General features: G+C 36.4%; 1 non-coding gene and 1 pseudogene across 2 annotated transcripts; both read right to left on the reverse strand.

Moving 5' to 3' along the window:
- Positions 1 to 6,925: 6,925 nt before the first annotated feature.
- On the reverse strand, positions 6,926 to 46,209 carry LOC107613958 (myrcene synthase, chloroplastic-like; annotated as a pseudogene). The gene is made up of 7 exons (XR_002352763.2): positions 46,002 to 46,209; positions 45,426 to 45,684; positions 9,473 to 9,851; positions 9,009 to 9,227; positions 8,772 to 8,911; positions 8,036 to 8,284; positions 6,926 to 7,263 (listed from the first exon to the last, which is right to left on the reverse strand). The product of XR_002352763.2 is annotated as a myrcene synthase, chloroplastic-like (transcript).
- On the reverse strand, positions 31,830 to 31,937 carry LOC148549282 (small nucleolar RNA R71). Its single transcript, XR_015897487.1, has one exon. It is a non-coding gene; the product is annotated as a small nucleolar RNA R71 (small nucleolar RNA).
- Positions 46,210 to 72,089: the final 25,880 nt, after the last annotated feature.

Here is a 72,089-nt window from a genome sequence, read left to right on the forward strand (position 1 = left end):
CACCAGGTTTAGTGCGTATCCTGTCTGAATGAGGGTGATGCTCTTGCAGTTCATTCCCTTGGTGATCCTACTCAAAACACCACAGACAAGGTCAAATCTTCCGGATCAGAGAATGTTGCGCCTTGGTTCTAGCCTTTACCACAAAGACCCTAAGCTCCTCATACTTCAGCTGAACTAATGCCCCGCGAAGTCCCCAACAAAGTCGTGGATTAGCCGTCTAAGAGATGTATAATCAAGCTAGTGGTTCATTGATATCCAATAAAAGACACTCGCTGAACCCATGTAGAATAGAGATAACTTTTGACGGTTCAACTCATTCATAAGGTTGAAGAATGAAGATACATCTTAGGAGAGAATCAAACATGAATTGAAATAGAATAGTAGTACTTTTATTAATCCATAAAACTCAGCAGAGCTCCTAACCTTAACCTAGGAGGTTTAGTGGCTCCTATGTATAATGAAACTCAAGAATATGAAATAATGTTCTATGGTGGTCGAAGATCCTAAAACAATGGTGATCTTGTCCTATATATACTAATCTAATGACTAAGGATTACAGAAATATGATAGTCTTAGGCTTGTAGTGCAAAAATCCATTTCCGAGGCCCACTTGGTGAGTGTTTGGGCTGAGCTAAGGGTGTCTCCACGTGCTAGTATGCTCCTTGGGCGTTGAACACCCCCTTTGGACTCCCCTTTGGGTGTTGGACGCTGGCCACCTCTCTGTGGGCGTTGGACGCTAGGACTGGGGTAGATGGCTGGCGTTGAACGCCAGTTTTGGGCCTTCATCTCCAAAGACAAGTATAAACTATTATATATTACTGGAAAGTCTTGAATGTTAGCTTTCCATAGCCATTGAGAGTGTGCCATTTGGACTTGTGTAGCTTCAGAAAAGCTCCTTCGAGTGCATAGAGGTCAGATCCTGACAGCATCTGCAGTGCTTTCTCTGCCTCTAAATCAGACTTTTGCTCCAACTCCTCAATTTTAGCCAGAAAATACCTGAATTTACTATAAAATACAACAACTCATAGTAGAATCCAAAAATATGAATTTTACACCAAAACCTATGAAAACATAATAAAAATTAAACAAAACATGCTAAAAACTATATGAAAATGATGTCAAAAAGTGTATAAAATATCTGCTCATCATCCATGTATTTTATCTTTGATTAGTTTGGGTTGAGGGGTATGTGTTAATCAAATGTAGGGGAAAATTTGTAGGGGACACATTGGTGGTAAGTTTACTTTGGGTTTTCATTGTGAAATTTTAGAAAAATGGGTAAACACTCTTGCATTCATTACTTAAAACATATGCATCTCTTTTTTATGATAAAAAAAAAGAGAAATTTTGGAGTATATATTTTTTAAAAAAAAAGAAAGAGAAGAAAAAGAAAAAGAAAAAGAAAAAGGAAAGAAATGATAATAAGAATGTAAATAAAGGATGCATGTGTGTGAATTGGAAAGAAGATGCATGAGTGAATGTGAAAAAAGAGGTGAATGGGAAATTAGGTTGTTCTCTTTTGTGTAAATAGGTTAATATAGGATTAGGTGGGATACTTGAGCTAATCAAAGATCCAATCTACTAGTCCACTTAACCATATTAATCTTACCCTTACTCTAACCCCATTACAACCCTCCAAAGACTTCATGATATTTGCATTCATGCATCAAGTATTTGTTGATTGTTAGATGACTAGCAAATCCTAGAAAACATGATTAAAGGAGAAATGAGTGATTAAGCCCTAAACACTGAGCGACTAGAGTGTATACACAACTGGTGAGGGGTTCGATTGCTCAATTTTAAGATTCCTTCCCTTATTTTATGTTTTCTTGCAAGTTGTTGAAATTAATTTTAAAAACTTCAAATCAAATCTTTCAATGTGGATCATATTGCATTGATTCCTTGCCTTGGCCCTAATGATCTATTTTGGATTGATTGAGATTCTATTGTTTATTTTTGCCAAACTCAATAGGAAACCATAGTATAGATATAGATAGATAGCATTTTTCATAATTGCATGCATGTAGGTAGATGCATTGAATAAGTTGCTTGCCCTTTTAGCCTTCTCCTTTGATTGTGATTAGCATGAGGACATGCTATTGTTTAAGTATGGGAGAATTGATGAATCCATATTTGACGATAAATTTTAGTTTGATTTGAGTGGATTTCATCATATAAACCTACATTCATTCACCTAAATAGCATACCTTTGTGTTTTCTCTCTAAATTGTGCCTAATTGTGAAAACATGCTATTTTGTGCTTAATTTAATCAATTTTATTCCACTTTCATTCTATTCGATGCCTTGATGATTTTGATGAGTGATTTCAGGAGTAATAGGTTGGAATGGCTTGATAAGAGTGGAAGAGAAGCATGCAATTGGGAGAAAACATGAAGAAAACAAAGGAGAAACACACAGCCAAGTATGCGTACGCACAACACCCTGTGCGTACGCACAAGAGGAAAATTCAGCATGTGTGCGTACGCACACACCTGTGTGTACGCACAAGTCCTTGCGCGTGCCTTCATTAAAAAGTCACGTGGCTCGCATTTTAGGAGGTTTCCAGACCCATTTCTGAAGGCTTTGAGGCATATATAAAAGGGCTATCAACACACATTCATACCATACATTCATACAACACACTTAGGGTAGTTTTAGGGTAGTTTAGTTTAGGTTTTCTCTCAATTTCATTAGAGTTTTGTAGAATTTTACAATTTCAAGTTTTGATCTTTGATTCTAGCCATTTTCATTGTAAGTATTTCCTTAATTTTCTCTTTTATTATACTACTTGTTCTACACTTTCTTATATTTTAATTTCCTTTATCAATATATGTATAGTTTTACAATTTTGAGTTCTAGTTCATGAATTTGATGTTTGATGTTTATTTTATGTTTTTTGAGTTGCTTTTGTTGATCTTGACATTTGGTTGTTCATAGTTTTTATCATTTTCCCAATTTTGCCATATTTCATGATTATGCCCACCATGTGTTTGATGAAATGCCAATTTTGATTATGAGGTAAATTTTCACCCCTTGACTTGGGGGATTGAGTGTATGAAATATTAGAGTCATAATGTCTGACATTTAGTGATAATTCTTGGGTTGTTAGTTGTTATTGTTTCCACTAACGCTAGCTTTTTACTAAGGTAATTAGTAAGTTAGATAGGATTTGTGGATTAATAACAATTATGCTCACTTGACTTACTCTTCGATGTTAAGGGTTGACTAGGTGAGATTAATCCATCATAATTATCATAGTTGTGGTTATGGCAAGGAAGGGATTTCATAACTTATCCTAAGTCAAGGTTCCATTTATATTTTGAACCACTCTTCACTCATTTTAAAGCATTACTTGTCCATATTACATAGATAGTTCTTTTATTCCTTTATTAGTTTAGTAATTCCAATTTTGATCATTCTTTAATTCCTTTATTTTGTTTACTTTCATCATTGAAAACCCCTTGATTCTCACAACTATTTTTATGCACTTATTAGCACTAGTTCCTAGGGAGAACGACCAGAGGTTTAATTACTCTCGGTTATATTTTTATTTGAAATGTAAACTTTGATTGGGAGGGTTACTTGTCGGTTTGGACTATGCTATCGATGAAGAAATTGTTTTGCTAAAATTTCCAAACCATCGTAATTCTTTCCATCACTCCATTACTCAGACAGGTACATGTCACCACATCTCGGAGAAAGTGGAACAATGCCACTGCATCTACCAAGCCAGGTACATCTCAAATCAGAGTCAAATTTCATTATCAAATTCATTCTCAATCATATTTCACTTCATTCATAGTCATAATTATAATCAATCATTATCATCTCTCAATATCATAATTATCCTCATCATATCTTAATCAAAATCAATCATCATCATCTCTCAATATCATAATCATCCTCATCATATCTTAATCATAATCAATCATCATCATCTATCAATATCATAATCATCCTCATTACATTTAATCCATCTTTCTCCAGTTTACTATCTCGACTCATTAGGTCTCATTCCTAACCCCTCTACCTTCTATTACACTGGCTCTAGATTTATAACAGGGTTTACAGAGGTTTAGAAAGCTAGAGGAATGGTTGAAAACTTCAAAAATTCATTTTTCGGCAAAACAGGGTGATCGCGTACGCAAGCACCTTCCGTGTACGCATGAGTTTAAAATTTGGGAATGTCGCATATGCGAACCACCTTCGCGTACACAAAACATTGTCAGAAACGTTTGCTCACGTCGTGTGACACTACTGCGTACGCATGAGTTCAAAAAAGACACTATCGTGTACGCAGCCCACTCTCGCGTATACAAGAGTACTGGACAAAACCATTTACTCGCGTTGCATGACACTTCCGTGTACGCACGAATGCAGGATTTTCAAAACAAAAAAACTGATATGTTGCAGAAAGTTCAGTTTTTTTTTTATTAAAACTTCAAACGCGCAAAACTCTTCTGTTAAAAATAATTTTCCGTTTGTTCTTCAAACGTCGTAAACTACTCAGACCTAATTTTCATTTAAAATAAGTTTCACAAAATTTGAAGGTCCAAGGACCAAGTTACGGCATGTCGAAGTTAGTCAAAAGCTCTTTTTATCCAGAAACAGAAATTACGTAATTTCCAAGAAATTCACAAGTCATTTCAGTTTCTACATCGATTTAATACCTCTCCAATTGTCCCAAATCACTCCTTTACTTTCAACCAAGTTCAAGACTACTTAATTTACGCATTACAACTCTAATTCATCATTATCATATCTCAATTCATCAATTCCTCTATTCCAACAATTCATTACCAAATTTTCATATGCTCAGTTATATAATCATCATTTCAATTTCAAGCATAAATATTCATTGCATTCTATCAACTTACCAGCTTACTTTTTTCAGCTTACGGCCCAAAAATTCACCAATTCAACTCATAAAATCATAAAAAACCAATCACCAACCAAAATCAAATTCAATAATTTAACAATTACAACATTTCAATTTCATCTAATCACATAATTCAATCTTATTCCTAGGGGCATCTAGCCTAGAACTTTATGTCACATTACATGATATTTAAATGAAACTTAAACCGTACCTTAGTGTTGGTAGTTTCTAAAACTCTGGAACCTTCCTCCTCTCTGGCTACCACCAAGTTCAAACATTCACAGCAATCATGCCAAGCTTCACCCAAAAGCTCCGGAAGCCAATTCAAGCCCCCAATAGCTTGATTTACTATAATCTCACCAAATCATTCACATTTCAACATAGGGTTCCAATTATATTGATGAAAATCAAATAAAAAATACTCTCTTATATTTACTAATTGAAATTAGTGATGAAACCCAACAATAGTTTATATTAGAGCACCCCTAAACAATCAAAATTACAAGATTTCAAAACTCACTTCACTAAAAATGCAAAATTTGAAAGGAATAGAGAACTGGACAAAGAATTTCGATATTCTTACCACTTTATTCAGATAAAATTGAAGAGGATTCCGAGACGAACACGTAACCACAAACGACTCGTCAATCGGAGTTTCGGATAAAAAATTATGGATGATGGAAGAAGAGGATGAATAGTGCCAAGGATTTCTCACCTCTCTTCTCTCTTCTCAGTATGGAACTCATGTTTAGGGGAGGGGGAATGGGCTAAGTTTGGCTGAGTGTGAAGGATATATGGATTGGGCTTGGGCCCAACTTGGATCCGATTCAACCGTTTTAGTCTGTTGGCCCAATTTTAAGCCAAAATTTTTAAAATTAGTGTTTTAATTCGTATTCCATTTATTTCTACTCTCTAAATTATAAATTTTAGTTTTCTGACCTTCTTCACTCATAATTAATTGTCTCACTCACAATATCAAATAGCTTTAAGCCGGTATAGCCAATTTTTAATGCTGTACACATTTTTTCGTAATTAGTTATATTTTTGCGCTAAATTTTATTTTCTAAATTAAATTCTCACCGGTAATTTTTCATATTATAAAATTTCAATTTTCTAACCTTTTTTTGTCTTATTTAATTTATTAATTAATTATTTAATAAATAAAATAGAATAAAATTTAAGTTTCACTCTAATAAATAAACATTCACATTATACATTAAGGATATAGATTGAGAGGATAGGATTAGTTTAGCATTTAAATTTGACCTTATTCACCGCAGAATTGTTAATCCGTTGAAACCTAACTGAAGCGAATTGGATATCTACAAATGCAGGTTGTGCTATTAGTCCTAATTTAGTATGACAAAACACTCTTTATTTACTTTTTTTCTAACTTTTTGTAATGAGGTTATTTCCTTTAGTTTTGTAAATGTTTATTGAATGGAACAAGGATTTTTTGGAAAAAAAAAAAAAAGAGTAAGGATTTTGACTTTGTGTTGTATAAATGAACTTGATTAGAATGATTAATTGAGTCAAATAATTTATGAATTTCAGTGAACATTAATTTAGTAATAGCAACATACATCTTTATAAATTATAACAGCAGATACTGCAATAGATATACTAACAATTATAGAATCACAAGCCACAACCCAATAAATAATGAAAAAACTAAATGCAAAATACAAAAAGATTATAAAGACAAACAAAGCGACAACACCTCATAAAGCAACAAGTGAGTCTTCAAATGGAATCCTACTTTGCTGCCATCTACCATTCATGCATCTAATTCTCATGTGCTTTTATTTGTACTTTTATGTCTTATTCAAATGTAAATTTAACAATAGAAACATTCTAAGCATACCTCTAAAATATTTTGCTGTGGAATTGAGTTGATGAAAATATATTGGTATATTATTTGCTTTTTTATCTTTGAATTTTATTTTTATTTGTAAATTCTTTTACATTAAAATCAACCACTAATTTTTTTCGGTGACAAATATTATTTGCAGATTAATATGAAAATAATTCACGGATAAAATTTCCAAATAATTTGCTATATTTTAGTAGTTCATGGACAATAGACATTAACATGTAAGAGGAATTGGTTGAATGATTAACGACAATATACCACTCTTGGCTTCAGAATCTTGAAAAGTATGGTAATCTCCATGATCATACATGGTTAATACCATTCTTGTAAGGCCTAAAATAGTGTCTATAAAATCTTGAGAGAGAAAAGAATGATGAGTTTCTTTGTTTATGTTCTTCCAGAGTGTATTCATAATTGATCTAACATGTTCACATGCCTCTGCCTCTGAAGCTCCACTTTTGTTCATGTAGCATTGAATTGAAGAAGGAGCATCTCCAGTCTCTTTCTCACGCTAAAAATCAAAGACAGTGAAAATAAAATTTAATCAGTATGCATTAATATTGTTAAACTATTTTTTATTAATTATTTTAGATATACACTAAAATCAGCCACTAAAATTAGTTATTAGTATAAAATATATGTATGTTAAAATATAACGTATATATTAAAATGAGTTAAACAACAAATATATATATATATATATATATATATATATATATATATATATATATATATAATGACTAATTTTACTGTATTAACAGTATTTTTATTTTTTGTTTTTTTACTAATAACATTTAATTCAAGGATGTGAATTATCATTGAAGTGAATGGAAAATTTTGGACATGGCCGTATATGATTAAAGAATAGTATAAAATATTTTATATTTTAATATACAATTATCATAAAAAAAAGTTTTATATTTTAATGTAATTACATATTATTATATTAATAAAATAATTATCTTTTATATGTATCACATAAATAGTAATTCAAAAGAATATATATAAATAAATAACTGTAATAATGTTTTTTTGGTGTCTGTACAGTAAAAATTTTAAACTATTAATATAAAATACATTTAAAATTTTAAAATAAATCTTAAAATATTTCAAAAACAAAAAAGTTTAACATGTGAAAGAAATCAGATAATGTTGCTTTTTTGTGAAATATTTCTTTTCTTCCAATTATTACTAATCACCTTTAATAAGTAAGGAGAAAATAAGAAGAGAATTATCTATACGATGTCACATATGAATAGAAGTATGTATTTTTGGTTCCGTACCTTATATGTACCAAGGTCATTAACAAGGCGGCAAAACAATGATGTAAGACGAATTATATTGGGATATTCCTTTAAGGAATCCAATTCCTCCTTGTTTAATGCATTTGGAATTGTGAAATAAGCATGAAGAAAAACAACATGTGAGCCTGAAGATCTCCAACCATTCTCCAAGTACTCCTCAAGAGTTGGTATATAACCACTATAGTACCACTTTGCCTCAGCAAAATATGCCTTACATAAATCTGCCCACTGAAAAAAAGGGGAAAAATTGCAAAAATGAGTTCAACATGATATTAAGTGGATTTTTAATTAAGAAATTGTAACATAAAAGTTATGTATATCATAATTATTTATTGAGTTATTTTTTTCATTTAATATATTTTGAATTTCATTAATCCAACTGTCGAATTAAGAAATTTCACCATATAAATAAATTATAAAACTTGAAAGTAATTTGCTATTTCATCATAAAACTTTATTTTGATTGATGATTTGGTTTTAAAATATTGAGTTACAATCCTATTGATAATGTTCAAATTTTATGACGAAATTATTACATATGTCTAATAATAGTTAAGATAATATAGGCGATTAAACAATTGGATTAATAAAAAAGTTATTCAATTTGTAAAATAGTTTGCATGACAGACGTGACTTATTACATCTTTTGTTAATGAATTATATATCTGCCAACAAATAAAGATAATTATTGAGCAAAAACTAAATAATTACTTACCGATTTTCTAAGGTAAGGAACAATATAAACTTCATTATTTTGTAGGCATTCGAAAGCTACTTCGTTAACAAAGTTAGAGTGCAAGGAAGCATATTTTCATGTAGTATGGAAGGTTGTCCATACCAAAACTTAGATCCCATCTAGAATTCATGAACGAAATTTTATGAATTAATAAGAATTTTGTATAAGATAAATAAATGTCATATAGCAAAAATATATAACCATAACAATGCTTACCTTTCAACAGCTTTAGTAAATAGCTCTAAATCTTCTAAAGTGCCAAAGGTCTCATACATATCATCTATCGTATTTATGAAGCAATTGACCTTTGTTATAGCTCTTCTAAAGGAACCAAATTCTGGATTAAAATTCACTCCCACGGTCCAAAAGAAGTTTTCCATCAACCTATCTCTTGCAAAACTTAACTTCTCTGCTAAGTAGGTTCTCTTCCACCACCTAATTAAGATACAATAAAAAAATAATAATAATAATTAGGATTAGTACACAATATCATACCAATTGTTACACTAATTTCAAATAATGGTCATAACTCATACCTGAGAGATAATAAAATAATTAGTTATTAAAAATTTAATTTATATATGATCGCGAATAATAACAATTTCAAAAGATATATAATAATAGAAATATAAATAGTAGTATTTATGTGTTTTTCTAAATTCATGACCTCTTGTTATTACCTTGACATATCCTTCAACTCTTCTTGGTAAATGCTTTGAATGATGTTGAAATCCAATTTAGCAAACTGAAGAAGTGTAGGATTCAAATTGCGACTTTTTTCATATGTGTTGATGAACCAAAAAGCCTCCCATCTTGGCACCCTCCAATGTAATGGATACTCCAATGAATGATTGATTAAGAGGGATATGTAGCTATCATAATTTCTTTTTACATATTCTTTGAGAATCTTTGAACTATATTTTTTTGCATCATCTAATATAGTTTCTTCTTCTACTAAATAAAATGAGGATTCATATAGTGACAAAATTCCCTCAACGCCAATTGAAGGTTGATGCTCGTTGAAATTGTTTGTTTCTTTGAGAAAGAAATCAAAGACATCTACAACAATAAAAAGAAAAAAGTAATTTAATTAAGGTTTGTTGTAAAATAAATAAATAAAAAAGAGAACATAAACATAAAATAAAGAAGTGTAAGTAAAGAATTCTAATATTAATATTCACTAATATTATTAACTCCATTGAAAAAAACTTTAGTAAAAGAAAAAGAGCACAATATCTTTTGTAATGATCACTGTCTCGTTAAAAACCTTGTCAAGAAAAACTCAATATGAAAAAAACCTAACCAAGAAAAAAAAGAGTACAACCTCTTTCTCTTGTCGACATTATTTAATATCTTGAAATTGACTTATTCTAATCTAATGTACCAATCTTTCAAATGAGGATTTTGAAAGTGACATTGTAAATAAATCTGCCAAATTATCGCTTGAGCGGATCTGTTGGACATCAATTGTTCCTTGATTTTAAAGATCATGTGTAAAGAATAATTTGGGAGAAATATGCTTTGTTCTATCACCTTTGATGTATCCACCCTTAAATTGAGCAATGCATGCTGTATTATCTTCAAAGGAAATAGTTGGAGCTATTTTATGATCAATTAGTCCACATGATGACAGAATATATTGGATTAAACTTATGAGCCAAAAATACTCGCGACTTGTGCTTTATGTATCGCTAGTATTTCAACATGATTAGAGGATGTTGTTACTATCGTCTGTTTTGTGCACTTCCATGATATGGCTGTATCACCATATATAAAAAGGAACCCTATTTGAGATCTTCCTTTGTGTGGATTAGACAAGTATCATGCATCTGCATAGCCAACTAATTATAGCTTGGATTCATATGGATAAAACAAACCCATATCAACTGTTCCATGAAGATATCAAAAATTTTGTTTGATTTCATTCCAATGTCTTCTGGTTGCAGAGGAACAATACCTTGCTAGTAAATTCATAGTAAATGATATATTAGGTTGTGTATTATTAGCAAAATACATTAGTATTCTAATGGCACTAAGATATGATACTTTAAGATCAAGGATATCTTTATTTTATTCTTTAAGACATAATTGATTCTTTTCCACATCCAAAGACCTTACGATCATTGGGGTACTTAATGGATGTCAATTATCTATATAAAATCTCTTCAAGATCTTTTCTGTGTATGTTGTTTGATGAATAAAAATTCATTGTTTGTATGCTCGATCTGCAGGCCGAGACAAAATTTAGTCTTTTCAACATCTTTCATCTCAAACTCTTCTTTTAGAGCTTTTATAATTGTTGGAATCTCTTTAGGGGTTGATGCGTGAGCATCATTAATATCTTTTCTATGTGATTTATATGGCATTCTAATGATTTGTTAGAGGATTTTAGTGGATTATACCCATTGGATGTTACTTTGAGTTGTTGTTGCATTCTATTGATTACAAGTAGCACTCGGGTGAAATTTGGCAGAGTTCAGTAAGAAGAAAACAAAGGAAATTGGTTGCTGCTACCTCGGCGCTAAATGCCCATCCACCGGTGTTTAGTGCCAACACCTTAAAGTCACCATTGGATTCGGGCATGGCGGCGCTAAACGCCCACTCACCGGCGTTTAACGCCAGGGACGTTAAAAAGTGTGCAAGCATTCTGCAAGGGTGGCGCTAAACACCTAGTCACCGGCGTTTAGCGCCAATGGTGTGAAACCAAGTGGGGACGATGCGTGCAAACAAATCAACAAGGCTTTGGAGATTTGATTTTGTAAATCAAATAACAATTAGAAAAGATATATTTAGGTTTTAATTTAAGTTTTAAATAAATTACAATTAGGACTATAAATAGGACAGAAATTCATCCTCGCGAAACTTTTTTTCTCCAAATTTTCATTCGGCAGTTTACAACTTTTTCTTTGGTAGGATTTTCTCTGCACCATGAGCAACTAAACCTGCATCGTTATGGTTAAGAGCTCTATTTACTTTGATGGATTAATAATTATTTATTTTTCTACTCTTAATTAATGCATTGATTCATGTTTAAGAATTGGTTTTGTTCTTCATCCTGCGGATTAATGTGTATTCAAAAATAACTTTAATCTAACTTGAATTCTCCTGAATCTTGGAAAAGCTATATCATTAGAATTACAACTTGAAACAATATTCTCACAATTCCTTAATTATCTAGATTTAATATGGTACGTGATATATAACTGCATCATCTTTGGGTTCTTAGGGTTTGTGTTGTTTATAAGTCAGAAATTGGACGTAATCCTCTAGTACAATTGAATTATCAAGAAACTGATGGTTGGTTGGATTAGAGGAGATTGAATTGCTTGGGAATAGAAATTCAATCACTTGGGGTTTTCCATAAACTTAATCTGTGCATGATCAAGGTAGTTGACATTGAATATTAATCAGATATTTAAACATCTCCAAAGCCTTAATGATGCGTGAGCATCTTCCTTATCTTTTCTTAGTAATTTGCATGTGGATTTGCTATATTATTTTGAGATTTAGGTGTTTTAAGCCACCATGAATACTACTTTGATTTGTTTTGCAATTTGATTTATTACAGGTGGCATTCGGGCGAGTTTGGCAAAATGCATAAAGAATTTGCAGATGTTGTCAACCCTGACCTCTTCACACTCTAACGAGCATAACTTGAGCTACAGAGATCCAATTGACACGATTTTAGCAGCATTGGAAAGATAACTTCCAGAGCTTTCCAAAGATATATAATAATTTATGCTTACTCACTGGATTTGGAGCAAAAAATGGCACCAAACTCCATGCATCTCAAGTATGGCACCACCCAAATGCCATGTTCTCAAGCCAAACGCTCAGCACCTCAGGTTTGGCGCCATGCATGAGTATCTCAAGCCAAACTCCATGAATTTCAAGTATGGTGCCACACTCAAGCTCCAAGACAAACTCGAAAACCTCCAAGTATGGTGCCATGCACATCCCATGAGCTCAAGTTAGGCGCCACTCCTCCCTAGTATGGCGCCACCATTTGCACGCCAGGTGGTCCCGCATGTATTTAAATTTTATTTTAATTATTTTTAATTAGAAAAAGATATTAATTAGATTTTTTAATTTAATTTCTGAATCAATTAGGTTAGATATAAAAAGAGAAAATATTCAGCCCTTGGAGGCTCTCTCTCTTCTCTTTTCCTATTCCGCACTTTACATTTTTCTCTGCTAGGGTTTTCTACACCATGAGCAACTAAACCTCCATTGTTAAGGTTAGGAGCTCTATTTATTTTGATGAATTAATAACTATTATTTTCTACTTCTGATTTATGAATTGATTTATATTCAAAAATCAGTTTCGTTCTTCATCCTACGAATTAGAGTATATTGGAAAATAACACTTTTCTAACTTGAATTCTTGTTGACTCTTGGAAAAGTTATCTCACCTGAATAACAACTTGAAACTGGATTCTCATAACTCTCTAATTATCTGGATTTAACGCGATGCGTGGCATATAATCGTCTTATTTTTTGGTTCTTAGGGTTTTATGTGGCTTATAAACTAGGATTTGAACCTAAACCTTTAATTAGATTAAGTGACCAAGGAATTGGCAGTTGATTGAGTTGGAGGAGGATTAAATTACCAAGGACTTGGACTCTAATCACTTAAAGTTTGCTGTGAATTAAATCTTTGCATAATCAAAGTGGTTAGTAAGAATTGTTAAAACTAAAATCTGAACATCTCCAAAACCTTAACCGTTTTCTCACATTATTTCTCACAACCAATTTACTGTTTGCTTTCTTAAACTTTCTGATTTATTGTTTAATGCAGTTTGAATTCAAAATACTCCTTATTACTTGTTTGACTAAGTGAATCACTCAACTATTGTTGCTTGGTCCATCAATCCTCGTGGGATCGATCCTCACTTACCTAAGGTATTACTTGATACGACCCGGTGCACTTGCCAGTTTAGTTGTGATTTTCAAAATTTGCGTCAAATTTTTGGCGCCGTTATCGGGGATTGATTGTGATTGACAACTACCCATTGTTTAATTACCTATATTAGATAATTTTTCTTTTTCAATTAGTTATCTTTTAGTATTATTTTTTCATTTAAATTTTCTTTTTCTTTTATTCCTTCAGTTAGTTCCCCTCCCCTGTTCTCCTTTTTCTTTTTATTTTATTATTATTTAGTTTCAATTATATATATATATAAAGTTTGTTCACTTTTTTTTTATAATTATATTTCTTTTAAATTTTCCTTTTCTTTTATTTTTTATTTTTTTCTTCGTTAGAACCCCCATTTGTTGTTTACTTTCTTTTTCCTTAATTTTAATTATCCCTTTTTTCAATTTTGTTTCTTTCGTTTACTTTTTATTGTCATCTTTTTACTTTATCAATTGTTTAGTTTAGTTTAATTTTATTTTATTTTCTAGTTGCTTCACCCGGATTCTCTTCACTGTGACGTTGAGGATCCACATTCTTCTTATTTCTTGATTGTTTATGCAGAGGAACAGGAACAAAGAACCTCTTCTTGACTTTGATCCTGATATTGAGAGGACTTTGAGAAGATGTTTACAACAGGTTAGAGCTTACAAAGCCGCTGAAAATCTTAAGGATAATTTTGAGAAGAAATCTGAAGAAGTTACTATGGAGCTGAACAACAACAATGTTGCTATTCCTAATGTTCTTCATGCTCCTAATGTACCTGAGCAACCTAGAATGACACTTGGCTGATACACTGCTCCTAGTTCTACCTTCTATGGCAATAGTATTATTGTACCTCCTGTGACTACTAACAACTTTGAGTTGAAACCTCAACTTATTTCTCTGGTGCAACAAAACTGTCAGTTTCATGGACTTTCGCAGGACCCAAACTTATTCATCTCTAATTTCCTACAAATTTGTAACATGGTGAAGACCGATGGAGTCCATCTTGATGTTTATCGACTGTAGCTCTTTCCGTTTGTTGTACGGGATAGAGCCAAGCAATGTCTTAACACACAATCCAAGGAGAGCTTGGATACATGGAAAAAATTGGTCAATAGATTCCTGACCAAATTCTTTCCACCTCAGAAGTTGACTAAGCTGAGGACTGATGTTCAAACTTTTAGGCAGAGAGAGGGCGAATCTCTCTACGAAGCTTGGGAGAGGTACAAGCTGATGCTCAAAAAATGTCCTCCTGACATGTTTTCAAACTGGATACAGTTACAAATTTTTTATGATGGAGTTACAGAGGCTGCCAAAATGTCTTTAGATAATTCTGCAGGCGGATCTCTTCACATGAAAAAGACTCTTGAGGAGGCGTTTGATTTGATTGAGATGGTTGCTAATAATCAATATCTATATTCTTTTGAGAGGACCTCTGTAAGGAAAGGAGTCTTGGAATTGGATGCTTTAGACACACTTCTTTCTCAGAATAAAGCCATGTCTCGACAGATTAATGCTATTACTCAATACTTGAGTGGATTGCAAGTCTCAGCCATCAATACATAAGATACTTCCTATGACATGAGTGGTAACTTCCCTCAACGTGAGCCTTATGATTATGGTCAATTTTCCTCTAAACAGCTTAATTATGTGGGCAATTCCTCCAAACCCCTAATAATGACCCTTTTTCCAAGACTTATAATCCAGAATGGAGTAATGACCCAAATTTTGAATGGAAAAATTAACCACAGAGGCACCAGAGCTTTAATAACAATTAGGACCATCAGAATAATTTCAATCAAAGTAATTTCAACCACAACAATCCACTATCCAATTCTCAGAAGTCCCCTGACTTGGAATCTATAGTTGTAGAGCTCTCCAAGAGTATTCGTAGCTTCATGCAGAAAACCAGAACTTCACTTAAGAACTTAGAGGTTCAGTTGGGTCAAATAACCACAAAAGTAGCTGAAATTGATTAGAGGTCCACCAATATCTTTCCTAGCAAAACAAGTCCAAATCCAAGAGAGGAGTGCAAGGTTATCACCTTGGTAAATGGACCAGTAACAGGTGAGGAAGCACAAGTTACTCAGAGACCAGTTGAAAAATAAGCTCTGGAGAAGACTGAGGATGCTGTAGTACATGCCCCTCCAAGGCATCCGGATAATCCCTTTCTGGTTGATCTTGAGCAATATCCAATGAAGCCTAAAGCACCTGAGTACAAGCCTAAGATGCCATTATCCTTAGAGGCTTCAAAAGGAGACCAAGGACAAGCAGTTTTCAAAGTTCTTGGAAGTCTTCAGAAAGTTGCAAATCAATATTCCTTTGTTGAGGTTTTGGAGCAAATGCCTCTCTATGTCCTGACCAAGAAGAGGCCTTTAAAGAGAGATGAGACAATGGTCCTGACCAAGGAATGCAGTGCCATAATTCAGAGTAACTTGCCAAGGAAGATGCCAGATCCAGGGAGCTTTCAAATTCCATGTACCATTGGGAGCACAACCTTTGAGAAAGCCTTATGTGATCTGGGTGCAAGCATTAATTTAATGCCCTTGTCAGTGATGAAGAAACTGCAAATCAAAGAAGAACAACCAACAAGAATAGCATTACATATGTCAGATAAATCTTTGAAACATGCACATGGAATAGTGAAGAATGTCTTGGTCAAAGTGAAAAAGTTATTTCTCCCAACAGATTTTGTAATTCTTGACATGGTGGAGGATGAAGACGCCTCTATAACCCTAGAAAGACCATTCCTAGCCACTGGGAGAGCTCTAATTGATATAGAAGAGGGTGAATTAGTGCTGAGGGTGCATGAGGAGCATTTGATCTTGAAGGTTTTTAAACCCATATATCACTCAGGTGAAGAAGGTAATTACATGAAGACTGAGTTCACTAATCCAAATCTCCAAAAACCCCCCTGATGTAAAATAGAGTTTACAGCTCAAGCCTCTTTTGGTGGGAATCAATACAATTCTCCCTAACATCAAACCTAAGTTTGGTGTTAGATATGCGTCATCCACCAAGGAAAGAGTTCCCAAGAAGAAAGTACCAAGGGAATGGAGAAACAAAAAGATCCCCATTGAAGGTTTCTCATCAGGGTTAAAAGTGGTGTTGACTCGAAATCAAGAGTTGTCTTATACAGTAAATAAAATCCTCTCTTTTGAGCATATTGAGCTGATCCATGAGGACACAGGGAGAAGATTCACAGTGGGAGGGGATAAGTTGAAGCATTATGATCAACCTCCACCTTAACAACAATCAACCGTCAAGCTAATGACGTTAAAAAAGTGCTTGTTGGGAGGCAACCCAATCCGAGTATCCTTTTATTTTCTATTTATTTTTATTTTGATTTTATATTTTTGTTTTATTTTATTTTATTTTTATTTACCAGTAGTTTTCCTTGTTTTTTATTTTATTGGCTCATGTAAAGTGTTTAAACTAGGAACATGTTCAATTGGAATGAAAAATAGACACCCTGAATAGAAGTTGGCACGGAGGGGTGGCGCCAAACTCCATGACGTGGTGTTTGGTGCCACAGGAGCGTCAAATTGGAAGATAAATCACGCAAGGGTGGCGCCAAACTCCACGATGTGGCATTTGGCACCACAATATACACATAAGGGAGTTTTATTTTGGGAGGGCCAAACACCCAATCTTGGTGTTTGGCACCAAAAAAAAGGAAAAAAAAGAATTGAACGAAGTGCCTGGCGCCAGATGTTACATTTGGCCGCTGGACACCAGGATGTGTAATTTTTTTTCTTTTTATTATTTTTTTCTTTATTTCTTTTCTTTTTTTTCCTACCTCTATCCCTGTACCCTACCCCTATCACCATACCCCTACCCCCTCCTTTCATTCATATTCTACTTCCTAATTTTTCCTTCCCTTTAACCGTGACCCCATTCCCTTTTCCCTTTTGATTTTTCTTTTTCTTTTCTTTTCCCCTCCCCCTACTGACCTTCCCCTTTCCTATTCTTCCGTTCTTCTTGGTCTATTTTTCTCTTACTTGGAGATGAATAAATTTTTAAGTTTGGTTTTGTCGCTCCGCTAATTTTTTTTTTTATTTTTATCCATGGCAGGAATTGACCTCTTCCCTTGAGCAGATGAGGATGAGCCATGATTGTGGCTGAGCAAAAGCCTCAGTGCCATGAGCTTTTTCAGATGAGACAGGAGAAAGGACGATTGGGAGGACCTTATGGAGCACTACCTGAGTAGAGAGATTACCACCGTGATAACTAAGGTGGTTAAGTTCCCTTTTCCATTCTTATTTTCTTTTCCTTATTATTATGTTATTTTCCTGCTTTCTGTTTGATTTTTAGTGTCCTTTGCATGAGCCTGAGTTTATTTTAGTATTTCAAGTCTAGTTTATTTTAGTTTTATTTCAATTTAAATATGCCTCATGTATCACTATCTGAGGTTGAATTTAAAAAAAGGAAGAGAAAAGTGGTGTAATGCAGGAGTTGTTGAGCTTAAATTTATAATTGTCTTGTCAAATTATATGTGGTGGTATTTATCTGTGATTGTGACTGCATGAAAAGAATAGTGCATGAATGACTCTGGAAACAATGAGACGTTAGTTCATGATAAACAGGAACTTAGAAAAGTTTTATGACCCTTCCAAGAGTTAAACAAGAAATTTATCCTTGAAGCAAAAGAAATAACAAGAAAAGAATAAGAAAAAGCAAGGCTCAAGGCTCTGAGCATTAATGGCTAGGAAGGTTCAATTGATTAAAAGCTCGAAAGAGTTATTTTTCTAGCTATATGCTTGTGGTATGAATGTGTCAAGAAATCTTGAGACAAAACACTTAAATTCAAAGCCAAATGTAATTAAAGAGAAGCCAAAGGCTCTAAGAATCACTGACTGGGAAGAATCTAAAGAAAAATGATCAAAGCTCAAAGAGTTCCCCAGTTAAGTACTTGTAGTGTTTCTGTGTCAATCAAAGCTTGAGACAAAACATTTAGAGTCACGGTTAGGCTCAAAATGCAAAGCACCAAAGAAAAAAGGAAAATGCTATGTTCAAGGATCAATCAGGAGTTAAAAGAGAGAGAGTTTATAACATTATTCAGGTTCTAGTTTTGTATAACATTGATATCACCAAGTTTTCAAGAGACAGAGAGATTCCAAAACTATTCATAATCATAGTGTCATTAACCATATTCAGAGGATAGACATGAGCTTGATTGACATTTTAACTGATGAGCGGATATTTTATATGCTTTTTGGCATCATTTTCATATAGTTTTCATTATGTTTTGTTTAAGTTTTATTATGGTTTCATAAGTTTTACTGTAAAATTCACATTTTTGGATTCTACTTTGAGTTTGTGTATTTTATAGTGATTTCAGGTATTTTCTGGCTGAAATTGAGGAGGTTGAGCAAAAGTCTGATTTAGAGACAGAGAAAGGGCTGCAGATGCTGTCAGGATCTAACCTCCGTGCACTCGAAGGAGCTTTTCTGAAGTTACAGACGTCCAAATGACGCGCTCTCAATGGCTATGGAAAGCGAACATCCAGGGATTTCCAGAAATAGATAGTAGTCCATACTTTGCTTTGGAAATGAAGGCCTAAAATTGGCATTCAATGCCAGCCACCAGCTCTATTCCTGGCGTCCAGCGCCCACATGAGAGCAGCTGGCGTCCAACACCCAAAAGGGAGTCCCAAGCCAGCGTTCAACACCCCTAAGGGGTACTAGCTCATGGGAAAAACTCAAGCTCAGCCCAAACACTCACTAAGTGGGCTCCAGAAGTGGATTTTCACACTACAAGACTAGTTTATCGTATTTCTGTAATTCTTAGTTAGCAGAATAGTATATATATACAAGAGTTCACCCTTGTTAGAGGACTCTTGCCCACCTTTATGTTTTCCATTGTATTTTTGAACAGCATGAGTCACTAACCTCCTAAGGTTAAGGTTAGGAGCTCTACTGAGTTTTATGGATCAATAATATTACCGTTCTAGTTCAATATATCTGATTCTATTCTCTTATGTATTCTCGTTCTTCATCTCATGAATTGAGGGTAACCCGTGACAATCACCCTTGTTCTACATGGGTTCCGTGCGAGTCCTGACCTGGATAGCGTTGAACTAAAGCTAGAGATTGCATTGCGAATTCCAATAGAGTACCTGGGCAACTTTGGATACATGACATAAAATCCCGTTGACCGTGGGTAAGTGAGGTCTCTGTGGCGTTAAGGATAAAGTCAGAGAAGTAGCACTTTCTAATCTACAAAATCTGCCTTGTCTGTGGCACCTTGAGTAGGATCGTGAAGGAAGTGGATTGCTTAGAGCTTCATCTTCTGCTACAGTGAGAAACCTAGAGGTGGCTTGAGGAGAGGACATGAGTTATCTCAACGTGGTGGATTACTGCAGTGGAGGAGGTTAACTTGATGAGAGGACATGAGTTAATCACTTACGGCTGCCATTGAAGGAATCAGAAAGTTATTGAAGTAGACAGTAAGAAAAGTTAATCCAGAAAAATAAAGCATCTCCGAAGCCTCAACCATTCTATCATCATTGATTTCTCATCTACCGAGTAACGTTTTATTTATTTATTCTATTTTATGCATTTTCTGTGACAAACTATAATTTCTATCTGCCTAACTAAGATCTGCAAGATAACCACTACTTGCTCGAACTAACAATCTCTGTGGGATCGACCCTCACTCACCTAAGGTATTAATTGGACAACCCGGTGTACTTTTCGGTCGATCTGTGTGAATTCTGTGGAGCCAGTTTCATGCACCATTAACTCTTAAGCAAACTCACATCTCAAATTTCTATTGTTTAAGTTACTTAAGGACAAGCAACAATTCAAGTTTGGTGTTATGATGCGTGAGCATCTTTCTTATCTTTTCTTAGTAATTTGCATGTGGATTTGCTATGTTATTCTAAGATTTAGGTGTTTTAAGCGACCATGAATACTACTTTGAGTTGTTTTGCAATTTGATTTATTACAGGTGACATACAGGTGAGTTTAGCAAAGTGTACCAAGAATTTGCAGATGCTATCAACCCTGACCTCTTTACACTCCAATAAACATAACTTAAGCTTTAGAAGTCTAATTGACACTATTCTAGTGGTATTGGAAAGCCAACTTCCAAAATTTTTCAACAATATATAATAGAGCAGAAGGTGGCGCCAAATGCCATGATCTCAAGCCAAACGCCCAGCACCTCAAGTTTGGCGCCATGCATGAGTATCTCAAGCCAAACTCCATGAATTTCAAGTATGGCACCACGTTCAAGATCCAAGGCAAACTCCAAAACCTCCCAGTATGGCACCATGCACAACCCATGAGCTCAAGTTAGGCACCACTCCTCCCAAGTATGGCGTCACCATTTGCATACCAGGGTAGTCCCGCATGTTTTTAAATTTTATTTTTTTATTTTTAATTAGAAAAAGATATTAATTAGGTTTTTGAATTTAATTTCTGAATCAATTAGGTTAGATATAAAAAGAGAAAAGATTCATCCCTTGGGGGCTCTCTGTCTTCTCTTCTCCTATTTCGCACTTTACACATTTTTCTGTTAGGATTTTTCACACCATGAGCAACTAAACCTCCATTGTTAAGGTTAGGAGCTTTATTTATTTTGATGGATTAATAACTATATTTTCTACTTCTGATTTATGCATTAATTTATATTCAAGAATCAGTTTCGTTCTTCATCCTACATATTAGAGTATATTGAAAAATAACTCTTTTCTAACTTGAATTCTTGTTGACTCTTGGAAAAGTTACCTTACCTGAACAACAGCTTAAAACTGGATTCTTATAACTCTCTAATTATCTGGATTTAACGCGATACATGACATATAATCGTCTTATTTTTAGGTTCTTAGGGTTTTATGTGGCTTATAAACTAGGATTTGAACCTAAACCCTCTAATTAGAATAAGTGACCAAGGAATTGGTGGTTGATTGAGTTAGACGAGGATTAAATTACCAAGGAATTAGAATCTAATCACTTAAAGTTTGCTGTGAATTAAATCCTTGCATAATCAAAGTGGTTAGTAAGAATTGTTAAAACTAAAATCTGAATATCTCCAAAATTTTAACTGTTTTCTCACATTATTTCTCACAACCAATTTACTATTTGCTTTTTTAAACTTTCTGATTTATTATTTAATGCAATTTGAATTCAAAATACTTCTTTTTGCTTGTCTGACTAAGTGGATCACTCAACTACTGTTGCTTGGTCTATCAATCCTCCTGGGATCAACCTTCACTCACCTGAGGTATTACATGGTACGACCCGGTACACTTGCTGGTTCAGTTGTAGTTTTCAAAATTCACATCACTTAACCATATTCTCATACCGTTTTCTCAACTATTCACTGTTTGCTTTTCTTAATCCACCATCTTTTATGATATTTGATCTTCAAAACTCCTATTTCAACTTGTATAACTAGAACATCAACCATTGCTTGCTTAGTCCATTAATCCTCGTAGAATCGATACTCACTCACCTGAGTTTATTACTTGGTACAACACGGTGCACTTATCGGTAAGTTGTAGTTAGAAAATACTGCACCAAATTATTGGTGCTGTTGCCAAGGATTAACTATGACTGATAACTATCAGTTGCTTAGCTTCCTAGATTAGACTTTTTCTTTGTTTTACTTCTGTTTCTGTCTTTATTTTTTTATTTTTAAATTTTTCCTTCTTTAATTTTTGCCACTTTCATTTTATTTCTTTCCCTTTTATTTTCGTGTGCTTCACTAAGATTCTCTTTACTGTGATGTTGAGAATCTCAATTTTCCTTGTTTCTAGTTATTTATGCAGAAAAACAGGAATCAAGAACCTCTTCTATACGATCCTGAGATTGAAAGAACTCTTCGGAGACAAAGAAAATAAGCTAGAGCTCAGAAAATTTGAGAAATCTTTTGGGAAAAGTCTGAAGAGGAAGCTAAATTCAATATGGCTCAGAATACTGAGAATCTTGTGGTCAATAACCCCAACAATGTTCTGCCAGTCAGGAGAATTCTGGGGTCATATACTAACCCCAATCCTGGAAATTGTGTGGGAAGCATTGTACCACTGGTTGTGCATGCCAACAACTTCGAGTTGAAATATCAACTTATTACTTTAGTCTAGAAGAATTGTTAGTTCAGTGGAAGACCTCAGGAGGAGCCCAACTTATTCATATCTAATTTTTTGAGGATTTGTGAAACGGTCAAGATCAATGGGGTCCCCATTGATATCTGTAGGTTGTTGTTATTCCCTTTTACTGTGAGAGACCGAGTTAGTCAGTGGCTTGAGATACAACCTAAAGAAAGTATAGCAACCTAGGCGAATTTGGTTAGTAAGTTATTAACCAAATTCTTTCTGCCTCAGAGGTTGATTAAGCTAAGGATTGACATTTGGACAGTTTAAAGGTAAGTCTCTCTATGAGGCTTGTGAGAGATACAAAGCTATGGTGAGAAAAGTGCCCTCCGGACATGTTTGCAGATTGGGTATAGTTATAGATTTTCTATGATGGTTTCACTTCAGCTTCGAGACTTTCTCTGAATAACTCCGCAGGAGGTTTTTTATATATGAAGACCATTGATAAGGCCTTGGATTTGATAGAGATGGTGGCCAATAATTAGTACTTGTATTCTTCAGAGAGAACCGTGAAGAAGGGTGTTATGGAATTGGATGCCTTAGATGCTATATATTCTTGCTTAGAATAAAGCTATTTCTTAGCAGATTAATGCTATCACTCAACATTGGGGAGGTATGCAAGTTTCATCTGTTGCTACCTAAGAGCCTTCTTATGACATGAGTGGTGGAGTGTCTCAATTTGGAAGCATTGGTTATGAGCAACCATTTACTGAGCAGGCTAACTACATGGGATATTCTTCAAAACCACCGAATAATGATCCCTTTTCTAAGACATATAACCCGAGATGGAAGAATCACCTAAACTTTGGCCGGAGAAATCAGAATCAGAGGCAGTCCAATTTCAACAATAACAGCTTCCCCAAAATAATTTTAAATCACAAAATCCACCCCCAGCTTCCTAGGATACCTCAGCATTGGAGGCAGCGTTAGCCGAACTCTCCAAAAATACTCACAGTTTCATGCAGGAAACCAGAGCCATAATAAAAAACTTGGAGGTTCAGATGGGACACTTGAGCAAGTAAGTTGCTGAAAGGCCTCCTAACACCTTTCCCAGTGATACAGCTCCAAATCCAAGAGAGGAATGTAAGACCACATATGTGATAAGTGGAAAAGAGGTGGATAATCAACCTTTTGGTAATGAGGGGCAAGTTGAAGAAATTATGAAGGTAGCCAGAGACCTTGAAGAGCCTACTCTTCCTCTCCATGCACTATCCAAAGTTGAGCAACCCAAGGTGGAAACCTCAGTACCTAAGTGCAATCTAAGAATCTTACTCTTTTAAAAGCCTCAGGAAGAACACAAGAATGAGCAATACTTTAAACTCTTAGAGGTATTCAAGACACTATACATCAACACTCCATTCATAGAAGTTTTTGAACAAATGCCGATGTATGTTAACTTCGTAAAGGAGTTATTGTCTGAGAAACGATCCCTGAAAGGAGGCCAAACAAGGGTACTAACCAGAGAGTGTAGTGCAATCATTTAGAGAAATCTATCAAGCAAGAAGCCAGATCCTAGAAATTTCCAAATTCCATGTACTATTGGAAACAACTCCTTTGACAGAGCATTGTGTGATTTAGGGGCGAGCATCAATCTGATGCTGCTCTCTGTGGTGAAAAAACTACAAATTCAAGAGGTGAAACCCACAAGAATAACTCTTCAATTGGCAAACAAATCTATAAGGCTGGCACATGGGGTGGTGGAGAATGTTTTGGTCAAGTTAAAAAATTTCTTTCTCCCAACAGATTTTGTGATCCTTGACATTATGGAAGATGAAAAATTCTCCATCATTCTAGGAAGACCGTTCTTAGCCACTGGGAGATCTCTCATTGATTTGGAAAAAAGTGAATTAATTTTGAGAGTGCACGATGAGCACTTGGTCTTTCATGTCTTCAAAGCCATAAATCACTCCAATGAAGAGGAGAAGTGCATGAAAACCGAGTCCCCTGATCTAATCCTCCCAGAATCAGCTGATGATGCCAAGCAAAAGTTATAATCCAAGCCTTCTATGGTAGAAATCAATAAAAAACCCCTTATACTAAATTTAAGTTTGGAGTTAGGCGTGTTGCTTTAGTTCAGTAGGAGGCTCCCAGGAAGAAAGTTTCTAAGGGGTGGAGAAACAAGAAGGTCCCCACTGAAGATTTCTCACCAGGATTGAAAGTGGTGTTAACTCACCATTCGTCTTTGCCTTATACAGTGAACGGAATTCTCTCGCTTGAGCATGTTAAGTTGATTCATGAGAATACAGGGAGAAGATTCACATTAAGAGGGGAGGAATTAAAGCAGTATGATCAACCTCCTCCTTAATAGCAAAGATGAACCGTCAAGCTAGTGATGTTAAAGAAGTGCTTGTTGGGAGGCAACCCAACATCTTTTATATCCTTTAATTACATTTTATTCTTTGAATTTTGTTTATTTCATTTTTATAGATCATAATTTTCCTTTTTTTAACTGTATTTGAGTCATGCATTCTGAGTTAAACAAGAACATGTGCATTTGGAATATAGATGGGAGATCTAAGAAGATGGAATTGGATTCTGGTGCTTCAGCACTAAACGCCGAGATCTGACATTTAGCACCATGATGCACATAATTCGAGGAGGGCTTACTACCACCCTGGCGTCTAGTGTCGGTTCTGGGCATCTAGCGCCAGGGAGCACATAAAGAGGAGGAAGCTCACTGCCACCCTGACGTCTAGCGCCAGCTCTGGGTGTCTAGCACCAAGGATATGTCATTGGAGGATTTGGTTTCTGGAGGGTTGGCATTTAGCACAACTCTAGGCGTTTAGAGCTGGGGTCGACGTAAAACAAAAAGGGTGGGCACTAAATGCCATGTCACCGGTGGTTAGCACCGAATCCTTCGCAAAGGGTGAAATTGATTTCAGAAGTGTGGCGTTAAACACCCACAACCCGACGTTTAGCGCCGAGAATGCTGCACCAATTTGAATTCAAATCTTTTTCCAATCCCCTTGATTCTCTCCCTTTTTTTCGTTTTTCAACGTGACATCCTCCCTCTCCCATCAAATATCTCCTCTTCCCCTTCCCCATACCATTTGGTAGCACGAATCTCCACACTCCGTATAGCTGTACCAGTAAGTGCACTGAGTCGTCCAAGTAATATCTGAGCGAGTCAGGGTTGATCCCACGAGGATTGTGGTTTGAAGCAAGCTATGGTTATCTTGCAGGTCTTAGTCAGGCGAAATCAGAAGGTTGTTGGATTTGTGAGATCTAAACTAAGCAGACATGTAACTAATAAAATACTTTATATATTAGAAGGGAATTAGTAATCGGAATAGGGTTAAGGATTGGAGTTGCGTTGTCTTTCTGAATTAACTCTGGTATTGCTGTCTTCTTTGCTTGTGAGTGATCTCTTCAATGGCAGGCTGTAAGTGATTAACGCCTTTATTGAGAGGTCGTCAATACTCCTCCGGATCTAAACCCCAGGGTTAGTGTGGATCCATCTCTGCTTGAGGGTGAAGCTCGTACAGTCCATTCTCCTTAATGATCATACTCAAAGTGTCACAAACAAGGTCGGATCTTCTGGATCAGAGAATGCTGCATCTTTGGGTTCTAGCCTCTACCACAGAGACCCTAATCTCCCCGTAAATTGGCCGAACTGGTGTCTCGAGAAGTTCCCAACGAAGTCGTGGATTAGCCGTCTGAGAGATGCAAAATCAAGCTGGTGGTTCGCGCTTTCCACTGAAGTATTCACACGAACCCAAGTAGACACGGGTGTTTGTCAAGCACGTTTGTCTTAATATGATTAACAGAGGTGATTATCACTGATCATCCTATTCACCATGTTGAAGAATGAATATACATCCTAGAATTAATCAAACACGGATCGAAGAGAAACAGTAATACTTTTATTAATTCATAGGACTCAGCAGGGCTCCTCCCCTCAACCTAGGAGGTTTAGAAACTCATACTGAAAGGAAAATACAATGATAAACATGTAAAGTGGTAAAAGAGGTTAGAAGGTATCTGAATTACATAAATCTAATCCCTTAAATACTAAACAAATGACTAGTAAGGGTAAAACAGTTTTTTTAGTGCTAAAATCCACTTCTGGGGCCTACTTGGTGAGTGTTTAGGCTGAGCTTTGATGAGATCCATGTGCTATGAGGCTTCTAGGGCGTTGCACACTGGCTAGGGGGTCCTCTCTGGGTGTTTGGATGCTGGTCTCTGCTCTATGGGCGCTGGACGCCTGGAAGGGGGCAGGTAGCTGGCGTTGGACGCCAGTTTTGGGCCTTCTAATATAAAGCAAAGTATGAACTATTATACATTTATGGAAAGCTCTGGAAGTCATATTTCCATAGTCGTTAATAACGCTCTATTTGGACTTCAGTAGCTCCAGAAAAGGTCTTTCAAATGCAAGGAGGTCAAATCTGGACAGCATCTACAGTGATTTCTCTGTCTCTAAATCAGACTTTTGCTCCAGCTCCTCAATTTCAGCCAGAATTTACCTGAAATTGCACAAAAACACAAAAACTCATAGTAGAATCCAAAAATGTGAATTTAACACTAAAACCTATAAAAACTTAGTAAAAACTAAACAAAATATACTAAAAACTATATGAAAATGATGCCAAAAAGCATATAAAATATCCGCTCATCACCATTCTCCCCAATCCCATCACTTTCCTTCCCCAAGATTCCCTCCCTTTTCCCATAACAACCACCCACCCCCACAATAACTCTCCCCACCGTAACTCCCCTCCTTTTCCCTTTTCCTTTTCTTCTTTCATCCAACCTTCCCTATAAATACCCTCCACTCCTTCCCCACTGATGAGCGGATAATTTATACGCTTTTTGGCATTGTTTTTAGTATGTTTTTAGTAGGATCTAGTTACTTTTAGAGATGTTTTCATTAGTTTTTATGTTAAATTCACATTTCTGGACTTTACTATGAGTTTGTGTGTTTTTCTGTGATTTCAGGTATTTTCTGGCTGAAATTGAGGGACTTGAGCAGAAATCAGAATCAGAGGTTGAAGAAGGACTGCTGATGCTGTTGGATTCTGACCTCCCTGCACTCAAAGTGGATTTTCTGGAGCTACAGAACTCGAAATGGCGTGCTTCCAATTGCGTTGGAAATTAGACATCCAGGGCTTTCCAGCAATGTATAATAGTCCATACTTTGGCTAAGAATAGACGACGTAAACTGGCGTTCAACGCCAGCTCTCTGCCCAAATCTGGCGTCCAGCGCCAGATTAGGATCCAAAACCAGAGTTAAACGCTAGAAATGGATCAAAACCTGGCGTTCAACTCCACAAATGGCCTCTGCACGTGGAACACTTAAGCTCAGCCCAAACACACACCAAGTGGGCCCCGGAAGTGGATTTATGCATCAAATACTTACTCATGTAAACCCTAGTGACTAGTTTATTATAAATAGGACCTCTTACTATTGTATTAGACATCTTTGAACGCATTGTTCTTAGACCATGGGGGCTGGCCAAACGGCCATGCCTGGACCTTTCACTTATGTATTTTCAACGGTAGAGTTTCTACACTCCATAGATTAAGGTGTGGAGCTCTGCTGTTCCTCAAAGATTAATGCAAAGTACTACTGTTTTCTAGTCAATTCTTCTTATTTCGCTTCTAAGATATCCATTCACACCCAAGAACGTGATGAAGGTGATGATTATGTGTGACGCTCATCACCATCTCCCCTATGAACACGTGCCTGACAAACACTTCCGTTCTACATGAAATAAGCTAGAATGAATATCTCTTAGATCTCCTAACTGGAATCTTCGTGGCGTACGCTAGAATGATGGCGGCATTCAAGAGAATCCGGAAAGTCTAAACCTTGTCTGTGGTATTCCGAGTAGGATTCAATGATTGAATGACTGTGACGAGCTCCTAACTCGCGATTGCAGGGCGTTAGTGACAGACGCAAAAGGATAGTAAATCCTATTCCGGCATGATCGAGAACCGACAGATGAATAGCCGTGCCGTGACAGGGTGCGTGAGCATATTATTCACTGAGAGGATAAGATGAAGCCATTGACAAGGGTGATGCCTCCAGACGATTAGCCGTGCCGTGACAGGGCATTGGATCATTTTCCCGTGAGATGACCGAAAGTAGCCATTGACAGTGGTGATGTATCACATAAAGCCAGCCATGGAAAGGAATGAGACTGATTGGATGAAGATAGCAGGAAAGCAGAGGTTCAGAGGAACGAAAAGCATCTCCATTCGCTTATCTGAAATTCCTACCAATGATTTACATAAGTATCTCTATCCCTATTCTATTATTTATTATTCGAAAACACCATTATCACTTTATATCTGCCTGACTGAGATTTACAAGGTGACCATAGCTTGCTTCATACCAACAATCTCCGTGGGATTCGACCTTTACTCACGTAAGGTATTACTTGGACGACCCAGTGCACTTGCTGGTTAGTTGTATCGAAGTTGTGACAGACAGAAAACTAGATCAGAGCACCAGGCCTTTGAAGCCATGGATATGTATCACAATTTCGTGCACCAAGTTTTTGGCGCCGTTGCCGGGGATTGTTTGAGTTTTCGGCAAGCTTTTGGTCCGGTAACATCAGTGCCAGATTCCCTTTTGATCCGGCAACAGCACCAAGTTTTTGGCGCCGTTGCCGGGGATTGTTTGAGTTTGGACAACTGACGGCTCATCTTGTTGCTCAGATTAGGTAATTTTCTTTGTATTTTATTTTCAAAAAATTTTTCAAAAATATTTTCAAAAATCTCTCATCTGTTTTCGAAAAAAAAAAAATAAAAATAAAAATGTTTTCAAAAATTTTATTCAAGATTTTTAAGAATGAATTCTAGTGTTTCATGAAGCATGTGAAGCCTGGCTGGCTGTAAAGCCATGTCTAAATTCTTTTGGACTGAGGTTTCCAAACCATCAGAGGTAAGTTACATACTTGATAAATGATGAGCAGCAATTTGTTATCAAGAGCAATATACTCTGGTGTTAAATGCTGAAGCTTGGCTGGCCATTGGCCATGTCTAGTGTTTTGGACTGGAGCTTTCTTTGAAATCTTGGCTGGCTAGTGAGCCATGTCTAATTCCTGGACTGAAGCTTTAGACTAAGAATGCAAGATTCCTGGAATTCATATTAAAATTTTTGGAATCCTTATTTTTTCTTTTTCATATAATTTTCGAAAAAAATCCAAAAAAATTTAGAAAATCATAAAAATCAAAAATATTTTTCTGTTTCTTGTTTGAGTCTTGAGTCATATCATAAGTTTGGTGTCACTTGCATATGCATCTTGCATTTTTCGAAAATATCATGCATTCATAGTGTTCTTCATGATCTTCAAGTTGTTCTCGGTAAGTCTTCTTGTTTGATCTTGAAGATTTTTTGATTTGTGTCTTTTCATGTTTATCATATGCATTCTTGAATTCTTAGTGTCTAAGCATTAAAGAATTCTAAGTTTGGTGTCTTGCATGTTTTCTTTGCATTAAAAACTTTCCAAAAATATGTTCTTGATGTTCATCATGTTCTTCATAGTGTTCTTGGTGTTCATCTTGACATTCATAGCATTCTTGCATGCATTCATTGTTTTGATCTAAAAATTTCATGCATTGCATAATTTTCACGTTTTCATAAATATTCAAAAATCAAAAAAATATCTTTTCCTTTTTCTCTCATCAAATTCGAAAATTGAGTTGACTTTTTCAAAAATTTTTAAAATCAAATTGTTTCTCATGAGTCAAATCAAATTTTCAATTTGAAAATCTTATCTTTTTCAAAATCTTTTTCAAAAATCAAATCTTTTTCAAAAATTCTTAGTTATTTTCGAAAATTCCAAAAATATTTTTCAAAAATATTTTTCTTATTTTTACATCAAATTTTCGAAAATAACATCACTAATTAATGTTTTGATTCAAAAATTTCAAGTTTGTTACTTGCTTGTTAAGAAAGATTCAAACTTTAAGTTCTAGAATCATATCTTGTGATTTCTTGTGAATCAAGTCATTAATTGTGATTTTAAAAATCAAATCTTTTTCAAAACTACTTTCTAAAATATCTTCTTATCTTATCTTTTTCAAAAATATCTTTTCAAAATATCTTCTTTAACTTCCTAACCTCTTATCTTTTCAAAATTTGTTTCAACTAACTAACTAACTTTTTGTTTGTTTCTTAACTTTTTCAAAACTACCTAACTAACTCTCTCTCTCTCATTTTTCGAAAATATCTTTCCCCTTTTTCAAAATTTCTTTTTAATTTATTAATTATTTTAATTTTTAAAATTGAATTTTCAAAAATTACTAATATTTTTTCAAAAACTATTTTCAAAAATCACTAACTCTTTTTCAAAAATATTTTTCAAAAATTCCCTCCTTCTCTCTCATCTTATTCTATTTATTCATTCATTAACTAACATCTCTTCCTCACATCATCACCAAATTCGAACCCCCTCATCTATCTGTGTTCGAATTTCTTCTTCTTTTCTTCTACTAACAATAAGGAACCTCTTTACTGTGACATAGAGGATTCCTCTTCTTTTCTTTTTCTCTCCTCTTTCTTATGAGCAGGGACAGAGAAAAAGGCATTCTTGTTGAAGCTGATCCAGAACCTGAAAGGACTCTGAAGAGAAAATTAAGAGAAGCTAAATTACAACAATCCAGAGACAACTTGATTGAAAATTTCGAACAAGTAAAGGAGATGGCAGCCGAACCCAACAACAATGCAAGGAGAATGCTTGGTGACTTTACTGCACCAAATTCCAATTTACATGGAAGAAGCATCTCCATTCCTGCCATTGGAGCAAATAACTTTGAGCTGAAACCTCAGTTAGTTTCTCTGATGCAGCAGAACTGCAAGTTTCATGGACTTCCATCTGAAGATCCTTTTCAGTTCTTAACTGAATTCTTGCAGATATGTGATACTGTTAAGACTAATGGAGTAGATCCTGAAGTCTACAGGCTCATGCTTTTCCCTTTTGCTGTAAGAGACAGAGCTAGATTATGGTTAGATTCTCAACCCAAAGACAGCCTGAACTCTTGGGATAAGCTGGTCACGGCTTTCTTAGCCAAGTACTTTCCTCCTCAAAAGCTGAGCAAGCTTAGAGCTGATGTTCAAACCTTCAGACAGAAAGAAGGTGAATCCCTCTATGAAGCTTGGGAAAGATACAAACAGTTGACCAAAAAGTGTCCTTCTGACATGCTTTCAGAATGGACCATCCTGGATATATTCTATGATGGTTTATCTGAGCTATCAAAGATGTCACTGGACACTTCTGCAGGTGGATCCATTCATCTAAAGAAAACGCCTGCAGAAGCTCAAGAACTCATTGACATGGTTGCTAATAACCAGTTCATGTACACCTCTGAAAGGAATCCTGTGAGTAATGGGACGCCTATGAAGAAGGGAGTTCTTGAAGTTGATACTCTGAATGCCATATTGGCTCAGAATAAAATATTGACTCAGCAAGTCAATATGATCTCTCAGAGTCTGCATGGAATGCAAGCTGCATCCAACAGTACTCAAGAGGCTTCTTATGAAGAAGAAGCTTATGATCCTGAGAACCCTGCAACAGCAGAGGTAAATTACTTAGGTGAACCTTATGGAAACACCTATAACTCAACATGGAGAAATCATCCAAATTTCTCATCGAAGGATCAAAAGCCCCAACAAGGCTTTAATAATGGTGGAAGAAACAGGTTTAACAATAATAAACCTTTTCCATCATCCACTCAGCAACAGACAGAGAACTCTGAACAAAATACTTCTAATTTAGCAAATCTAGTCTCTGATCTATCCAAGGCCACTGTGAGTTTCATGAATGAAACAAGGTCTTCCATTAGAAATCTGGAAGCACAAGTGGGCCAGCTGAGTAAAAGGATCACTGAAATCCCTCCCAGTACTCTCCCAAGCAATACAGAAGAGAATCCAAAAGGAGAGTGCAAGGCCATTGACATAAGCGCCATGGCCGAACCTGTGAGGAGAGGAGAGGACGTGAATCCCAAGGAGGAAGACCTCCTGGGACGTCCAGTGATCAATAAGGAGCTTCCATCTGAGGAACCAAAGGAATCTGAGACTCATCTAGAGACCATAGAGATTCCATTGAACCTCCTTATGCCCTTCATGAGCTCTGATGAGTATTCCTCTTTTGAAGAGAATGAGGATGTTACTGAAGAGCAAACTGCCAAGTTTCTTGGTGCAATCATGAAGCTGAATGCTAAATTGTTTGGCATTGATACTTGGGAAGTTGAACCTCCCTTGTTCATCAATGAACTAAGTGATCTGGATCAACTGACATTGCCTCAGAAGAGACAGGATCCTGGAAAGTTCATAATACCCTGTACCATAGGCACCATGATCTTTAAGGCTCTGTGTGACCTTGGTTCAGGAATAAACCTCATGCCCCTCTCTGTAATAGAGAAATTGGGAATCTATGGGGTGCAAGCTGCTAAAATCTCACTAGAGATGGCAGACAGCTCAAGAAAACAGGCTTATGGACAAGTAGAAGATGTATTAGTAAAGGTTGAGGGCCTTTACATACCTACTGATTTCATAGTCCTGGATACTGGAAAGGAAGAGGATGAATCCATCATCCTAGGAAGACCTTTCCTGGCCACAGCAAGAGCTGTGATTGATGTTGACAGAGGTGAAATATTCCTTCAATGGAATGAGAACTCCCTTGTGTTTAAAACTCAAGGATCTCCCTCTGCAACCATGGAGAGGAAGCAGAAAAAGCTTCTCTCAAAGCAGAGTCAACCAGAGCCCCCACAGTCAAACTCTAAGTTTGGTGTTGGGAGGCCACTACCAAACTCTAAGTTTGGTGTTGAACTCCCATATCCAAACTCTAAGTTTGGTGTTGGAGAGTCTCAACAAAGCTCTGCACATCTGTGAGGCTCCATGAGAGCCCACTGTCAAGCTATTGACATTAAAGAAGCGCTTGTTGGGAGGCAACCCAATGTTTATCTAATTCTTATTTTTATTGTTTTTCATGTTTTCTTAGGTTCATGATCATGTGGAGTCACAAAATAAATATAAAAATTGGAAACAGAATCAAAAACAGCAGAAGAAAAATCACACCCTGGAGGAGCATCTGTCTGGCGTTCAGCGCCAGAACAGAGCATGGTTCTGGCGCTGAACGCCCAAAATGGGCAGCTTCTGGGCCCTGAACGCCAAAACAGGCATGGTTCTGGCGTTCAACGCCAGAAATGGCACACAAATGGGCGTTGAACGCCCAAAATGGCCACCAACCTGGCGCTGAACGCCCAGAGTTGGGTACAAAGGCATTTTTACATGCCTAATGGGTGCAGGGATGTAAATCCTTGAACACCTCAGGATCTGTGGACCCCACAAGATCTACTCAGGATCTGTGGACCCCACAGGATCCACTCAGGATCTGTGGACCCCACAGGATCCCCACCTACCTCCACTCACTTCTTCTCACCTCTCTCTTTCACACAACCCCATAAACACTCTTCCCTAAAAACCCCTCACCAATCACCTCAATCTCTCTTCCCCACTAAACCTTCACCACTCACATCCACCCACTCTTCCCAATAAACCTACCTCATAAACTCCACCTACCTTCAAAATTCAAAACCAATTTCCCACCCAAACCCACCCATATGGCCGAACCAATACCCCACCTCCCTACCCTATATAAAGACCTCCATTCTTCACCAAATTCACATAACACACCCCTCTACACTCCTCTTGGCCGAAACCACATCTCCTTCTCCCTCTCCATATTTCTTCTTCTTCTTCTTCTATTCTTTTGTTTATTGCTCGAGGGCGAGCAATATTCTAAGTTTGGTGTGGTAAAAGCATAGCTTTTTTGTTTTTCCATTACCATTGATGGCATCTAAGACCGGAGAATCCTCTAGAAGAGGGAAAGGGAAGATAAAAGATTCCACATCCGAGTCATGGGAGATGGAAAGGTTCATCTCCAAAGCCCATCAAGACCACTTCTATGATGTTGTGGCCAAGAAGAAGGTGATCCCTGAGGTCCCTTTTAAACTCAAAAGAAATGAGTATCCGGAGATCCGACATGAAATTCAAAGAAGAGGTTGGGAAGTTCTAACAAATCCCATCCAACAAGTCGGCATCCTAATGGTTCAAGAGTTCTATGCCAACGCATGGATCACCAAGAACCATGATCAAAGTAAGAACCCGGATCCAAAGAACTATGTTACAATGGTTCGGGGGAAATACTTAGATTTTAGTCCGGAGAATGTGAGGTTGGCGTTCAACTTGCCATACATGGAAGAGAACGCACGCCCCTACACAAGGAGAGTCAACTTTGATCAAAGGTTGGACCAAGTCCTTATGGACATATGTATAGAAGGAGCTCAATGGAAGATTGACTCCAAAGGCAAGCCGGTTCAACTAAGAAGATTGGACCTCAAGCCTATAGCTAGAGGATGGTTGGAGTTTATTCAATGCTCAATCATTCCCACTAGCAACCGGTCTGAAGTTACTATAGAACGGGCCATCATGATCCATAGCATCATGATTGGAGAAGAGGTGGAAGTTCATGAGATTATACCTCAAGAACTCTACAAGGTGGCTGACAAGTCCTCCACTATGGCAAGGTTAGCCTTCCCTCACCTCATTTGCCACCTATGCAATTCAGCTGGGATTGACATAGAGGGAGATATCCTCATTAAAGAGGACAAGCCCATCACTAAGAAAAAGATGGAGCAAGCAAGAGAGCCCAATCATGGAGCTCAAGAGGCGCAAGAAGCTCATTTCCATGAGATCCCTGAGATGCCTCAAATGCACTTTCCTCCACAAAACTATTGGGAGCAAATCAACACCTCCCTAGGAGAATTGAGTTCCAATATGGGACAACTAAGGGTGGAACATCAAGAGCACTCCATCATGCTTCATGAAATAAGAGAAGATCAAAAAGTAATGAGGGAGGAGCAGCAAAGACAAGGAAGAGACATAGAAGAGCTCAAGGACATCATTGGTTCCTCAAGAAGGAAATGCCACCATCACTAAGGTGAATTCATTCCTTGTTCTTCTTTCTTCTGTTTTTCGTTTTCTACGTTATGTGCTTATCTATATTTGTGCTTTCATTACATGATCATTAGTAGTTAGTAACTTTGTCTTAAAGATATGAATGTCCTATGAATCCATCACCTCTCTTAAATGAAAAATGTTTTAATTCAAAAGAACAAGAAGTACATGAGTTTCGAATTTATCCTTGAACTTAGCTTAATTATATTGATGTGGTGACAATGCTTCTTGTTTTCTGAATGTATGCTTGAACAGTGCATATGTCTTTTGAAGTTGTTGTTTAAGAATGTTAAATATGTTGGCTCTTGAAAGAATGATGACTAGGAGACATGTTATTTGATAATCTGAAAAATCATAAAAATGATTTTTGAAGCAAGAAAAAGCAGCAAAGAACAAAGCTTGCAGAAAAAAATGAAAATGAAAAAAAAAAATAGGCGAAAAAAAAATATATAGAAAGAAAAAGAAAAAGCAAGCAGAAAAAGCCAATAACCCTTAAAACCAAAAGTCAAGGGCAAATAAAAAGGATCCCAAGGCTTTGAGCATCAGTGGATAGGAGGGCCTAAAGGAATAAAATCCTGGTCTAAGCGGCTAAACCAAGCTGTCCCTAACCATGTGCTTGTGGCGTGTAGGTGTCAAGTGAAAACTTGAGACTGAGCGGTTAAAGTCAAGGTCCAAAGCAAAAACAAAGAGTGTGCTTAAGAACCCTGGACACCTCTAATTGGGGACTTTAGCAAAGCTGAGTCACAATCTGAAAAGGTTCACCCAATTATGTGTCTGTGGCATTTATGTATCCGGTGGTAATACTGGAAAACAAAGTGCTTAGGGCCACGGCCAAGACTCATAAAATAGCTGTGTTCAAGAATCATCATACTGAACTAGGAGAATCAATAACACTATCAATAACACTATTCTGTGATTTCAGGTATTTTCTGGCTGAAATTGAGGGACTTGAGCAGAAATCAGAATCAGAGGTTGAAGAAGGACTGCTGATGCTGTTGGATTCTGACCTCCCTGCACTCAAAGTGGATTTTCTGGAGCTACAGAACTCGAAATGGCGCGCTTCCAATTGCGTTGAAAAGTAGACATCCAGGGCTTTCCAGAAATGTATAATAATCCATATTTTGGCTAAGAATAGACGACGTAAACTGGCGTTCAACGCCAGCTCTCTGCCCAAATCTGGCGTCCAGCGCCAGATTAGGATCCAAAACCAGAGTTGAACGCCAGAAATGGATCAAAACCTGGCGTTCAACTCCACAAATGGCCTCTGCACGTGGAACACTTAAGCTCAGCCCAAACACACACCAAGTGGGCCCCGGAAGTGGATTTATGCATCAAATACTTACTCATGTAAACCCTAGTGACTAGTTTATTATAAATAGGACCTCTTACTATTGTATTAGACATCTTTGAACGCATTGTTCTTAGACCATGGGGGCTGGCCACACGGCCATGCCTGGACCTTTCACTTATGTATTTTCAACGGTAGAGTTTCTACACTCCATAGATTAAGGTGTGGAGCTCTGCTGTTCCTCAAAGATTAATGCAAAGTACTACTGTTTTCTAGTCAATTCTTCTTATTTCGCTTCTAAGATATCCATTCACACCCAAGAACGTGATGAAGGTGATGATTATGTGTGACGCTCATCACCATCTCCCCTATGAACACGTGCCTGACAAACACTTCCGTTCTACATGAAATAAGCTAGAATGAATATCTCTTAGATCTCCTAACCGGAATCTTCGTGGCGTACGCTAGAATGATGGCGGCATTCAAGAGAATCCGGAAAGTCTAAACCTTGTCTGTAGTATTCTGAGTAGGATTCAATGATTGAATGACTGTGACGAGCTCCTAACTCGCGATTGCAGGGCGTTAGTGACAGACGCAAAAGGATAGTAAATCCTATTCCGGCATGATCGAGAACCGACAGATGAATAACCGTGCCGTGACAGGGTGCGTGAGCATATTATTCACTGAGAGGATAAGATGAAGCCATTGACAAGGGTGATGCCTCCAGACGATTAGCCGTGCCGTGACAGGGCATTGGATCATTTTCCCGTGAGATGACCGAAAGTAGCCATTGACAGTGGTGATGTATCACATAAAGCCAGCCATGGAAAGGAATGAGACTGATTGGATGAAGATAGCAGGAAAGCAGAGGTTCAGAGGAACGAAAAGCATCTCCATTCGCTTATCTGAAATTCCTACCAATGATTTACATAAGTATCTCTATCCCTATTCTATTATTTATTATTCAAAAACACCATTATCACTTTATATCTGCCTGACTGAGATTTACAAGGTGACCATAGCTTGCTTCATACCAACAATCTCCGTGGGATTCGACCCTTACTCACGTAAGGTATTACTTGGACGACCCAGTGCACTTGCTGGTTAGTTGTATCGAAGTTGTGACAGACAGAAAACTAGATCAGAGCACCAGGCCTTTGAAGCCATGGATATGTATCACAATTTCGTGCACCACCCACTCCATACAACAACAACAATTACATCTTCTTCTTTTTATTCCTTCCTCTCCCTCCACCCCAAAAACTGTCTCTCCCTTTCTCTCTCTCTCTCACCTTCTTATTTACTTTATTTTTCTTCTTCCCTTCTTCTTCATTCCTCTTCCCACGCCACCACCTCTTCTTTCCTTCTTAGCTCCTCCTTTTTGCTCTATTTTTTTTTGCTCGAGGACGAGCAAAATTTTAAGTTTGGTGTTGTCGCGTCGCTCTTTTTCTATATTTTTATCAATGGCACCAAAGGGAGGAGAGTCTTCTTCAAAAAAGAGAAAGGGAAAGATACCTCAAACTAGGGATTTTGACTCAAATAAGTTTTTCTCTAAGTTACATGAGGAATGCTTTTTTGAGACCACAAGCAAGAAGAAGGTGATCCCAGAAGTCAAGTTCGACCTCAAGATAGATAAATATCCAGAGATTCGGCAACAAATAGAGAGAAGAGGTTGGCAACTATTGAGCAATCCACATACTGATGTGGGCCAGCTGAAAGTCCAAAAGTTCTACGGTAATGCGTGAATCACCTACAAGGATGTTGCTCATAGGGTCAATGAGAAGAACTACCAAACTTATGTGAGAGAGAATGTCTTGGACTTCAATCTAAGGATGGTTAGGGCGACTCTTCGACTCCCACCTCCAAATTGGATTCTTACAGTGAGAGGATGAGTTGGTACTGGAGGTATAATTAGATACTTGCAGACATATGTCTTCCGGGAGCTCAGTGGAGGTTGAGTGCGGATGGGTAACCCAACTAACTGGGGCGGCATGACCTCAAGCCAGTTGCTAGAGGCTGGTTGGAGTTCATCCAACGCTCCATTCTTCCGACTAGCAACTGCTCGGAGTGCATTGTGGATAGAGCCATCATGATCCACTGTATCATGATTAGCTATGAGGTGGAGGTGGAGGACATCATTACCCAACAAATATATAGCATCGCCTCTAACTTCTCCACGCATGCAAAGCTAGCATTCCTTCACCTTATTTACCGGCTTTGTGAGGCCGCAAGGGTCTGCTTGGATAATGATTTCCCTATTCCCATTGAGCAGCCGATCTCAAGGAAGACTATGGAGCATGCAAAAGAGTATGCAAGGGTTCCGAGGGGAGGTCAAGCCGAAGAAGAAGCAAAGCAAGCTCCTATACCACCTCTCATGCCTCAAGGGAGTTACTTTCCACCTCAAGAGTACTGGCAGCAGCTGACATCCTCCCTTGAGCAGATGACGGTGACCCAAGATAGCCACGACGTCCTGCTCCATTAGATTGTGGCTGAGCAAGAGAGTTAGCACCATGAGCTTTGCCAAATAAGGCAAGATATAAGGCGTCTGGGAGGACCATATAGAGCACAGCCTAAGGAGGGAGATGACCGATATAATAACTGAGGTGGTTGAGTTCCTTTCATTCTATTTTCCTTTCTGTAATAATTATATTATTTTCCTATCTTCTATTTCTTGGTTTTACTGTTTAATGCATGATTCTTAGTTTCTGTTTTCTTTAGTTTAGTTAGTTTTTAGTTTTATGTTCTTATTTTCAATGGTATTTCATGTATTATCCTCAATAAGTATTCAAAAAAAATCAAGAGAAAAAGTGGTGCTTAATGTTAGAAGTTGGGGTCAAAATCTCATCTATATGCTTGTGGTGCAACTGTGTCAAGGAGATGCTTGAGTAACTAGATCCATGGGATGCTTTATCACCCAGTAACTTGGACCAACTAGTCTGAGATTACCGATCGAAAGCTCACTATCAAGAGTCACCTTGAGACGGAGCATTTAGAGTTGTCAACAGAAAAATTCTCTCTAAGTTCAAAGAAAGGAATTCAAGGATCAATCAAGACTTAATGGAAGTGAGATTTCATAACACCATCCGGGTTCTAGTTCCTTTAAGGTGTTGACATTCCCAAGTTTTCAAGGAAAAATGAAAAGCGAGGAAGCACTCATGATCACAATGTACTAAACCTTACTCATAGGACAAGCATGAGTTTCAATAGAACTTCAACTTTTTACCAAACCCACTTTAGTTTTTCTCTATTCAAGTTGCTTGAGGATAAGCAACACTTCAAGTTTAGTGTTGTAATGTGTGAGCATCATTAGTATCTTTTCTATGTGATTTATATGGCATTCTGTTGATTTGTTAAATGATTTTAGTGGATTATAGCCCATTGGATACTACTTTGAGTTGTTGTTGCATTCCATTGATTATAGGTAGCATTTGGGTGAAATTTGGCAGAGTTCAATAAGAAGAAAATAAAAAAAAATTAGTTGCTGCCACCTCGGCGCTAAATGCCCAGCCACCAGCGTCTAGCGCTAGCACCTTAAAGTCACAATTGGATTCGGGCATGGCGGCGTTAAACGCCCACTCACCGGCTACCCTGGGGATTGATCACCCCCGAAGCCAGCGAAATAGATATCCAAATTTAACAAAACTACAATATCAAAACGGCCCACCAAGAGGCTCAAAATTCTTTAAAACACAAAGTAATGTTTCGATTTTTCACGCGATATTCCCGATCTCCCGAACCACGGAGAACCGAACTCAATTAGCATAAAAACTAAGCAAGTTTACCCTCAAACTTACCCTCTAGCTTTCTGACTTAGGCGTTGAAGTGCCTTTATAGGTACTACGACCCCCTCTAAGGACCCAGCGTTACCATCTTGCCGAATAAACGGGTATCCGATCCCTCTTCATCTAAACAAGCACTTTTTAAACTTTCAGATACCATTCTGAACAGTTATCAAATTAGTTATTATGTATTTGTTTATAAATATATGTTTTGTTTAATTCATCCATAATATATAGTTTATATGGGTGATTGATGTGGTGTTTTTTTTCCGCATTAACACAAGTGTAAAACTATATATGCTGTCACTATTATTGAAAAGAACTTGCTATATATACACTTATTTTATTATCTGTTTTACTAATAAATCAAAATTTTTTTAATCAATAATAATTAATCAATAAGTAATAAATGAGAAAAAAAAAAGAGAAAAAGAAAAATTTAAAAGAAAAATATTGTTAATTACTGACGGAAAACAATTGATCTTCGATCTCTTTTCGTTACTATTTATATTTAAAGATTTACGCATGCCCTTTAATTTAAAAAAAATTGAGAAAAAATATGGTAGTTTAAAATGGAAATGTTAGGAGTATATATTAGTCTTGTCTCAAACTACTTTTTATTCTGTTGGTGTCTCAAACGTTTCATTTGAATCATTCGGGTTTTGTTTGGATATAAGAAGGAAAATGGAAGGAAAGAAAATAAGAGGAAAGAAAATAGAAAGAAAAGTAGAGTTATTTGTATGTTGTTTGGATTAAGAGAAAATGGATGGAAAGAAAACATAGAAAATTCTTTTGTTTGGATTGAAAGAAAAGTGAGAAGAAAGAAAATCATAATAGTATAAAATTACATTAATACCCTTATTTATATTATATGTAAATTATAATTTATTAATATATTCAAATTATTTTTTTAATAGAAAAAAATCATTCAAATTAAATTTTAAGATTTTAACATATTATTTTTCTTAATAACAACATTTTTTTAGATTATTCTCTTCTATTATCTTTTAAATATGGTAAACAAAAAATTATCATTATTTTTTAAATATATACAAATAAATATTTTTATAAAAGACTAATGAAAATTATTCATAAGTTATACCATTAATCTCTTTAATTATAAGGAAAAGATAAAGTTTGATGGGACTGTAAAACTAGGAAAAATACAAGAGATGATTTTTAAATTTGAAAGGAAGTGAAATGAAAAATTTTGATTTTTTTTATTAAAGAGAGAGCAAATTCGTAATTACATTGTTATTTCCTCCTTCTTCGCTGGTTTTCATCTCACAGTTGAGGAGAAAAGTTTTGGTGGACTCCACTCCACTTTTTTCTTTTTCTCTTCATTTTCTTCTGTAAATCAAACAATAGAAAATTTGATTTTTTACCCATTTTCTTTTTCTATATTTTCTTTCTCCCCGTATTCTTTTGAAACAAACACAGTGTCAACGTTAGTCCATTATAAAATAAATGTTTCATATAAGAAACTCCTATATGTTACCATTGTAAATAAATTTGAAAAAAAAGCTAAAGGCAGGAAAATTAACTCTTAAAATATTTAAAAAATGGATCCCGCTAGGGAGACAATGGACTATTTGTACAATGTGTACAATGAGCTATTGAGTTACAAAATGAACATCTCTCATACTATCTAGAATAACCATCCGAGTACTAGCGATAATAAACATCTTTCCAAAAGTTTAAACTGATTTTGGAGTTCACCAAGGCTTGAACTCTTGACCTTTCGGATTTAGTGCTCTAATACCATGCATGATACCACTCATTCTAAAAGCTTCAGCTAATAGAAAAAGGTAACACTAATGATTATATCTCTAATACTCTCTAAACTTCCATTGTACACATTGTATAAATATTCCATTGGCTCCTCATACTTTCCCTTAAAAAAAATTATGGTCTTCGTTCCCACTCCACATCATGATCAAGTCTATCTTTGTAAGACCATGTTTTATCTCTACTAAATTATACAAAACACATTAGAATTTGAAAAAATATACACCCTCTAGGCCTCCACTTAATAGTATTTTTTATGGACTTAAAAATGAGGATAAAAGTAAGGTGTAAAATAGGGTTTTGCTAAATAAAAATGATGTACTATTGAAAAAGTGAAAATGCAATAGCTTCATGGAAAAGCTTTTTTTTTTAGGTTTGTTTGAATTTTTTTATTTATTTTATTTTAAATTTTTTCTTTTAAAAATAACAAGAGTTAAAGTTTATTTTAAATTTTTTCTTTTAAATTCATTTCTAATTTGTTATGAGTCCTGCTAGAGTGCTAATAAAATATTTGTACAATGTGTATAATGGGCTATATAAGTTAAAAAATGAACATCGCCCATACTATCCATGATAACTATTTGGGTACTAGGGATAATAAACATCTCATACCAAAAGTTTAAGCTGATTTTGAGGTTCACCAAAAATCAAACTCTTAATTTTTCGGATCTAGAGTTTTAATACTATGTCATGATACTACTCATCCCAAAAGTTTCAGCTGATGGAAAAAGATAACACTAATTGTTATATCTCTAATACTGAATCGGACATTTCTAAACTTCCATTATACACATTGTACAAATATTTTATTGACTACCTGTATCTTCTCAATTTGTTATCGTCTCCATGACCCTTTATTTATATATAGCTGATGAGCAGCCACACTTAATATTATCTACTATCCAACAATAATTTCATGGATCACAAATTAACACTTGTACAAGTTACCATGTTTTTTTTTTTCCCCGCTGCATAAGTGTATATATATATATATATAGGAACGGAAGATCGGAAGAGTCTGACCTGGTCGATTCTTTTTAGTTTCAGTGAAGTGCTTATAGGGCTTAACTTCTCGGTATGCTTCAACACATACCTGTGATCTATCCTTTTCAAGCTAGGCTTGGTATCGGTATCTCAGTCTGCTTGCCGAGATCCTGGGCAGCGGGGTCTTCCCATCATGATCGGGCGGGCATTGACACCCCGTCTACATCGCCTTCTTCCTTAGCTGTGCTATTGATGACCCTTTGCCGCTGGAAGACTTTCTTTCAAATATCTTTTCCGTTTTGGTTGCCGTGCGGCTCTAGTCTGGGAACTCATCCATCAGCTCCTCTCGTAGATCGGTGCGGTTTTACGAAGCGTCTAAGCACAATTCACTCGCGTTGATCAATCAAGAGCTATCGTAGGACTGGACTGTGACTTAGGTCCCTCTTTCTCACCTTGGCCCTTTGCCTTTGAAATTTATTAGGAATGGCCGAGAAATCTTCAAGCTGTTCCCAACAGATCTTGTGAGACGGTGAAGCACTCGTGTTTTCGACAGAGTGTTGTGCCATACTTCGAGAATGACGCAGTTGAATGTGGATATCATGAACGCGAGGTGCGTGAGAAATATGGCCATGAAGTGCTTCAGTGCTATCACCGATATGATAAGAACAAAAAAGGTCCGCTGAAGCCTCTGCTTCATCCTTCCTCACCATCCTCGATTACTGGTCGGGCTGAATAACACCTTAGACTTCTTCTTCCAATCCCTCTCTTATCGAATGAATGAGCAGGTAAGTACATTCATCCGTTTTAGCTGTACTTCGGTCAAGGATTTACGTGTTCCTACTGAGTTCGAGTGAGGGTCTTTCACCTGAAAGTTCTTGCTCTTTCACGGATTACCCGCCGGGCCAGCAAACCATCGCGGATTCGATCGCAGGCGTCTATGCTGTAGCAACTAGAAAACAAGGATTCTCGTAACATGAGCTAGAGCTACTCCTGTATGATCGAACCCAATTAGGACTTTAGTAAAGATAGTACGACTTTGGTTTCAGAGATAGCCAGTTTGCTGATTGAGCCGGGAGTTGGAGTTAGGCGGAACCTGGCTCTTCTACCACTTTGCCCCTCGCCAAAAACATAAGGGCCTATTTTCACTTCTGAACCCTTCTTTTTTGGTCGAGTTACTCCGTATTCCCTCACCCGATCGCTCGGAAGACCTAAGAGCCCCAACTCATATCGTACCAAGAACTTGCCATTGACCTGATCAAGCGCTTTATATATATATATCATCACTACTATTGCAAAGAGCTTACTATATATTCACTTATTTTATTATCTGTTTTAATAAAAACATTTTTTTAAATATTAGAAATCACAAATTTTTATTAATACTAATCAATTGTTTAGACTAACATTTTGTTTTATATTATTAAAATTTAGTATTTAAAATTTAAAATTTAGCATTTAATATTAAAATTTAAACTTAACTAAATATTAATAAAAAATAATAAATTTTATTAATAATGTATTTTTTCTTTAATTGCTTAGATTAATTAACCCAATCCGGCGGCCGTATCCATGAATGCCAGTATTAAAACTTTTGATAAAAAGTGTGAAAAAATATTTTTAAATATTTTATTTAAATAATGAATAATTTTCAAAAATATTTTTAAATATTTATTTTAACAACCAATAACTGACAAAACTACTTATAGTTTTTTTTTTTTTTTTTTTGAAAAAATGAAGAAACTTAAAAAAATGTTCTATTAAATATACTTTTTTAGTGATTCTAAAAAAAAAATTCATGTATAGAAAGGTCAGATTGCAAGGATTTAATATGAAAACCTGCAGATATATCATATCCATGCTGTCTTAAGAGCCTGAATTGAAGTGCTGTGGCATACAAAATCTTCTTTGTGTTGAATATTTCCATGTTGTAAATATTGTCCAAAATGCTCTTTATTTCATCTTTAAAATGATAAGCTACTCCAAGTCTTTGTAAAATATCAATCAGCTCAAGTTGATGAACATGATTTTCTACTTCGCAAAGCATCATTCTTACTTCTTCCTTTAACACTTCCCTTTTCTTTATGTATGATTCTTCCTGCATTAATTTTGTAATAATATTTGAGAGAAAATAAAAAATTAGTTTAAATAATTTAAAATTATTTTATTTATGTTCATTAGTTTAATAAATATATAACTATAAATATTATATACATAACATTATAAATATTAGATAAAATAAAATAAATTTAATTATTGTGTTTCTAATTAGCATTACCGTAATTTTGTACAGTGCATTAACCTTAAGGAATAAATTAAAGAAGGAACTATCCATCAAAGTATATAAACATTTATTGGACCTATATGTAATTGCATGATTGAATATAATCATCATCATCATCATATGTACTATACCTTATATTCACTTCTTAGTGATTGAATATATTCATACTTCCAAATGGAAGGTTGCAAATCTCCAAATCCTCGTTCAGTAGCCATTGACGGATATAAAAGACTGAGACCTCGGTACTTTAAAAGCTATTATTGTTGGCTTTGTGTGAAGTTTGTTTTTCTGTGAATACACAATGTAATAATGAATCCTTTATATAGATTTCCAAGAGCATAACCAGGCCCAGGCTTTGAGTTTTCTTAGTCCATGGATGTACTTCTTTTATAAATTAAAAAATATACAATAATATATTTAATTTTAGTGAGAAATGAACGTAATTCATATTTTAAATTAATCAATTATTACCTATGGTTTTTCTATTGAAAAAGTCTAGAAACCAATACTTTTATTAAAATTTAGCTAATACTTAATCAGCAAAAAAAAATGAGTAATCTCACATTATTGGATGAAATCTCACACTATTAAAAACACCAATAATAATTAATTGATAACTACAAATCACAAAACTTGCTGATCCTAACACTCTTCTTTGCTATTTATCTGAAAACTATCAACATCTATAAATGTGTGTCTTTTTTTATACAACAAAAAGACACACCAAACATATATTGTAAATTAAATAATAAATTATGCTTCCTTTTAATCCTGATAATTTACATGCATGAATGTTACACAATTTCCGATTTTGTAAAGGAAGGAAGCAAACTCTGAAAGACAAAAACGGGGCCCATTTTGTGCAGCATTTAAATGGGCAACACGTGAAATGTCAAACTTGTAAGAAAATCTCTAAGCAATATATCGAGCATGGCAGCCATGGTTCATGTCGTCTCAATATAAAAGTCCAAAAACATGTTTGGTAATTATGGCTAGCTGGCCCAATTCTAACGTGACCTTGTTTTAAATATTATCTTATGTTTGATTAGAAATATTGTAGTGTTGTATGTAGTTTTTTGTAGAAATGCAGAAGGATTAAGTATGTTTTCTATTTTTAACTTTTACAGACTAGCTCTCTAGCTGGGTTCAGCTGGATGGTCGACTCAATAGTGCCTTTTTTTATTAGCACATACACCAGTCCATACAAAATATATTTGATCGTATTCAAATTAGATTGGAATTAAATTAAGAGAGACTTCCTCCGTTAGATCCTTTCAGGATCTCACATTCAAACACTACAAATAAAGATCTCAATATGTGTTTAACTTATGCTATTTCACTTTAATCATTATATTTCTTAGACTATTATTTATTATTAAAAAAATGTAGAATATAGTTAATATTTAGCATCATATATTAGTGACGAATTTCTTAACGAATTCAATGATAAATTCGCTAGGGATAACAATTAGAGGGTAAAAAGAGAAAAATAAGTGCGAAATAAATTTATCGTCAAATTTATTGCTATATTTTATCCGCCAATAATCTTAATTAGTAGAATGCTGTTATTCTGGTCAAGCACTCCCCACTCATTTCGAAACACACACTCAACTGGAACTCTTTGCATCACGTGAATCATTGTGTCGCCGTCGTTTGAGTCGCTTGCCGCTATTGTTGTTATCGTTACTATCACCGTTGTTGTCGCTTCTGTTGCCATCATCGTTGCTCTCTTCTCCGGATAGGTTTTTTTCCTCCCTTTTCTTATTATCCTATTTTTTTCCAATTGTAATTAAAGATATAAACGCAACCTTGCCAGTTTGTCACCGTCATTGCCGTCACGCTGTCCGTGCTAATGTGCTATTACCATACCGGAACAATCTTTTGTGCCGTTACTGTCTCCAAGTAAACCCTAAACCCTAATTTATATATTTTAGAGTAGTTAAACCTTCATTTATATACTTTTATGTAATTTTATTAGAACAGTTAAAAATTCTAAACTCTAATTTATATCATTTTATCAAGCTTTTAATTTAACATTTGTTAGAACTTTGTTCTATAACTAATAATAAACATGGCCTAATCTTCAATGAGTTGATTGCTTTACTCATTTTTCAACGAGTTAATAAGTCCAAAATAATTTTTTAATAAAGTAAAATCTTAAAATATTTAGTAATAAATTAATGTAATTTAAAAAAATTAGTTATTTTAACTTTTGATTTGGTTCCTTGAAAAATATAAATACAGATCATGTAGGCCTTTTTATTATAATCATCTCTTGTATTGATGTGATGTTAATGTGATCTATTAATAAATAAAATGTGTTAAAAAAAGATTTAATTACTCTGTAGGTCCTTATAGTTTTATCGAATTTTTAATTAGGTCTCTATACTTTTTTTCTTTTCAATTAGGTCTCTATATCATAATTTTTTCTCAATTTAGTCCTTGTTAACATTAAACGTCTAAAAAACGTTAGTGAATTGTAAAATTACTTATCTACCCTTGTCTTCCACCTATAATAGTTTTATATTTTTCTGAGATTTTTTCCCTTCTTAGTTTTTCTCTTCTACTTTCTCTGAGCGGTGAGACTTCCACGCACACATAAAAAAGAGTAGTAAGTAGGAGGAGTTAAAGGGCAAACCCCATATGAACCTATGGAGAGTAGTGAGTAGAAGAGTAGTGACACCTTGAGTAGTTGGACATAAATCTAAAGGGCAAATCCCATATAACAGATGCATCATAGAATACATGATCAATGGAGTAGGGCAAAGATAAATTCGAAAAGCATAGCAATTTTAACAATCACAATAGTAGCATATCTTATGAAGTCATGCTTGATCCCAATAGAAAGCTCAATGAGGCCACTAAGAAGGATTATTTTTCTCTCCCTTTCATGGATTAAATATTGGAAAGCCTAGCAGGACATGCGTACTATTGTTTATTGGATGGCTACTCAAACTACAACCAAATTGTGGTGGATCCTAAGAATCAAGAAAAGACCTCTTTCACATGTCCATATGGAGTCTTTGCTTACCAGCGCATGCCCTTTGGCCTTTGCAATGCATCTGTCACTTTTCAAAGGTGTATGCTATCTATTTTTTTTACATGATTGAAAAATTCATAGAAGTCTTTATGGATGACTCTCAGTTTTTGGAATTTCATTCTCTAATTGTTTACATCATCTTGCCTTAGTTTTAAAGAGGTGTCAAGAAACTAATTTGGTTTTGAATTGAGAAAAGTGTCATTTCATGGTCACTGAGGGAAAAAATGGAGTTAATTGAAAAATTACCACCACTAAGCAATGTCAAAGCAATTAGAAGCTTTTTGGAGTATGCTAGGTTTTATAGGAGGTTCATCAAAGACTTCTCTAAGATTGCCAAGCCCTTGAACAATCTATTAGTCTTTGATGTTCCTTTCAAATTTGATGAAGAATGCATGATTTCTTTTGAGAACCTTAAAACTATACTTGCCTCCACACTTATTATAGCTGATGAACGGATATTTTATACGCTTTTTGGCATCATTTTTATATAGTTTTTAGCATGTTTTGTTTAATTTTTATTAAATTTTCATAGATTTTAGTGTAAAATTCACATTTTTAGATTCTACTTTGAGTTTGTGTATTTTTATGCAATTTCAGATAATTTCTGGCTGAAATTGAGGAGCTGGAGCAAAAGTCTGATTCAGAGACAGAGAAAGCACTGCAGATGCTGTCCGGATCTGACCTCCTTGCACTCAAAAGAGCTTTTCTAGAGCTACAGAAGTCCAAATAGAGCGTTCTCAACGGGTTTGGAAAGCTAACATCTAGATCTTTTCAGAAATATATAATAGTTCATACTTTGCTTCAGAATTGAAGGCCCAAAACTGGCGTCCAACACCAGCCTCCTGCCCTATTCCAGGCGTCCAGCGCCCACAAGGAGGAGACCAGCGTCCAAACTCCCAAAGAGGAAACCCTAGTCAGCGTTCAATGCCCTAGAGGTGTCCTAGCACTTGGATCTCATCAAAGCTCAGCCTAAACACTCACCAAGTGGGCCCCAGAAGTGGATTTTAGCACTAAAAGACCGTTTTACCCTTCTTATGTAATCCTGAGTCATTAGCCTAGTATTTATTTGAGAACCTTTACATTATTCAGAGCCTTTTGACACTTTACACGTTTTTCACATTTTATTCCCTATCAGTATCAGTTTCTAAACCTCCTAGGTTGAGGGGAGGAGCCCTGCTAAGTTTTATGGATTAATAAAAGTACTACTGTTCAATTTCAATCTGTGTTTGATTCTCTATTCTAAGATGTATTTTCGTTCTTCATCAATATGAATGCGTTGAACTGGCATAAGGTTATCACATTCTACATGGGTTCAGAGTGAGTCTTTCATCAGACAATGATGAACCACCAGCTTGATTATACATCTCTTAGACGGCTAATCTACGACTTCGTTGGGGACTTCTCGAGACACCAGTTCAGCCAAAGTATGGGGAGATTAGAGTCTTTGTGGTAGAGGCTAGAACCAAGGGCGCAACATCCTCTAATCCGGAAGATTCGACCTTGTCTGTGGCATTTAGAGTAGGATCACCAAGGAGAATGAACTACAAGAGCTTCATCTTCAATCAGACTGGATCCGCACTAACCCTGGGGTTCAGATCTAGAGGAGTATTAGCAATCTCTTAAAAAAGACGTTAATCACATACAGCCTGCTATAGAAGAAATCATTCACAATTGAAGAAGACAGTAAGACCAGAGTTAATCCAGAAGGACAAAGCATCTCCAAGCCTTAACCATCTTCTTATCATTATAAATAGGTCAACCTAGTTCAGATCTCATTATTCCTTTTATGCAATTAAAAATAACATACCAACATCTCCTACTTACCTGACTAAGATCTACAAGATAACCATAGATTTCTTCAAACCGCAATCCTCATGGGATCGACCCTGATTCGCTCAGGTATTACTTGGACGACCCAGTGCACTTGCTGGTACAGTTGTACAAAGTGTGGGGATTCGTGCACTAAGTTTTTGGCGCTGTTGCCGGGAATTGTTTGAGTTTGGACAACTGACAAATTATCTTGTTGCTTAGATTAGGTATTGTCTTTAATTTTGTTTGAGTCTTTTTTTTTCTTTTTTTTTATCGAAAAACATTTAAAATTTTTTCAAAAAACTTTTCTTTTCTTTATTTAATCTTTTTTTTGGTTTGACTCTTTTGTTTTTGTTCTTGTTGAAATTTTTGAATTCTTTGAGTCTTTCTTTCTAAAAAATTTCAAAAATAGTGTCTTTTGTTTAAATATTGTGTCAATCTTGTATCAATCTTTAAGTTTGGTGTCCTTTGCATGTTCTTGTTTTCTTTGAATTCTTTGAGTTTTATTCTTGGTATTCTTCTTGATCTTCAAAGTGTTCTTGTTTTTCTTCTTGTTTTGATCTTAAAATTTTCAAGTTTGGTGTCTCTTTGTGTTTTTCTTCTCAATTTTCGAAAATTAGTCTTCTTAAATCTAAAAATTTTAAGTTTGGTGTCATTTTATTATTTTTTCTCTTTCTTCATTAAATTCAAAAATAAAAAATATCTTTTCTTATCTTTTATTAATTTTCAAAAATTTTAATTAAAAATTCAGATTGTAATTTCAAAATATTATCTTATCTTATCTTAGTTTTAAATTTCAAAATCAAATCTTTTCAAAAATCATATCTTTTTCAAAATCTTATCTTTTTATCTTTCTTTAAAATTCAAAAATCTTATCTTATCTTATCTCAAATTTAAATTTTAAAATTCAATTTCAAATTTTAAAATTAAAATTTCAAATTTCAAAATCAAAACTTTTGAAAAATTCAAATCTTTTTCAAATCTTTATCTTATCTTGTTTCAAATTCAAATTTTCAAAATTTAATTTTCAAATTTCAAATTTTAAATTTCAAATATTTTTAATTTAAAACTTATCTTCTCTTAACTTTGTGATCTTATCTTATCTTATCTAACTTATCTTATCTTTTCTATCTTATCTTGTTTTAAATTTTAAAATTAAATATTTTTCAAATCTTTTTAATTCTTATCTTATCTTGTTGACTCTTTCAAATATTTTTAAAAATAAAATCTTTTCTAATTTTCTATCTTATCTTGTTTTCAAATCTTTCTTAATTAGTTACTTGTTTTCTCTCTCTTCTTTTTCAAAACTTCCTAACTAATTCCTCTCTCTTCTAATTTTCGAAATTACTTCTTCTATTTCTCTCTCTCTTTTTTTCGAAAATCAATAATTAAGTTTCAATTCTTTTTAATTAATTAACCTTTATTTTTTAATTTAATTAATAAATAAAATAAAAACAAAAATATTTTAATTACAATTTGCATCCTTAGCTCTTATTCCTTCTCTTCCTCTACCTTTCTTCATCATGAACCTGAATGGGAATGAAGAGTTCAGAAGAACTCTGGGGTCCTATACAAATCCCACTGCTGACTTCTATGGAAGAAGTATTAGCATACCTCACATCAGAGCAAGTAGCTTTGAACTAAACCCTCAACTCATTACTAAAGTGCAGCAAAACTGTCAGTATTCTGGACTTCTACAGGAAGAACCTACTAAGTTACTGGCAGATTTTTTAAAGATTGCTGACACAGTATACAATGAGGGAGTAGACTGATGCGGAATTTAAACCACAAATTAACCAGCAAGTGCACCGGGTCGTACCAAGTAGTACCTCAAGTGAATGAGGGTCGATCCCACGAGGATTGATGGACTAAGCAACAATGGTTAAGTGATTTACTTAGTTAGGCAAACAGAAAATAGTGTTTTGAGTTCAATTGCATCAAACAGTAAATTCAGAATATCAGAAAGCAAGTAGTAAACAAGTATAAAATATATATGGAGAAAACAGTTAAGGTTTCAGAGTTATCTATTTTCCGGATTGACTTTTCTTACTAACTATTTTAATCATGTAAGATTTAATTCATGGCAAACTATATGTGACTAAACCCTAATTCCTTATACCTTTTTAGTCTCCTCTAACTCTCATCTACCGCCAATTCCTTGGTCACTTAATTCTAATTGGAGGGTAAAGTTCAATTCTAGTTCTATGCCACAAAAATTCTAATTACCCAAATATAAGAGGATTATATGTCACGTATCCCGTTAAGTCCAGATAACTAGATATTTAGAAGAATATGTTTTCAAGCTGTTGTTCAAGTAAAGAGTTTTTCCAAGTTATACAAGAACTCAATTAGAATCAAGGTCATACTTCCGTTCCACTCAAATTCATAAGATAAAGAATGAAAACAATTCTTGAAATATAAATCAGTATATGAATTAAAATAGAAGAGTAATATTATCAATCCATACAATAGATAGAGCTCCTAACCTTAACAGTGGAGGTTTAGTTGCTCATGGTTCAGAGAGAAAACTAGGATTCTGTAAGCTGTAAATTGCGGAATGAGGTAGAAGAGAAGAGAAGCCCGAAGGGCTGATTCTTTTTTCTTTTATATCTAATCCTAATTAATGTAAAATATATTTCTAAAAACTAAATAATATCTTTTTCTAATTTTAATAATAAAAGTTAAATCAAAATTTGCAACGCCTTCACTTGTAATGCATCCTGGGACGAGTGGGGACCATTGGGCTCATTAAGGCCCACGCTGAACTTGGAAATTCCCAAGTTCAACGTGGAGGAGGCAGTGGATAGTGAATCTCTTCATGAAGCCTGGGAGAGATATAGAAGGATGCTAAAAAAATGTCCCACTAAAATACTTTCAGAATGGGTACAGTTAGACATCTTCTACTATAGACTTTCAGAAATGGCTAAAATGTCTCTGAACCACTCTACTGGTGGTTCCATACACATGAGAAAGACCATTGAAGAGGCTCATAAGCTTATTGAGACAGTTGCTCCGAATCAGCATTTGTACTCAGCTACTGAGACTTTTATGAAAGGAGAGGTTAAGGCAATATCTACTGAACCTAACCCTCCAGAGCAAGATGGCCCATTGACTCAGCAACTGCACGCCCTTGCCCAGCAACTACTGGAACTGCAAAAGGCTTTGCGAGAAACTCAAGCTTCTAACAGGAATGTGTAAGCTCAGCTGAGTCAAACAAGGCAGCAGTTATCTAAGCAGATAACAGATGAATGACAGGCTATTCAACTAAGGAATGGGAAATCTTTAAACACCCAACCTCAGTACAACAAGAGATCAAAGAAAGAAAAGCCAACAGATGAACACCAGACTGGTGACCAAGACGTCTCTAAGGGAATCGAGTGCCCAAAGAGGAATGTCATTGGCGCTCAACACCAAGAAGGGGTATCCATCCCTAGCGTTGAATGCCAGAAAGGGGGCAGCAATATGGGCGTTGAACGCCCAAGCAAAGGAGGGCAGTCACATGCTGATAACAACCCTCCTAAGAAAGCTAGTAACCCCCCTTTCAACACACACGGCTCTCAGCCTTCATCAACCAAGATTGATGAGTATAAGGCTAAAATGCTATTTCCTCAGAAACTCTGTCAAGAGGAAAAAGATAAACAGTTTACCCGCTTTGCAGATTATCTCAAAACACTAGAGATCAACATCCCTTTTGCAGAGGCTCTTGAACAGATACCTTCTTATGCTAAGTTCATGAAGGACATTTTGAGTCATAAAAAGGATTGAAGAGAGACAGAGACAGTGTTCCTCACTGAAGAGTGTAGTGCAATCATTCAAAACAGCTTACCAGAGAAACCTAAGGATCCTGGAAGCTTTATGATACCATGCACTCTAGGTAATGATTACATAAGGACAGCTCTATGTGACCTTGGAGCAAGCATCAACCTAATACCCGCTTCATTAATAAAGAAGCTTTGCTTGACTGATGAAGTCAAACTAACCCGTATATGCCTTCAACTTGCTGATGGTTCTATTAAGATACCATCAGGCGTGATTGAAGACATGATTGTTAGGGTTAGACCTTTTGCTTTTTCCACTGACTTTGTGGTGTTGGATATGGAAAGGAACAATAGTGCATTCCTAATTCTAGGGAGACCCTTCCTAGTTACAAGACGGACCCTCATTGATGCTGAAAAAGGGAAAGTAACCCTGAGAGTCAATGAGAAAAAGTTCGTGGTGAATGCTGTAAAATCCATGCAGCATCTAGACACCCCAGAGGAATGCCTGAGCATTGACCTCATTGATTCCCTAGTGGAAGAAGAAAACATGGCTGAGAGTCTCAAGGAAGGGCTGAATGACATCCTTACTGATGCCTAGCCTGATTTAAAGGATCCTTTGGAAACTCCTAAGGAAAAGGATAAGCCTCCAAAGCTTGAGCTCAAGCCATTACCATCCTCCCTGAAATATGCATTTTGAAAAATGAAGATACTTATCCTGTGATCATAAGCTTTGTCTTAGAGCCACAGGAAAAAGAAGCACTAATTCAAGTGCTTAAGACACATAAGACCGCCCTTGGGTGGACTATAAGTGACCTTAAAGACATTAGCCCTACCCGATGCATGCATAAAATCCTGTTGGAAGATGACGCCAAACTAGTGGTGCAACCACAAAGGCGACTGAATCCAGCCATGAAGAAAGTAGTGCAGAAGGAAGTCACTAAGATCTGAGGGGCTGGGATTATTTATCCCATTTCTGATAGCCCCTGGGTAAGCACTGTCCAAGTTGTTCCTAAGAAGGAAGGCATGACAGTGGTTCATAATGAAAAGAATGAACTGATTCTTACAAGGATAGTTACAGGGTGGCATATGTGCATTGACTATAGAAGGCTCAATAACGCCACCAGGAAGGATCATTTTCCTTTACCATTTATTGACCAAATGTTAGAGAGACTAGCAGAGCATGCATTTTATTGTTTTCTGGATAGATATTCAAGGTATAATCAAATAGCAGTGGATCTACAGGATCAAAAGAAGACAGTATTCACATGCCTATGTGGCGTGTTTGCCTACAGGCGAATGCCCTTTGGCTTGTGCAATGCACCTGCCACCTTTCAGAGATGTATGCTATCCATCTTCTCTGATATGGTAGAGAAGTTCTTTGAAGTGTTCATGGATGACTTCTCTGTCTTTGGAGACTCATTTGACTCCTACCTTGATCATTTGGCCCTAGTCCTGAAAAGACGCAAGAGACAAACCTAGTTCTAAACTGGGAGAAATGTCACTTCATGGTAACTGAAGGCATTGTTCTTGGGCATCGGATTTCAAGCAAGGGAATAGAAGTAGATCAAGCTAAGGTGGAAGTGATTGAACGATTGCCTCCACCTACTAATGTCAAGGCAATCAGAAGTTTCTTAGGACATGCAGGATTTTACAGGAGGTTCATAAAAGATTTTTCGAAAATTACAAAACCCCTGTGTAATCTCTTGGCCATTAATGTTCCATTTGTCCTTGATCAAGAATGTTTGCAAGCCTTTGAAACCCTAAAAGCCAAGCTTGTCACTGCTCCTATTATCTCTGCACCCAACTGGGACTTACCATTTGAACTAATGTGTGATGCCAGTGACCATGCTATTGGCACAGTTCTGGGGCAGAGACATGACAAGCTTTTGTATATCATTTATTATGCTAGTCGTGTATTAAATGATGTGTAGAAAAACTACACTACTACATAAAAGGAGTTACTCGTAGTGGTTTATGCCATTGACAAGTTCAGATCTATACTGACCATGCTGCTCTAAAGTATCTACTCACTAAGCAGGATTCTAAGCCCAGACTTATAAGATGGGTATTACTCCTGCAAGAGTTTGATATAGAAATTAGAAACAGAAAAGGGACAGAAAATCAAGTGGCTGACCACTTGTCCCGGATTGAGCCAATGGCATAGAATTCTCCTCCCCCAACTAACATATCCGAAACCTTTCCAGATCAGATGAGCAACTATTTGCCATCCGGATAGTACCTTGGTTTGCAGATATTGCAAATTACAAGGCTATAAGGTTCATTCCCAAGGAGTTTAACAGGCAGCAAGCCCGGAAACTCATGCATAATGCAAAATATTACTTGTGGGATGAACCATATCTCTTTAAGAGATGCTCGAATGGAATAACCCGACGCTGTGTATCTGAAGAAGAGGCACAGAGAATCCTATGGCATTGCCATGGCTCAGACTATGGAGGACACTTTGGAAGTGAGCGGACAGCCACTAAGGTTCTCCAAAGTGGCTTCTACTTGCCCACACTCTTCAAGGATTCTAGAGAGTTTGTCCATAACTGTGACAGTTGCCAGAGAGCTAGTAATCTCCCTCATGGTCACGGCATGCCTTGGCAAGGAATCCAAGAGATTGAGTTGTTTGACGTATGGGGCATAGACTTCATGGGACACTAATTTCTAAAGAGAGAAGCTACTTCTTTTCTATTTCATAGATTTAGGGTTAGAATTCTAGAGAGATAAGCTCTCTCTTCTCTCTAGAAATTAGGATTTTAGATTACTTCTTTTCATAGATTTAGGTTTTAATTATTGTTTTGATTTAGTTTCCTTTACTATTTCTTGTTCTTACATCTTGGTCCTTTTAGTTTTACTTGCTATTTCCTTTATTTTGTCATTTTTATGTTTATGATCACTCTTGTTGATTTTTATTTCTATTAATGTAATTTATGTTTTCATGTTTCTTATTGTTTAATTGAGTTTTTATTGTTATTTTCTTGCATTTGGTAGTGTTAGATTTTATATTTCTTGCTATTTTAATATGCTTTCCTTCTATGCCTTCCAAGTGTTTGATAAAATGCTTGGTTGGATTTTAGTGTAGAATTTTGTACTCTTGGCTTGGGTTGAGTGATTGAAGACTCTTGAGTTGTCAAACTCTTTTGTTGATAGGTGATTGAGGATTGCAAGTTGGATTTAATTCTACTAAAACTAACCTTTGATTAGGACTTGTGGATTAGAGTCAATTTTGCTCACTTGACTTACCTTCAATTGTTAGATGTTGACTAAGTGAAAGTAAGAGACAATTACCATCACAATTGAGGATAATAATGAGGATAGGACTTCTAATTCTCATTCTTTGCCAAGACTTTTCTTAGTTGTAGCTTTATTTTCTTGTCATTTATATTTCTTGTCTCTTATTACAAAACCCCAAAAGTACTTTTCCATAGCCAATAATTGAGCACTCAATTACAATTCCTAGGGAGAATGACCCGGATTAATACTCCCGCTTACTTTGATTTGTATTGTGACAACCTTCTAAACTTTGATTGAGGGTTAATTGTCAGTTTGGACTATGATTGTAATGCGTGAGCATCTTCTCTATCTCGCTTCTCATGCAAATTCATATCTTGATCATGTACTAATTTTGGTTGCTTGAGGACAAGCAACAATTCAAGTTTGGTGTTGTGATGCGTGAGCATCTTCTCTATCTTTTTCTAGTGAATTTGCACTTGAATTGCTAAGTTTAAACAAGATTTAATATATTTTAGCCACTATGAATGCTACTTTGAGTTGTGTGTAATTCTGTTTATTCAGCGCCAGTCCAACGCACCAAAGGAAGTCACGCGCATCACTCCACGCTGAACTTGGGTTAATCCAAGTTTAGAGTGGACTCAAGAAAAGCACAAGTTTAGCCACTCCCTCCTCCATGCTGAACTTGGGAATTCTCAAGTTTGGCGTGGACATTAATGAATGAGTGGTCCCCAATGCATTCCAAAGGCTACGAGAATCAATTAATTTATTTTGGTTAAACTTTTATTTTATTTATCATTAGAAAAAAATATTATTTAGTTTAGAAAATATATTTTACATTAATTAGGACTAGATATAAAAGGGAAAAGAATCAGCCCTTCGGACTCATCTCTTCTCTTCTACCTGATTCCACAATTTATAGTTTTACAGAATCCTTGTTTTCTCTCTGAACCATGAGCAACTAAACATCCACTATTAAGGTTAGGAGCTCTGTCTATTATATGGATTGATATTATTATTTTTCTATTTTAATTCATGTACTGATTTCTATTTCAAGAATTGTTTTCGTTCTTTATCTTATGAATTTGGATGGAACGGAAGTATGACCCTTGTTCTAATTGAGTTCGTGTATAACTTGGAAAAGCTCTTTACTTGAACAACAGCTTGAAAACAATTTCTCCTAAATTTCTAATTATCTGGACTTAACGGAATACGTGACATATAACCCTCTTATATTTGGGTAATTAGGTTTTTTGTGGCATATAACTAGAATTGAACTTCACCCTCTAATTGGAATTAAGTGACCAAGGAATTGGTGGTTGATGAAGGTTAGAGGAGGCTAAAAAGGTCTAAAGAATTAGGGTTTAGTCACATATAGTTTGCCATGAATTGAATCTTGCATGATTAAAGTAGTTAGTAAGAAAAGTCAATCCGAAGATAGATATCTCTGAAGCATTAACTATTTCTCCATATATTATTCGCAACTTGTTTACTGTCTGTTTTTCTGATTCTCTGAATTATTGTTTGATGCAATTGAGACCCAAACACTATTTTCTGTTTGTCTGACTAAGCAAATCACTTGACCATTGTTGCTTGATCCATCAATTCTCGTGGGATCGACCCTCATTCACTTGAGGTACTACTTGGTACGCCCCGGTGCACTTGCCGGTTAGTTTGTGGGTTATAAATTTCGCACCAAATTTTTGGCGCCGTTGTCGGGGATTGACTGTGATTAACAACTATTAGTTGTTTGATTGCTTAGATTAGACATTTTAATTTTAATTTTATTTAATTTTTGCTTTATTAACTTTGAAAATTAGCACTAATGTCTTTCCTTAATTTCTGAAATTAAGTTTGGTGTCACCGAGTTAATTTTATTTTAATTTTCCTATTTAATTTTACTTTATATATTTTGAATTCTCTGCTTAGGTTTAGTTATAATTTTCAAAAATTTCTATAGTTAATTGCTTAGTATTTTTATTTTATTTCTTTATACAGATTACCTCACTGGGAATTCTTTGCACTCTGACATAGAGAATCCCATCTTTTCTTGTCTTCTGTCTATTTATGAGCAGGAACAGGAACAAAAAACCTCTGTTAGACTTTGATCCTGAACTTGAAAGGACTTTGAGGCAGCGTTTGCAACAAGCAAGACTTTACAAGGTTGCAGAGTCCAATATGGATCATAATAATGCTGCTAATGCCAATATGGCAAATCTGAATGGGAATGAGCAACTTAGAAGAATGCTTGGCTCTTACACTGCTCCTAATGCAGATCTTTATGGCAAAAGTATTGTGGTGCCTTCTATAGCTGCAAACAACTTTGAACTGAAGCCACAGCTAGTTACTCTTGTGCAACAGAATTGCCAATATCATGGGCTCCCTCAGGAAGACCCAAACTAATTTATCTCTGATTTTCTGCAGATTTGTGATACAGTGAAGACCAATGGAGTGAATCCTAAGGTATACAAACTCATGCTCTTCCCATTTGCTGTGAAGGATAGAGCAAAGCTGTTAGTTAACCCAAGTTGCCAGGTGATGAAGCACCCTTTAGAACTTAGTTATCCAAGCTTATCTTTGTATAAAAATATCACAGGCATATATCCAAATCTCAAGCCATTGGTGCCCAGCCTTGTTTATTTCTCTTTTGTTTCTTTTTCTTGTATTTTATTTCTTTTATTATGGACCTATTTCATTTGTCAAGTCTCATGAAATGTAAATCAAGTTCATATCACAAATTCATGCCAACCTCTAGCCTTATTCACAAATCAACTAGTGAACCAGCACATACCACCATATAACCTTATTCTCTCTCATACTAAACCAGACTTTTACTCTTTCTCTGTTTCACAATAATTTTTTTCTTTTCTTTTATTTAAGCATGAGGAACAAAGCATATGATTCACTACCAATCCACAATAGCATGAAAACAAACAAACTAACAGATAGTAAATAAATCTAATAAGACACTAATCAACAGGGGACACTTGCACTTTCAATTAGCATATTTAAGCTAAAGTCAGTCAAGGAATAATACAACCTCTTGGAGTCTATTTGTTTCCTCTGTATCATCATCATTGTTGGGTTCCATGTCCTTCCTTTGTCCATGATGATGTATCTTTCCCTCCAAGAGATTGAATGACTTCCTACAAGAGATATTGAAAGTTGCTTGTTCCCCAAGCACTTGAGAAACAGTTAGCATACATGTATGCTTGTGATTCTCTGAACCTAAATTGGTGTGGAAACACCAAACTTAGTTCCTTGCCTACTTCTATATGCAGCAGAATAAATACATGCATGAAACATCAAGTACTTTTATTAGGAAAATAAACTATGAACCAGAAAACAAACTAAAAACTAGAAAACAAACTAAAAACTAGAAACATAACAATTATTAAGTGGTTTCTCTGATTGTTTGGAGTTGATACTATTCATGTTGAGGGTACAATGTGTTCTTAATAAAATTTTTGGTGGAACACCAAACTTAGCATCCAACATTCACCCCTTAATTACTTTGGTGTGTAACACCAAACTTAGCTCTTTACAATACAGAGAGACCTACTTAACTCTCTTATTGAAATAACTAAGAAAGGAAAACTACTGACATGTAGCTGATGACTTTCTTCTTCTTCTTCCAGTTTGTCAAGAGGAATGACCTCAAGGGTAAAGAGGAGCCAGTCAGTGCTCCCTTTTTTGGCCTCTTCCCAGCAAGCTTCCTTTTGTAAATGGCTTGATTGAGCTTGCTTGCTGGTGGTTCAGGGGAGGGATTGCTTGCAGTTGAATTTTTTTTCTTCATGGATATGATCAATTGTGGCTCAGTCACAATCCTCTTCTCGGTGTTGTTGTTGGTTGCCTTCACTTCTTGTATATCGAGACTTGGTGTTTGTGTGATTGTTGGAGTGTTCTCTTTATCAAGAGCTTCTTGCATTGGTGGTTCAATGAGCCCTTCTTCTATGCAAATTTCTGCTTCACTTGAGTATGGACTTCCTTGATTGTCTTCCTCACTTTCTTGTTCTTCCACTTCCTCTTTTGCACTCAACATTTGATTTAATAGCACTTTCATGGAGGAGGTTTGTTGTTCTTCTCAATATTTCTTCATCTCCTCTTCATATCTTTCAATCACAGATTCAAGTGTTGAGAGTCTTTGATTCAGGGAAGTTTGTGGGGGTTGTGAGTTTTCATGTTCCCTTGTCATCTCAAGTGGCTTCTGTGGATATGCAGTTTCAGGTTCAAATACTTCCACCACCTCCTCCTCCATTGAAATTTCACTTGATACAGTAGCCTCTTCATCTTGCTCTTCCACTTCCTCCTTTACATCCACCAATTGGTCCTCATCTTCCTTGCTTAGCAGTTTTTTGTTTTTCCTTGCTTGCTCTAAATATCCATCCATCTTATTGCATAGGGTTTCTTGTTCTTTCCAAGAGTCTATGGATGTTTGTAGGTATTGTTCAAATGCTAGCTCAAGGGATGAAGGCTGAGAATGAGTTTTTGGATATGTGGGTATTGTGGTGAAGTTATTTTGTAAAGTATGGGGAGAGTCTTGTGCTGAGGTATACTCAAGTGGTGAGGACTTTTCAAATGAAAAACTAGGGGATGAGGTTGGACAATTTTGCATGAATGAATTGAAGGTATTCTCAAGGGATGATGTCTCTTGATAAGTGGAGTATAAACTATTAAATGCTCTTTGATTTTGATCCTCCCACCTACAACTTGGGTAATTGTTGAATTCATCACAGTGTGGACCACTTTGTGGTATTGGGGAGAAATCTTCCATGTATGTATTGACAGCATAGTCAACTGATAATGTCTCTGAATGATTAGAATATGAATCATTGAAATTTCCTTCCCAGCCATAATTTGTGTGTGTGTCATAACAGTATGAGTCACTTTGTGGCTCTGGGAAGTAGTTCATTTCACTTGATTGTTCATACTCCCTCATTCTTTGTTGATATTCCCATCCACCAGTAGTATAATGACATGAATCATTTTGTGGTGTTGGGCAATATCTCAAAAAATTGACTTGCTTATCTTGTGGCTCTGAAGCATATCCACATTGATTGGATTGCTCAGAATCTGTGACTTCTTGGTGATATTCCCAGCCATCATTAGAATAATGACTTGAATCATATTGTGATGGTTGGCAATATCCCATGAAATTTGTTTGATCAAAAGATGAATTGAACTCCATTTGAATTTTGTAAAATACAATCATCAATAAAAATTGAAATTCATGTCACAGATGAGAATTTCTTAGTGAGTCAATAACTCAAACACATTAGTATCAGCAGAAAATAGAAAAATAAAAAGAACCTAAATGACAAAAATAAAGAAAATGCTTAATCTAGACTTATCACCCACTTAATCATTGTTGATCTAAATCAATCCCCGACAACAGCGCCAAAAACTTGATGATGGAAAAACGATTCCACACAAACTCACCAGCAAGTGTACCGGGTCGCATCAAGTAGTAAAAACTCACAAGAGTGAGGTCGATCCCACAGGGATTGATGGATCAAGAAACTTTAGTGAGGTGATGTGTCTAGTTAAGCTAATAGTGGTAAATTGAGTGAAATTTGATCGACAGAATGTAAATTGCAGAAAATCTAAATTGCAGAAAGTAAATTGACGAAAACTTAAAGAGCAGGAAACTTAAATTGCCTCAAATGTAAAGGGACTGGGTGCTGGGAGATTAACAGAAATAACAGAGAGAAAGATTCATTAGGGATTGGAGATATCATAATCCACAATGAATCAAATAGATCTCAACTTCTTTCTCAATCATATGAGTAGATCTATGGCAGATTGAAATTGATTGGATCCCAATTCCTTGGCAATCCAATCTCTCTAATCACAATCAATCTCGTCAATTCCTTGATCCAATTGTCATGAGAAGAGGTTAAGCATTTTCTCTCATCCATAAGCCACACAAACTCTCAAGATCTCAATTCCTCCCGAATAGTGTTGATCAAGAGAGTTGTGAGAAACAAAGCTTCAGTTTTAATTTCCATGATTCCCCTTCCGAGGCTCACATGGAAATTCACAGATTCAAACCCCCTTCCGGAGTGAATGGATCTCAATCAAAACAGAAGTTATTTCTTAGCTATCCAAATGAATTGAGAAGAAGAAGATGTTCACTCAATCATGTGAATTAAAATAGAGCTCCTCCCCCTAATGGATTGGGGTTCAATGGATCATAGCTCAAAGAACCAGTGCAGAGAAACTAAATTTGTAGAAAGTAAATTCGCAAAGAGGTAAAGATGCAGAAAATGTAAATTGCATAGACAATAAACTTGTAACTTGCAGAAGAAGAAATTGTATAAGAGAATGGAAATTACATGACAAAAACTGAATTCAATTACAATTAAAAGTGCAGAAAAGAAACAGAAAGCTAAGCTCTCTACTAAAGCCTTCTACCCTACTCCTACTCATACTCCTACTACTACTGCCCTCTAAAAACCACCCTCTTTTCTCTTCAAGCATTCTTCTATTTATAGGCTTCTTCTCCTCTTCAATTGGGTCTTCAAGTGTATTTGGATGTGGGCCTTGGCCTTGATTGAAGCAAGGAGGAATCACTCTTGATGATGTTGACTCTGGCTTTTGAATTCATAACTTTCAGGGTGCCATTTTGGAGTTGGAATTAGCCTTAATGTTGGAGGCAACGTTGGTGTGAAAACGTTGAGCTCAAACGTTGCATAAAAATTGGGTTCTCGTTGCTGTCATCAATGTTTGACTCAATGTTGGAGTGCCAAAGTTCGCTCATCCACGCGTGCGCGTATACCACGCGTACGCGTGAAAGCTGTGTTTTTGCCTTTCGACGCGTACGCGTACACCACGCTTACACGTGCATTGCCATTTTTCCAGTCCACGCGTGCGCGTCGATTTTAGTTTCCTAACTCTGAATTCTGGGCTTCTCATCGCGGACGTTGGAGGCAGCGTTTGAGGCAACGTTGGACCTCCAACGTTTGTTTTGTGACGCATACGCGTGATCCACGCGTATGCGTGGATGATAAATTTTGCCATTCCACGCATGCGCGTGACTCACGCTTGCACGTGGATTTAAAAATTTTCTTCTTTCACACCCAAAAAATCCTTTAGCTCCAGAATTGAACATTTTTAATGACGTTGGAGGTAACGTTGGTTTACCAACGTTCCCTCCAACTTTGGCACCCATGCATTCTTCTTCCAGGACGTTGCCTTCAACGTTGATGGGCCAACGTTGGCTCCAAGGTTGGCCTCTCCTTCTCTTCTTCCTTGCTCTTGCTACCTATCATCAACCAAACAAACTCATCAAAGCCTTGGCATAATCACAAGATTTTGCATCTTTCATAATACCAATCAATTCTTGCATAAATCTCAAGAAAATGCATAAAATTAGCAATGTTTGATTGAATCAAGACAACCATGAATTTCTCATCCAAACACTTACTTATTGCCTAAGAATGCATGAAAACCAAGTAAAAACTAATGAAAAAGGCTTGTGAAACTAGCATAAGATGACTTGTCATCAACTAGGCGAGATTGACTCATCATAATTACCATAGTTGTGGTTATGGCGATGATAGGATTCCTTGGATACCCATTCCCAAGTCAAGGCTCTTTTATTGCATTTTCACTAGTTTTGATTTTATTCCTTGTTGCTTGCATTACTTTCCAATTTTGAGCATTCCTTAGTTCTTTTATTTCTTAGTTCTTTTAATCATTTGTTCTTTGATTACAAAACCCCTTTGTCCTCTTCACAACCGAAAGAAGTGACATTTCATTTACATTCCTAGAGAGAACGACCCGAGGTTGAAAGACTCTCGGTTTAGATTAGAAATATTAAACTTTGATGTTGAGGATCATTTGTTGGTTCGGACTGTACTACCAACGAAGAAATCGTTTTGCTATTTCTGAACCATCGTGATCCTCACTCTATCAAGTTTTTGGTGCCGTTGCCGGGGATTGCAAACGGTGTTATATCTTCTGGTTGTTGTAAATATGTTAATAGTGTAAATAGCACTTTTTGGTTGTTTGTTTGCTTTTGTTAGTAGGATTTTGTTTATATTTTCTTGTTGACTTTTTCACACCATCACCGCAATGCACCCCAATGGATCCCAAACACTTACCTTCATAGTCACCAATCTTACACACCATTTCCTCACTACATACAAAACCAAAACCCTTACCCTCATGAGTTTGATTGTCAACCTTCATCACCTCAATCTTTATCTTCATATATGGATCAAGCCACACAAGAGGTACTTTTTGTGCTCATTCAAGAACAACAAGAGTTCCGGAAGAAGCAAGAGCAAGTTATGTCTACCTTAGCAAAAGCTTTGGATCATTTAGCTTCATTGCGTTCATGCCACATGCAAGAAATTCTAGTGGATGAATGTGTGGGATCAAGTGAAAAGTGTGGAGTGGAAGAAGAATTGCAAAATCAAGTAGAAGATGTCAAGTCACAACATGAAGCACGAGAGGAGATAAGTGAAGAGTGGGTAGGAATTGATCAAGAGAATTTCATCATTCAAGATTTTTTTTCCAACTTGGGTAATTCCTTCTATGACCTTCATGAACCTCCATTATTAAGTTTGGAAGGAGATGTTGATGTAGACTTCACACAACCTCCAATTTTTTACTTGAGTGATGATGAAGAAGATTCAAAAGAGGTTGGAGAAGACTTTAGTTGCCAAGAAGTGGAAGCGTTTGTGCAAAAGCGAATTGAGTGGGTGAAGAATTCTCTAACAAGATTTCTAGGCCCACATCAATATGCCGTTCTAGAAACGGATGGTCAACTTCGAACCTTTCTTGGAGTAGTGGATGGTAGAGAGAAGAATGTTAATTGGAAAGGAAACGGAATGTTCATCGAAAGAAACAACTTAACATTTGGAGCTCAATTTTGGTGCGAGAGTCACTTTAGTGGATTCCGGGGAGTACACAAGCATGCCAATGGTGATAGAGGAACTCAAATATGGGATCCGGCATATATTTCAAGAGTCAACAAAGTTGGATCTTAAGTGCTAGCTTGAATTCTCTCATGAGTTTGATGCAACCTAATTGGGACCCCAGAGGTCGAATCAATAGCAAATTTGGTTGGAGATTCAAGGAGGAGTGAAAGCATAAGCCACCCTAACAAGGATCTCCTCACCAAGTCCAATTTAGGACTATAAACCAAAGTGCTAGGTGGGAGACACCCCACCATGGTAATATCCTTCTAACTTTCTCTCTTTTGGCTTCTATTTTCATGAATAAATTAGCTATTTTACTTGGTTGGTTGGATTTATTTTGATGTTTGTTAGGTGATTTTAGTGAAATAATGTGTTTTTGAGAGTTTTATGATGATTTGGGACTTAAAAACCTGTTTTGGATGTCAAGTTTGGTGCCTTAGAGCCAAAATTTTCGTTGCAGGAGTAGAGACCTGTGCGTCCGCATGGACTGGTGCGTACGCACAGCTCCCCTGTTTTCCCATTCCTGTGCGTCTGCACACCATCGTGCGTACGCACAACACCCAACACTCCCTCTGCTCGCAGCACACGCACGGCTTGTGCGCGTGTACACCACCCTCTTTTTCCCTTTTTGTGCGACCGCACACCATACGTGCGGCCACACGTGCGAGCGCATACCGCTTGTGCGCCCGCACAGCCTGAACAAACCCCTCTGGTCGCAGCAGCCGCACATCTTGTGCGTCCGCGCATAACCCCCTTCTTTCTCTTTATGTGCGAGCGCACACACCCTTGTGCGCCCGCACAGGCTGCGTTCCACCTTTTGCCTGCAGCGTCCGCACGACCTGGTGCGCACACATAACCCCCTTTTTTATCCTCGTGTGCATCCGCACACGACCTTGTGCGTCGGCACAGGTCACTTTTCGAACATTAATTCGAAAAGAAAGGGGACTCGCGCTTCAGTTCCAACCCACACCCCAACCCTGTCTTCTTCTTCTCTCTGAACCCAACCCCCCATTCCTTTCACAATACCGCCAACTCCCAACCCTTCTCAACCCTTCGTCCCTCCACCACGACCAACCACCGCCAGCGACCACCGCACCACTATCGCCCCTCTCTCTCTCTCTTCCTCTTTCTTTCTTCTCTCTCTTCCACATTTCCTCTTTTCTCTCTTTCCTGTCTCTGCCACCGCGCCAGAGCCCTAGGCCGCGCACCTTCAGTTCTGGTGAGCAGCCACCAGCAGCGGCGGACCCCTCTGCCGTTGTGCCCCTCTCTACCTTGCCCTCACCTTCCCTCATTTCCTGCCCTGTTTTATCCCAGGTTCTATTTCTTCTTCTTTTCTTCTTTATTTTATTGCCTCTTTTTAATTCTGCTCTTTAATTTTGTTTTAGTTACTAAGTGATTCTAGGTTAGATGACCTGTGTTTCTGGATTGAATATGTGATGCTGGCTGATTATTGTTGAATTTTGCTGAGCCATGAATGCTGTTACTTTTGCTTGTACACTGATTATTGTTGAATTTTGCTTGTACACTGAATTCTGTACTCAACTGATCTGTAACTGCTGCCATGTATATTGAACTATGATTGCTGCTGCTAATTTTTGCACATATTATGCACATTGAAATGCTTGAATGGGATTTTTGACTCACATCCTATGACTGATCATCATAGCTTTTGATTTTTTTCCATTTCTGCATTGTTAATTCTACTTGTGCAATTTTTTGTTGAATGTGAATGCTGCCTGCTATGATTTAATAATGCACCCTGCGACTTCATTTTGCTGAAACATCAATCTGAACTTCATTCTGCTTTGTGATTATCTTGTTTGATGTCAAGTTTGTTGTGCATATCATCATTTAACAATAAACCTGCCAACTATGCACTTCGTTGCTGATTTTGTTTTTGAAACCAAATGGGAATGAAATTAAAAACTTTGATCATTCTATTTGGTACTCTTAAGTGCATAGCATTCTGAATTACTGCGTTATGTGCTGACTGCCCATTTCTTTTTTGTGATCACACACCAAACTAGCATTAAACTTCCAATTTTGAAATCTGTTTGGTGCTTTAAACTTCCAATTTTTTTGCAGCAGTCCATATAATGTTTGTTTGGTGAATTGACCAACTACTTATTCATGTGTTCTTGAATATAAATGATCATGTACAATTACTTGTCCCTTGTAAATCTTTTTGAGCAATGAATCTGATTTCAATTGACATTGCTTTTGGGAACAGGGATTGGATATGTGACCATTTTACTACTTTATTCCATTAATAAGCAGGTGCCTTAAAATTGCCAAGTTGATTATTGCCTTTAGTGCATAATTTTTATGACACCTTGAATTCAAATGCAACAGGGCAATAATCAATTTCTTCTGACTCAATTCACTTACTTAATGCACCTAAGTCATATAAACGCTTTCATTGTTTGTTCACTCATTCATTTGTTACTTAGGTTGCATGATCTTGGGAAAATACATTTCTTTTGAGCATTCAACTGCTTTATGCATGTTTTCCCTTGCTTGAGTATTTGTTTACTTTAATGGCTCTTATTTTAATTATTTGATCATATCCTTCTTCCTTCTGTGATTTTATCTGTTTCTCCTTAGTTGTACTCTATTTTTGTCTTTTTTAGGATGGCCCGAAAAGGAAAGGAGAAAGCCAATCCTTTGGCTCGTCCCCCTCCGGTGCCACTAAGTAACCAACCAGACATATTCATGAATGCTGAAGCCCAAGAACAATACAAGAAACTAGAAAAGCGCGCCTTTCATTATGAGAGGAAGCTAAAGCTGCCTGAGAAATATGCGGATTAGATCCTTAGCCGACTAAAAAGAATTTTTATCATTGGAAATTTGTAAAATCTGACCCGGTGGAAGTGAATGAACACCAGGTTAAGGAATTTTACACAAATTTGCTAAAGAGGGGTGCCCAAACTGTTTTTCTAAGAGGTGTCACCTTGGACACCTCTGATACTGCTTTAGAGGCCCTCTTGGATATTCCACGTATTCCTCCGGCTCGGGATGCTTACACTCAAATAATGAAGGACGTGACAATGGGCAAGATTTCTTTGGATACGGTCCTGAAAAAGATTGGCCAGCCTGAGGCCAGATGGGAATACAGCAAGGGAGAGCAGCCAGTCTCGTTGAGCATTGCGTGCACTGACCTCAACCCAGAGGCAAGGATTTGGCAGCAGATCATTACCGATTACATTTTTCTGAGCACGCATGCCACGCATATCAGAATCTGTGTGGCAGTTTTGCTGTGGGCTATTCTGGAAGGAAAGAGGATCTCTGTTCTTCCCCTTATCAGAGAGTCGATGATGAAGGTGAACCAACAACTGAAATTCAACATTCCCTTTCCATCATTGATCACCAGATTAGTAGCTTTATCTGGTGTAGAGAGACGCCCTACAGACCGGACGTCTGTCTACATCAGTAAGCAACCATTTCTGCTATACGGCGACTATGACGGGCCGCCTCAGAAGAAGAGGAAGACCACTGAGCCTACATCAACAGCAGGAGAGCCTTCAGCACTTCTGACAGCACCCGCACCCATACCCCGACCTTAGACACCATATGAGTTGTGTCGGGAGATCCTTCAGGCCGTCCACCGCTATGAGCGCTGCAACGCTCTCCGCTTCCAGTGGATAGTGGTGAAGTTCAAGGGTAGAGACCCTGGACCACCTCCTCCAGATACACCAGAGCCTGAGGTCGAGGAGCCTGCATCTGAGGAGCCAGCAGCTGAAGCTGGCCAGGGAGTCGAGCACACTGAGCAGAGACTGGAGGAGACCACGGCTGAGGAGGTAGTAGTTGAGAGAGCTTAGGAGCATAAAGCCGAGGAGCTGCGAATTGAGGAGCTGGCAGCTGTAGCCGAGCCGAGAGCTGAGACATCATCAGAGCCAGCTGGCCAGAAACTTGAGGAGCATCGAGCACAGACCACCACACAGCCATCCAGTGCCATCATTGTTTACCAGCGTCATCACCACCCACCACTGCCAGGTGGTAGAGCTTCACATGGTTGATTCCCCCCGATTGATTCCTTTGGCACTGAGGACAGTGCATGATTTAAGTGTGGAGGAGGATCTACTATTTTTGGGTGTAAATATTCTCTTCCGAACACTTGTCATTTAGTTTATTTTGAGTTTTATTATGCTTTTTGTGGATATTTATAGTATTTTGACTTATGCACTGCTGTTTAGTATTTTTGGTATATATATTAGTTGCTTTTAGTTATCTTTAGTATTGCATTTCTAGTTTTGGTATAGATTGTATCCTTATATTGCTGGTATATAGTATAGTTATGGATTGTGATTGGATGATGTGAATAGCTTATGCCTAGTCTATCTTGATCCTAATTGTTCATGTTACTTTTTGCTTGTTGAAAAATAGGGAAAGAACTAGAAAATTTTGAAAAAAAAAATTTGCATCCGTCACAACATACATACATATAGGAAATAAATTTTGGTGAAAAACAACAAATTTTCCAAGAATTTTGTTCCAAGGGCATTCTATTGAATTGATTGAGAAAATTGTTTTCAAACTTGCTTGAATGATTTCTTTTTGGAACATAGAAGAGTAAAGAACAAATACCTTGTGAGTTTTTGAGCTTTAATGAGTGGTTACACATTCTAACCACTAATTTTGTTCATTGTGTGATATATCTCTTCTATGATTGTAATCTTAGTTTTGCTTGATTTTTTATTTTCGATGATTGATGTTTTGAATTGCATTGAGCATGATTGAGGCCATCTTTGTTTAAAAGCTCACTTTTCCCATATAGCCTTACCCTTGCATCTACCATTGTTGAACCCTTTTGAGCCTTCATTGACCCCATTGTTTGTGATATCACCACATCACAACCTTAAGCGGAAAACCATGAATTACCTTGGATTGTATCCTCGATTAGCTTAGGTTGGAGAAGTGTGTTTCATTTAAGTGTGGGAGAATTTTGGAAAACATTGGTAGTGAATAAAAATGTTTAATTCGGGTATTTCATTGAAAATTTTGGAAAATGGGTGCACTCATGTATGAGCTACTAGAACCATATGCATTTTATTTCCTTCCAAAAAAAGAGAAAAATGAATAAGAAATGCATATGTGATGTGAATGATGAGTCATACATGAGTGTTTGTGAAAAAGAAGTGATGAAAGGTTAGGAATGAATTTTGTGTTGATTGGGTTAAGAAAGGTTAAAGTTGATACTTAAACTAATCAAGGATTCAATCATCTTAGTCCACTTGGCCATATCAATCCCCCCCTTTACCCTAACCCCATTACAACCCCAATAAGTTCTCATGATAATTGCATTCATGCATCACTTGTTTGTTGATTGTTAGATGAAAAGAAAATCCTTGAAAGCATGATTGGAAGGAGGTTTGAGTGATTTGACCGTAGACACCGAGTGATTAGAGTGTATACACACCTAGTGAGGGTTCAATTATTCAATTCTATAGTTCC

The sequence above is a fragment of the Arachis ipaensis genome, chromosome B8, assembly GCF_059453495.1.
Source record: "Arachis ipaensis isolate K30076 ecotype BB chromosome B8, ASM5945349v1, whole genome shotgun sequence".
NCBI classification, from domain to species: Eukaryota; Viridiplantae; Streptophyta; class Magnoliopsida; order Fabales; family Fabaceae; genus Arachis; species Arachis ipaensis.